We start from the raw sequence: 72,089 nt of genomic DNA, 5'->3' as shown, positions 1-72,089 counted from the left end.
TCTGTTTAAAATAAATTGGTTAGCATCGCTACTAAAAAGGTGGAGAGAGAAATTTGAGATGAACACAAATAAATATGACTTAAAAGTCTACTTGTATCAGCTAGTGGTTGAACCATTGTAAATTTTAATCCATTTTCTTATTGGAACATATGATTAGGAGTAGGTCATTCAACCGCTCAAGCCTGCCCCTCCATTAAGTTACATCATGGCTGATCAGTATCTCAACATTTACCCTCAAATCCCTTGATTCTCTTACCCAACAAAAACCTATCGATTACATTGGTCATGTAATCATTAATAAATGTGTGTTGAATGTACTGCAATTGCAGTTATTACTTTTAAAGGGTAATTTTTTGACTTTGTACTTATGGCAAGGAGCCTCGGCCATTGAGAAATTTCAGTATGCACTGCACATCATATTATAACCATTACTTGAACAGATCACTCACTGGAATTTCCAATACGAACTCTCAACGAGTGAACCTCCCCAGCAGGAGCACAAAATCCAGAAATCACAGAACGTGCAGAAACTTTTTAATAAAAACATGCCACCAAAAAATGTTAGAATTTTCTCATGTCTTCATGATGTTTATGATATTGCTCTGTCAAAATAATCTCCTGACTGGTTTCAATCACCTGAGGGGGTTGGAGAGATCTTTTCCATTTTTTTCCCCAGTTTTTTTTACCTCTCTCAAGAGATTACATGGCTGCAGGAGCGGGGTGTGGTGTGGTGTGGTATGTCTAGCGATGCATGCTCCAGGCATCATGAATGTGGGGCAAGCTTGATGGACTGGCTGGTCTTTTCCTGTCTGTCATTTTCGTATTTTCTCTCGGTTATTTTAATTATGCTGCAATACCTATGGTGACTCAATCTATTTTTATTCTCTCTTTGGTATACTGTTCAGGACATAGCAACAGCAACCCTGGTGTATGACAAAAATATGTTCCGCACGCACATGCTACCAGGGCCATTTTAAAAGTGGTGGGCCAAGGATGCTATTTTCTGTCCCATGAGCTTATCCACCTCGGCTGAAGGGAGGGAAATCACAGTGGTTGCTGCTGCAGGTTAAAAAAAACATTTTTTTTTGTAAGTTTCCTGCTTAGCCACTTCCTACTGCACGAGATAACACAGCCCTTCAAATTCTCACCTCCACCAACCCCTCCCATTATTTTAGCAGTACTGAACACCAGGAATACAACAGTTATCCTACTAAGGCGTTAATGACAGAAAATACATCAGACCAGGTATCCCCATCATTAATGTTTCATTTGAAGCATCTACTGTCACTTCCAGTGGAAAATCCCAGAAGCGGCAAGTGCCAGCCAGGGCTGGGAGGCAGCAGAATTGCTCTCTGTCACATTTCCCGCTCCTTCCCACCCAAAACATGCCAGAAAAATTGTCTTCTATTCTTCTCATTTGTTTCACTATTTTTTATTTTCTGTTCAGCGTAAGATGCACATTAAAAGAAAGGAAGAAAGACTTGCATTTATATAGCGCCTTTCATGACCACCGGACAGCTCAAGCCACTTTACAGCCAATGAAGTACTTTTTGAAGTGTAGTCACTGTAGTAATGTAAGAAAACGCAGCAGCTAACTTATTCACAGCAAGCTCCCACAATCAGCAATGTGATAGTGACTAGATAATCTGTTTTTGTTATGTTCATTGAGGGATAAATACTGGCTAGGACACTGGGGATAACTCTAGGCACTGCACCTATGCACCAGAAGTGTATCACCAATCCAAATCCCCAAATTGGGGTTCCATTGCAAATGGCCTCTCTATACTGTGATTTTGTGAATAAATGTTCCAGGGCCCAAGTTGGATTGTAGCAGGAATGTATTGCCTGTAGAGGAGGAGCATGGAGTTACAATTGGAAGAAACCAAGGTTCTCCCTGCAGACACCAGTATTCAGGGAGTCTAAGTAACAGCAGGTTATAGTTATTCCTCCCACTTGAGATTAATACAGAAGTATAGTCCATCCTTCAAACAACCATGCTGACTGAAGTCAGCAGCCTTGATACTGCAAGTAAAGCAACACCATGGGGCCACCCACTCCCAATTGCAGGTACATTAAGCACATTGCATTTTGTGTCACGGCTGTTCTCTCAAGGATGCAGGTTAACAATAGCTATAGCTGGAATCAAAGACTTAGGTCAGGAATAATGAAGCCAGGGTATAAGGCCACGCATTGGATAGCAGTCAGTGAATCCATAATAGCCTGAGGGTTATAGTAGGGGCAGCAAAGATGCGATAGGTCAGAGGACAAAGTATAACCGACAAGATAGACAGAAGCTACAGTCAGATATATTAAAATGCCATGGATGCTGTGCATGTCTAATACCGTGAATGATGCTGATATAGTGCCGGTGGCTCCTCTGTATTATATGTTTGAAACTCAAAGAAAATGTAAAGATCTGATGTAGGTATTGCAGCTATTAAGTATGATGATGAAAAACAGGCATTAGGCCTCTCATAAACATATGTAAGGGGCCTAATGTCATGTCAGGCGGCCTGAATATTGCCCAAACCAAAATGGCATTGGAGGTTTATTAAGTGCCCTTAAAAATTGGGCCCAATTTTCAGACATTGCGGCCACCCAAGAACCCAAGATAGCGTCCAAAATGCATGCACATACTTCTGATGGGAAGTGCACGCATGCCACCCTGGTGTAGGAAGGAGCACGCGCAAGAGTATCACACGCCGGCAAGATGTAAAGGAGTGATCAAATCATCTGGATGAGCGCAATGCTGCATGCTGTGTGTGCTTACCATTTTGGACTGCCCCGGTGAGTCAGATGCCACGTGCTTATCTCAATCAGCAGAACCTAACCGGCATGAAGGCCCCCTCGCCAGTGCTATTTAAAGGTTAGCATGAGAGTCTTCAAGAGCCAGTTGGGTGCTGTGATATGGGGAACTGTAAGTTTTACTTTCTGGATGGGCTGAATGGCCTTCCTCAGCTGCATTCATCTTCTGATCTTGTGCATTCAATATAAACTATGTTTACATTATTATTTTGTCATGGTTCAGTTCACTCACCAGCCCAAAGCAATGTTTTCTCTGCATCAAAAATATAATGGAGACTTGTACCAAATTGATATTATTCCTCCTGGACCATGGGGGAAAATTTCTTCTGATCTGCAAAGATGAGAGTTTCCTTTTACTCTGAAGTAAAAGGTGGAATAAAGATTATAATCAAGTAGTGCAAAACTGCTAGATATTTCTATGAAATATAAATATGATCCTGGAATGTGAATGTGTATTTTGATGTATTAACAAGGATCATTTTCTTTGCTAAGCACTGTAAGGCTGGAGTACTAAAATGATGTTTTGATAAATCAGCATTACATTTTTTGTTGTCACTGTGATAAACACCAGTGCTTTAAAATGCCACCATAGTGTGTATATTCATTCCAATCGATGTATTCATAAAAAAGACAGCATCTTAATCAGAAACTTTAATGGTAATTATATTCCCCACAAATAACTCCAATAAACACATGCACTGATTCGAATCAATATAAATGAGCTCAATGGCTAAAACCTTCTTCCATCGCGGCTTTCTTCATTTTCAGCTTTACTGCACATCTGGCCCATGCTGTTGTGGAATGTTCGATAATTGCTGCCAAATGGAAATGTTTCATTCCTCAATAATTATATTCTCCCACCTTGATGTGAACAAATATTCAGTTTGAAAACAGAGAAAAAATATATACCTTAAGAAAAACTGGCTCTTGCCGCAATATGTAGCACAATCATAAACACACCTTTTTTGAATGTCGTTAAGATGATGAGAAATTAGATCCCAGTGCACCTATTTGTGCCCATAAGAACCAATATCCCAGTTCTGTTTCCCGCACTACAAGGGCACCTGATTAAGCTCCAACGCCATATTGGCTTGGACAATATTCCGGCCGTATGATATGGGCATTAAGCCCATTACTTATGTTAATGAGAGGCCTAATGCCTGTTTAAGGACCTCTCTTGAAAATTCATCAGTATTGAATGAGTAGGTGTTGGGCCTACTCCACTCAGTGACTGGAATTCTCCGGGATCTGTGCGGGCATGATTGGAGATGGGTCAGGAGAGAAATGTCACAAACCTTGTAGCTGTAGCAGGGAACCCGCCATCATCCCGCCCCCAAGCACCTTTCCCTCGGGCGAGCTTGCCAGCGCAGCAGCAACCCAAATGGCAGAGGCGACCGAGGTAGTTGAGATCATTATGGGGTACTTGTCAGACTGTTAAGCGTCTTTTTAACCTATCTTTTAAATTTCCCTGGATGAGCACGCAGCTCGAGAATCACGTCTGTGAACCTGTGGCAGAAGTCGAGTGGCCATTGATCCAACTCATTAGTGCACAGCATGAAAAGTATAATAAAACCCCACCTGACAGCTTGTCACTTTCAAAAAGCAGATGATGTTGCTGAGTGCATTGTCATCACAGATTTAGCTTTCTCGAGGTAGCAAGTGTTACCAGCAAAGTCGGGATCCATTGTCACCTCATTGGTAGAACCTATCACAACATTGACAGATTGGTTCTGCCATCTCTACTTGACCTGTCATTCTATCACATAAGCATGGGTGCCATTTATACTGTGCCAGCTTGGTCTTCAGAATTATACTAGGATGAGCCAGCAACATTAACTACACCATCACCAACCTTCTCCTCAACCATCTAATGTGCAAAGGACAAAGGGCATCAGCGTAGGGCTGCACTGCGCCGGAGGTGATACCTCCAACACAGGGTTTGGAGGCAGAGGATGAGCTTCCTCAACATGACTGAGCAGCAATGCCAAAGGATGCTCAGGCTATTGTACCAGGTCATTGCAGACATTTGCAGATTGCTGGAGCAAGACCTGCAGCCCAGAGGAGCTGGTAGGCATGGCTTACCAGTGGCTGTCAAAGTCATCAGCTCCCTCAACTGCTTCGCCTCAGGCTCCTTCCAGGGATCTGCAGCAGACATTTGCAGCATCTCACAGTCAGCCGCCCACAAATACATCACATAGGTCACTGATGCCCTCTTTGACAAGTCAGACAATTATATCAACTTTGCCACTGATGAAGCCAGTGATACTGAGCGGGCGCTGGCCTTTGCCACTCTGGCTGGCTTCCCATGGGTGCAGGGGCTCATTGACTGTGCACATGTGGCCATCAACACTCAGGATTCTTTGTCTAGTGCAAGGGCTTCCACTCTCTCAACATGCAGCTGGTCTGCAACCATAGTAAGATCATCATGCATGTGTGCACCAAATTCCCTGGCAGCTGACATGGCTCTTTCATCCTGCACCAGTCCACTGAAGATGTGGCTCATGACACCCTGGAGGAAGCCAAGTACTGAGGCCGAGGAGAGATATAATGAAAGCTACCTTTCCACCAGATATGACATAGAGCAGACAATCGGCTGAAAATATGCTTCAAATGCCTTGACACATGTGGAGGTGCCCTTCAGTACACACCAGCCGGAGTCTCCACTATCATCATATTCTGCTGTGCCCTGCACAATATAGCACAGCAGCGAGGATTAGCACTGCATGAGGAGCAAGGCTCTCAGCACACAGCCCCTTCAAAGGAGGAGGAGCAGGAGGAACCTATGGTTCAGATCCCACCAGCACCAGAGCACACTGCTGCCCAGAAGACCAGCAATGTCTTCATCATGGCCAGATTTATTTAACTTCAGGCATTACGTTCATATGGCTGCCACATGCTGCACCAGGTTCCCAAAACCCCACAGCAATGCCATGAAGCATCCCTACAATGACCTGGCCATTCCTTTCACACTGACCACCATTGTTGGAGGTAACTTTATCTCTCACCAATCACTCCAACTCATTAAGCCACTTCCAAAGTTGCACACAACTTTGTCCATGGTGAAAATAAATATTTTTATGCGTGACATCACAGTAATGGAAACTTTACAGAAACATTTATTAAAACACTGTAAGGGGATAAAATACAGTCACTAGAGTGCAGACAGACAGATGGTTGCGAAAGTGGATACTGAAGGTAGTGAATTTATCTGACAAATGGTCTAGATTGTAGGGCTTATCATTATTAGGAGGTTCTGAGGAATCAGGCATTCCTCTGTCTTATGGTAGGGATTGTAATATTGACCGATTATGTAAAACTTGCTTATGTATGTAAAGCATGCTTATGTATGTAAAGCATGCTTATACACTTGCTTACTTTGGGTTAAGAAGAGGGAAACAGGAAAGCTTGATGGTTAATCAACCATCCATTATGTTAACCTTAATACAGACTTATATTCTGAATAACACATCCACCAAGGGCAGTGGAGAGTCAACAGTCTGGAACATAGATTATAACAGCATCTGAATCTCATGAGAACAAGGACATTATGACTGGAGTTCTCTTGGGAACAGGATAAGAAAGCAGGTGTTTGGGAACAAGATAGCAAACCCTGGAAAGCAAGGTTACTTCACACGTCATGAGGGACTGAGGCAAAGTTGACACCACTGAATAACACATTCTGGGAGGGTGACATGTGATGGGAGATGGATAGGTGGGGAAGAACCACTCAGAACAAGTCTGATAAGGGTCAACAAATCAATGTAACTTTGTTGATAGCAGTCAACCAATCAATGGTTTTGTAGGAGGGTCGCACACCTCAGAAAATGTATAACTGTCATTACAAACTGTGGTTCTGGGGAAGTGTTCATTGGAACCCTTCCCTAGCATGCTTGAATAAAAACCGGTTGACTGAGGTTTCATCTGAGTGATTCCGTGGTCAATATACGAGAGGCTGGGTGTCAATTCCTTATATTAGGGAATCCACCTTGAGGAAGAGAAGTCTTCTTTTTACCCAACAAGACCCAAGTGGCTACCCTTGTGCATCTACTTGTGTTTCATCTTTCTCTTACATGTGCTTCTTTGAGGTGTTGCACCTGTGGTTTCAGCAGAGGTAGAGGCAACCTGCTCACTTCCCTGCTGCAACTGCATAGACACTTTTAGCAGATGTCCTCTGGGTTTTGGAGCCTGTGATGACCGCGCCAAAGTCTGCTGCTCCTACGACTGTGCAGGGGCAAAACTCGACCATTATGATCCGAGGAGCCATCTGGGGCTCTGACTGGGGGTGGGGGTAAAGGGGGAGAAGTGTGAGAATTTGAGAGGAGTCCCCACTTCCATGTCCCCTCTCACCATCATCCCTCTCATGAGCCACATGCACTTCCCTGCTAGCAAGGAGCTGGAGAGCATCTTGCTATACAGCAGTGGGGCCATGAGTACCCAAGTCTACGTTGACATCCCTCCTAGAGAGGAGGTCTATGAGCCTCTGCCTTCTATTCTTCATAGATAGCATATGCTCCTGTGAGTGGTGCATTAGCTGCTCAAGGCAGGTGGCCATCCTTTCCAAGGAATAGCTTACCATCGCCACAACCTGCGACACAATGGTGCTCATGTTGGAGATGAACTCCTCCATTCTCTGCACATTTGCAGACATCACGGACACAACACCTGTCAAAACCTCCTGCACTTCTTGCTGCATCTCCAGGATCACCCTCTTTCCTGATGGCCCCTGAGGTTCAGCATTTGCATGCAGCTGAGCAGAGCTGGGAGCGTCCTGCACCCTCCGGCGAGGCGACTCCACTGCTGTCCCTGTCTCTACCATCTGCTCTTGCTCACTTGTGACTTGTGAGACACCGAGTAACAACGCTACTCTATCTCGCATGGCACCCTCCGAGGTGTGAGTTCTGTGCTGGTGCTGGGTGCGCTTATGTCTGGTGACGGTGCAACCTCAGAGGCTGGACGTTCCTCTGAGGAGTCCTCTTCCTCTTCCTCCTGGACAGTGGGTGGGATGCGGTGGAGGGGGGGGGGAGTGGGGGGGCTGCCATTGATGAACCTGTGGGAGAGTAAAGAGATAAGTTAGATATGTCATGTCAAGAATGGGTACAGATACCATTATGCACATGATTAACATTCACGGCTGCTGACATCAGTCCGCACATGAGTGACTGCTGTATGCCATGTGACTGTATGAGATTTAATGCTGTTATCAGGTTGCTAAAATGTCACCCTTTCTCCGTCTCCCATCTCCAGCTGCTCTGCAATTCCAGACACTTCCAAGGTAACCTCCTCTGCTGCTGTTAAGGTGGCCAGTGATGAAGAGCCACCTCCGGTTCTCTCCCTCTCCCTTTTATTATGGCTCTCTTTTTCTGCAAGGAGGAAAAGAAGAGAAGGTTGAGTGAAACTGATGGAATGAGTGTAAGGAATGAATGGGTTACATTTTTAGCAGGTGACTATGATAGAGTGGGGTGCCAATGCCAAGTGGCCTCCTTGTGTGTTTTAGATTGTATTCGGATGAGTGTGAGTGTGAGGAGTGGTTAGTCAGATGGGGATGTGATAATGTAGATAGGGAGAGAGGGATGGGTGGACATGCAAGGTATGTTGGTGTGAGTATGATGTTGCAGCAGCAGTATTGGGAAGGCAGACTGATGGGGATGTGAGGAGAGGCACTGCAGGATGAAGTTGAGTGTAGCTTTGCACTCACCTTTCCTGATCTAATGAAATCATTGAAATGTCTGCGGCACTGCACCCAGGACCTCCTGAACACATCCCTGCTGATGACCTCCTCTGCTTTTTGGAGCCAGGCTCCTTTGTTCTGCTAGGGAGGTTTTTTTCCAACCATCGGAAGGGAAAAGGGCCTCCCTGCATGCTCTCACTCTTTCCACAAGCATATGGAGGGTGTCATTTGAGAACCCGGGTACAGCCCTCTATCTCTGTGCAGTCATGTTTGCCACTCTTTGCAGCACTCCAATTGTGCAGTAGGCTGCCTGCACTACCCTAAATGAAGCTTTAAATGCAATGTGGTCCTGGCTCCTTTAAATATTCCAGCATAAGATGCGTCATCGATGACGTCATCAGACCAGTACCTTTTAATAGGGTTGGGTAATGCGCAGGGCTGCCTTATTTGGCGCCATTACGGAAAGTTGATCTCAGAAGCGGGATGCAATGAAGAATGGGGTCGCGACCTGCCACAGCAACTGCATCCCAGGTACAGCAAATTCCTGCCAGTATTCTTATTTCCTTTTGTGGCTTAATCAGCAATCCTTAAAGGGGCCATTGGAGGCCGCCAACAAAACATAAGTATCTTTTTTAAAACTTAGCTTTACGTGGATTCAGGAGATGCAGGAGTGCTCCACCTGGCTCCACGGTACTATTCGGGCCACTGCTGGCCTGCCCTCACCTCCTTCCTGTTCTCCTCCCCGAACATACCCCCCCCACCTCCCTCCTCACCCCCCCAGTCCAACCTGAGGGCCATTGCCGGTAAGGCAGCTGCCGCAAATTAGTGCTCCAGAGTCCACTAAACTTCCTCTGGATGCCCGATTAGCAGCCACAGCTCACCAGAAAAACACTAAGGCCTGAGGCCCCTTTTCAGTCGAGCCTTGGGCCTCCGGTATCTAGCTTGTGTTCCCAGCATTCCAACAATTCTGCATCTGAAAACAGGCCAGAACGATTTTCTGCCCAATGTTACTACATTAGTGACGATAGCAATTGCTGTTTGTGGGAGCTTGCTGGGAGCAAATTGGCTGCTGTGTTTCCTACATTACTAAGTGACTACATTTCAAAAGAACGTCATTGGCTGTAAAGCGCTTTGGGATGTCCTGAGGTCATAAAAGGTACTATATAAATGAAAATACTTTCTTTTGTATATGCAGACAACAACTTCTTTGCTTCAGACATTTACTTTGATTATAAAACACTGAAATGAAACAGTTATTTCCATATCATTAATATTTAAATGTATTATTTTTAGTTGATTGAAAGATCCCAAGTAGCTCTCATTAAGTCATGCCTGCTTGAATGACCTCAGGCATTGCCTTAGGCTCTATACTGAGTGAAATAATATTTCCTGCACATGGGATGTCTTCATTTCTTCAGATTCCCAAATAGTTTGTAAAGTTACTGTTTTGACAAACAATGTTCCAGGTAGCCACAGATCAGATTTAATGGGAATGAGCAGCTCTTGGTTTTTTAATTTTTTTTAACACTTCTTGGAAATGCTTTGCCGTCTAGACCCTTGCCATCCACGACCGCATTATGGATGATCGTATGTTGACACCCGAGCCAGAATTTTCCCTTTGAAACGAGTGCGGGTTTGTGAGTGGGTGGGCAGTTAAAAGCGTTGAAATTGACAGTGCGTCGGGATGCAACCTTCATAGAAACATAGAAACATAGAAAATAGTTGCAGGAGTAGGCCATTCGGCCCTTCGAGCCTGCACCACCATTCAATAAGATCATGGCTGATCATGCAACTTCAGTACCCCATTCCTGCTTTCTCTCCATACCCCTTGATCCCTTTAGCCGTAAGGGCCTCATCTAACTCCCTTTTGAATATATCTAACGAACTGGCCTCAACAATTTTCTGTGGTAGAGAATTCCACAGGTTCAAAATCCTGTGAGTGAAGAAGTTTCTCCTCATCTCAGTCCTAAATGGCTTACCCCTTATCCTTAGACTGTGACCCCTGGTTCTGGACTTCCCCAACATCGGGAACATTATTCCTGCATCTAATCTGTCCAATCCCGTCAGAATGTTATATGTTTCTATGAGATTCCCTCTCATTCTTCTAAATTCCAGTGAATATAAACCGAGTCAATCCAGTCTGTCTTCATATGTCAGTCCTGCCATCCCGGGAATCAGTCTGGTGAACCTTCGCTGCACTCCCTCAATAGCAAGAATGGCCTTCCTCAGATTAGGAGACCAAAACAGTACACAATATTCAAGATGTGGCCTCACCAAGGCCCTGTACAACTGCAGTAAGACCTCCCTGCTCCTATACTCAAATCCTCTCGCTATGAAAGCCAACATACCATTTGCCTTCTTCACCGCCTGCTGTACCTGCATGGCAACTTTCAACTGATGTACCATGACACCCAGGTCTCGTTGCACCTCTCCTTTTCCTAATCTGTCACCATTCAGATAATATTCGGCCTTCTTGTTTTTGCCACCAAAGTGAATAACCTCACACTTATCCACATTATACTGCATCTGCCATGCATTTGCCCACTCACCTAACCTGTCCAAATCACCCTGCAGCCTCTTAGCATCCTCCTCACAGCTCACACCGCCACCCAGCTTAGTGTCATCTGCAAACTTGAAAATATTACATTCAATTCCTTCATCCCGCCGACTTCCGCCTTTAACTCAAGCGCATTTCTCAGCATGCCAGAGGCCCACTCGTGAAAGGCAGGCGACCTAATTCAAGTATTTAAAAGCTTGTTAACAGACTATTAACAGGCTTTTTAACGTGATGTTGCAGCTTTTATTGGGTTTGCATAGGATTTTCAAGCTTCCTGAACCTTGCCTCTAAAAGCAAGGCAAGAGCTGAGTGGCCATTGTGAGAGTTGAACAATTGACAGTTGAAGTAATCACATAAATACTCACACCTCACACCTGCTTCCTTGCCGAAGGGAAAGGCTCTTGCTGACATCATTGGTGCAGAGAATTTGCTTTCAGGAGTTTGCAAGTGATTTCTGCAACCTCGGAAGCCACTCTCACTACATTGGAGGATGGTGCTTCTGATTTCCACTTTACCTGGAATCTATCAGATCAGCATTGGTGCCATTTATGCTGTTTCACTTTTGCCATCAGATTCAGACCAAGCTGAGGACCAGCACCAACAACACCAGCAACACCAGCAGCAGTAGCCTTCTCCTCACTGACCTGCAGCTCTGCAGGAGAGAGTGGATGAGGAGATATCCCCAACACAGGGTATACATGCAGAGGATGAGCTTCTTGGACATGACTGAACAGTAGTGCCTCAGGAGGCCCAGCTATCTCACCAGGTCATCACAGAAATTTATAGCTTGCTTGAAGAAGACCTGCTGCCCAGAGGACCTGGTGGACACATGTTACCAGTGGCTGCCAAAGTCATTACCACCCTCAACTTCTTCGCCTCAGGCTCCTTCCAGGGATTTGCAGCAGACATTTGCAGAATCTTGCAGGGGGGGGCGCTAACCGGGCGCTATAGGGGTAGAGACCAGGCGTGGCAAATGCAGCAATGCCCATGAACTTCAGTGCCAGTTTAGCACTGGCACTAACTCTTACCGCCTCGACCTCTCGTGTCTCGCAGATCATGATGTCATAAAGTGCGCAGCGCCCCATTACCACCACAGATGTGAAATTGTCTCCCACCCCCTGCTGTATCGCCGGGCGTGAACAACGGCAGGAAGAGAAGGCGTTGTCAACTCGTCTGGCCGCTTGGGGAGTGCTAATTAATGGGAATGGTTTTCAGGTAGGCCAAACTTTATTCTTTGCACCAGTCTGGTGCCTGCTAAAAAATTTTGATCGTTCATTGCTGCAAGTTGACCAAGTCCTCCACTTTGTGAGAATGTTTGGGACTGTAATGGCAGGCGCACAGGTTGCTTTGTAATGCAGAACTGTCGCCAAGTAGGTTATGCATCATCCTTGGCCCTTCCCTTTAAATGAAAGAAGCAGCCTCTGATGCCGTTAGCAATGCACTGCAAATTGTTCAGCGCTCTGCCACTACTGCCCTGCTCTTGGACTTTAGCGCCCTAAGAGAAGTGGTTAACACTTGATTTAGTGCTACACTTCCTTCTTTGAGCCTGAATGCTGAATTTCCTGGCAGAAGAAAATCATTAGCACCTGGCGCTACTTTTTCTACTTTTCAAAAGTGAATGCTATGGAATTTCTAGCCCTTAGAATCAAACCACTTCCTTACTCTGACACCAACCAGTATCTCCACCACCAACTTCTTCTGCACCTCCACCAACCTTCAACTGTCATCTGTGCAATGCTCCTTTAAATAGGTGAGATGAAGTTGAGTAATTCGTGACGACATCAGAAACGCTCCACTTAATTGGCCAGGTAAGTAGCATGACTAATTCAATTGGAGTAGTTTGGTTAAAAAGACACTGCAGAGTGCGCAAAAAGAACATCCGGGAGAGCAATGCGCCAAACGGCACCCCCGCGCCCAACCCCATGGAAAGGTAAAGATTCAGCTCCCTGTCTTTGACTGAAACCTGGCTCATGGGTGGTGAGGTTGGCCTGAACAAAGTATTCCCACCTGGCTATGCTTGCCGCCACCTGCCTTGGCAACAGTGGCGATGTGACCCATATCAGCGAAACATATCTTGGCCTCTCATCATCCTCTTCTGGTAACGTCTCATTATTTGAGCGTCTCAACCTGTTCCAACCATCTCACCTCGACTTTAAAATTATTGATGTCTCCCACCCTGAGTTTCTTCTCAAAATGTTCAGCCTCTTCATGGAGTGATTCCTTATCCTCATGATTTGAATCTCCACCTCTGCTCCCCTTGCCTTTGTTCTATGAATTCATCATCCTCCTGTTTTTCCTTAATTTCTTTCCCCATCAACCTCACCATCTCCTGTGGCCTCTCTACTCTGAGGTGTTGATCACTGTCCATGCCATCTCTGATAATGTCCTTGTATCTCTTGCCTTCCATATACCCCACCTCTTTCCAATTCCATTTGCTTCTGCAACTGATCCTGGGAAAAAATATTTTCCCAAGTTGCTTCCTGTAATGTATGGAGAAAGAGCCAGACTGAACACTGAGCTCAAAATAAAGTGTGACAGTCTTTTATTGCAGGTCTCCAGCGTGCCTCTCCAACCTGTGAGGCCTCCTTAAATACCTGTGCCCCCAAGGCATTATGGGATCCCTTGGAACTCCACGGGATGAGCCCTCTGGTGGCTGTACAGAGTAAATACAAGTTCACTTATATAACAACATTCCCCCCCAAAGTCAATAGTGTCATCATTTACAATGTGAGTCGATCTGGGGCCCTTCTTGCCCTGGTTGATCGTCTCGGTTTGAAAGCTGGTATTGTTAAATCATTTGTTGAGTCCTCGCTGGGCTGCTGTGCAGCTGGCCTTGCTGGTCTGCCCGGTGTGTTCGGTCCTGCAGGGTTGCTGTGGATGATGGGTTCTGCTTCGTGATCATCCGTGGTGACAGTTGCCACTGGTGTGTATGTTGGGGGAACATAAAAGATAGGGTTGCTCAGGATAGTCCGTATATCTGAGTTTGATTTGGTCCAAGTGTTTCCGGTGAATGAGTTAATTTGAAAGTTTGACCCGAAACACTCTGCTCCCCTCTTTGGCCATGACAGTGCCGGGAAGCCACTTGGAACCTTGTCCATAATTCAATACAAATACAGGATCATTGATTTCAATCTCGCGTGACACATTTGCGCGATCATGGTATGTATTTTGTTGAAGCTGGCTGCTCTCTACCTGTTCATGTAGATCAGGGTGAACTAACGAGAGCCTTGTCTTGAGTGCTCTTTTCATGAGCAGTTCAGCAGGTGAGATCCCAGTGAGCGACTGGGGTCTTGTGCAGTAGCTAAGCAGGACTCGGGATCGGCAAGTCTGCAGTGAGCCTTCAGTTACCCTCTTCAAGCCTTGCTTGATGGTTTGTACTGCTCTCTGACCATTGGACGCTGGTTTAAACGGGGCAGATGTGACATGTTTGATCCCGTTACCGTTCATGAATTCTTTCAACTCAGCACTGGTAAAACATGGCCCGTTGTCGCTCACCAGGACATCGGGTAAGTCGTGAGTGGCAAACATGGCCCACAGGCTTTCAGTAGTGCCAGCGGACGTGCTAGCCGACATTATCTCATGTTCCATCCACTTGGAATACACATCTACAACCACAAGAAACATTTTACCCAAGAACGGGCCTCCATAGTTGACGTGTACCCTAGACCACGGTTTGGAGGGCCAAGACCATAAACTTAGTGGCGCCTCCCTGGGTACATTGCTTAACTGCAAGCATGTATCACATCTGTGAACTCAGGACTCTAAGTCTGCATCGATACCGGGCCACCACACGTGGGATCAGGCTATCGCTTTCATCATTACGATGACTGGGAGGGTACTGTGGAGGTCATTGATGAAGGTGTCTCTGCCCTTCTTGGGCACCACTACTCGATTGTCCCACAGAAGGCAGTCTGCTTGTATAGACATTTCATCTTTGCGTCGCTGCAACAGCTTAATCTCTTCCTGCATTTCCACTGGGACACTGGACCAGCTCCCGTGAAACACACAGCTTTTAGCTAGAGATAATAAGGGTTCCTGGCTTGTGCAGGTTTTGATCTGTTGGGCAGTGACAGGTGATTTCTCACTCTCAAATGCTTTCATAACCATGGCTAGATCTGTGGGCTGCGCCATTTCCATCCCCGTGGTGGGCAATGGCAGCCTACTGAGAGCATCGGCGCAGTTTTCTGTGCCTGGCCTGTGGCGGATGGCGTAGTTGTATGTGGACAACGTGAGTCCCCATCTCTGGATGCGAGCCGATGCATTGGTATTTATCCCTTTACTCTCGGAAAACAGGGATATAAGTGGCTTATGGTCAGTTTCCAATTTGAATTTTAGCCCAAACAGGTATTGATGCATTTTCTTTACCCCATAGACACACGTTAATGTTTATTTCTTAATCATGCTGTTGGCTCTCTCAGCCTTAGACAGATTCCTGGATGCAAAAGCAACCGGTTGCAGTTTCTCAAAATCATTAACTTGTTGCCATACACACCTAATGCCATATGACGACGCATCACATGCTTGTACCAAACACTTACAAGGATCATACAACACAAGCAATTTGTTTCAGCATAACAATTTTCTCGCTTTTACAAAGGCATTTTCTTGGTTTTTGCCCCAAACCCATTCGTCCCCTTTTCGTAGTAAAACATGTAGTGGTTCTAACAGTGTGCTAAGACCCGGTAAGAAGTGACCAAAATAGTTCAGGAATCCCAGAAATGACCACAGCTCCGTCACGTTCTGTGGCCTCGATGCGTTCTTGATTGCTTCCGTGGGCCTGATGCCATCCGCTGCAATCCTCCTTTCCAAGAACTCCACTTCAGGCGCCAGGAAAATGCACTTTAACGTTTTAACCTGAACCCTACGCAGTTGAGTCGCCTAAGAACCTCCTCCAGGTACTGCAGATGCTTGACTGTGACCAAGGTGTCGTGCTGGAAGACCACAGTGTGCGGGACCGACTTCAGTAAGCTTTCCGTGTTTCTCTGGAATATCGCCGCCGCTGATCAGATTCCAAAAGAGCATCTGTTGCAAACAAAAAGACCTTTGCACGTGTTGATGCAGGTGAGGAACTTCGATGATTCCTCCAGTTCCTGCAACATGTAGGCTGAAGTCAGATCCAGCTTCGTGAACGTCTTTCCTCCCACCAGAGTTGCAACGAGGTTGTCAGCCTTTGGTAGTGAGTATTGGTCCTGCAGGGAGAAACGATTGATAGTTACTTTGTAATCGCCACAGATTCTGACGGTGCAACCTCCCTTGAGGACAGGAACGATCGGACTGGCCCCCTCGTTGAACTTGATCGGTGAAATGATGCCCTCTCTTTGCAGCCAGTCTAGCTCGAACTCTACCCTTTCTCTCATCATGTACGGTACTGCTCTCGCCTTGTGATGGATGGGTTGCACCCCTGGAATTAGGTGGATCTGCACTTTTGCTCCTTGGAATTTCCTGATGCCTGTTTTGAACAGTGAAGGTAATTTGTTTAAGACCTTGGCACACGAAATGTCGTTAGTGGGCGATAGCGCTCGGATATCGTCCCAGTTCCCAGCCAGCTCCTGCCGAGCAGCGTGAGACCATCGCTCGGTACCACCCAGAGTGGTAGCTTGTGCACCGCTACATCCTAGGAGACCTTTACGGTAGCACTGCCGATTACAGGAATCAGTTCTTTTGTGTAAGTCCTTAGTTTCGTGCGAACTGAAGTTAAGACTGGCCTTGCGGCCTTGTTGCACCACAATCTTTCAAAAGTCTTTTTGCCCATGATGGACTGGCTCGTGCCCATGTCCAGCTCCATTGACACCAGGAGTCCATTTAGTTCAACATTCAGCATTGTCGGGGGACAATTCGCGGTGAATGCATGCACCCCATGTACCTCTGCCTCCTTGGTCTGAGGCTCTGGTTTGTCGTGATCCTCCATGGATCTGTCCTCCTCTGCAACATAGTGGTTTGCAGGTTTAACAGGATTTGCAGCTCACCTTCACACTCATTGGAGGTGTCCCATTGTTCCACAGCCCTTGCAAATGTACCCTTTGAATCAGTGTGAATGGAAACGATGATCACCCCTGCAGCGCCAACAAGGTGTTAATGGCCTTGCATTCATCACCCTTGATGGTGGACTCTGAGACATCTGCGGACGTGCAGCTGCAGATATCTGTGACCTGCCCTGTACATTTTGATTCGAAAACAACATCACTTTGTTCACAATACTTGTAGCAGCACTTGTGTGCTGAGAGATTTGCTTCGTATTGTCATTGGTGGCAATGAATGCCTGGGCTAGCTATGGCTTTACTCAATGTTGGGGTCTCTACAGTCAAAAGTTTGCGAAGTATGGTTCCGTGGCCAATGCCAAGTACGAAAAAGTCTCTGAGCACGTGTTCCAAATGTCCTTCAAATTTGCAATGTGCTGCAAGGCATCTTATCTCGGCGATATAACTCGCCACTTCCTGGCCTTCCGACCATTTGTAGGTGTAGAACCAGTATCTCGCCATCACAACACTTTCCTTCAGGTTCAAATGCTCTCGGACCATTGTGCACAAATCGTCGTATGATTTCTCCGTGGGTTTCGCTGGAGTGAGCAGATTCTTCATGAGGCCATACGTTGGTGCCCCACAGACGGCGAGGAGGATCGCCTTTCGTTTGGCAGTGTTCTGTTCCCCATCTAGCTCATTGACTACAAAGTATTGGTCGAGTCGCTCCACAAAAATTTCCCAACCATCTCCCTCCGAGAATTTGTCCAGGATGCCCACTGTTCTCTGCATCTTTGGGTTCGCTATCTGTATCTCGTCGCCAGTTGTTATGTATGGAGAAAGAGTCAGACTGAATACTGTGAGCTCAAAGTAAAGTGTGACCTTAGTCTTTTATTGCAGGTCTCCAGAGTGCCTCTCCAACCTGCGAGGCCTCCTTAAATACCTGTGCTCCAAAGGGATTATGCGATCCCTTGGGACTCCAGGGGATGAGCCCTCTGGTGGCTGTACAAGTTCACATATATTACACTTACAACTGTCCTATCAGACTCCTAAATGCCAAGCTCTAGCTGTCCATTCACCACAATACCTTTATAGTTGTTGATTTGCCCTACCACTCCTTAATCTCCTCAACCGCTGATGCACTTGCCTCTGCAAAACCTTCACTGTCTCCTGTGCCAATGATTTCCCCTGAAACTGTTGTTTCTGACACACTTAGTCATCTATCACCATATCAAGCACGAGTGGCCCTTACTTTCCTTTGACAAAAACATCCTATACTCTTGGGTCAATCTGGAGAGCAAAGATAACCCCCAATGCTTCTTCTCCACTACCAATTGACTACTTCAATTCCTCTGGCCTTCCCCCTCCACCCACACCTCTAACCCTTGTAGAAATGAATGGACATCACTTCAGCTCCCTCTGCTGCTTTCGCCCTTCTCCTTGCCCAGTGATCCTTATTTCATATTTTCTCTTAGCACCTTCCATGTGACCCCTGAACTTCCCTCTCTCTTTCGTTTCTCTCCCATCTCCCCACAAGCCGTCTCTTGTCCAGGAGACCCATCTCTTGCTCCCATTCCAACTAAACTGATGACTAGCCAACTTTCCTTTTTAACTCTCATGCTAGATGACATTGTAAATGGTTTCTCTTCTCAGGTACTGGCCTTCTCCTTTTGAAAACTTCCATCATCACTTCCCTCCACAATGCCGCCCCCCACCCACCCCCCCCCGCCACACCACCCTCGCAAACCATTCTGTCCTTGCTAACAATCAGCCCATCTCCAAAATCCTTTTCTTTTCAGTCCTTGAATGTAATTTTGCAACTCAGATCTATTCCCACATCTCCTACAGCTCCCTGTTAAAGACTGCATTATTCTTCCTCATCCTTCTTGACCTCTCTACAGTATTTGACATTGTTGGCCACACCATCCTCCTTTAACACCTCTCCTCTGTTGTCCACCTCAGTGGGTTTGCCCTAACTTGGTTCCACTTTTACCTATCTGATTGTAACCAGAGCATCTCTGTTAATGGCTTCTCTTCCCATCCCTGTAACATCATCTCTGGAATACCTGAAGGATTCATCTGTGGCTCCATCCTTTTTCTCATTTTATAGGGGTCAGTACACTGATCATACCCAGCTCTACCTCTTCAGCTTTCTCTCTTTCTCGAGCATTCCACCTCTGTGCTGTCAAACTGCTTGTCGTGTAACTTCCTACAACTAACACTGTAAAGACTGAAGTTATCGGCTTCTGCCTCTACCATGAACTTTGTACCGTTGTCACCACCTTCATCTCCCTCCCCATCTATTGTCTTGTGCTGAACTAGACTGGCCTCATATCTTTCGGATGAGATGTTAAACCGAGGCCCCGTCTGCTCTCTCAGGCGGATGTAAAAGAACATAAGAACATAAGATATAGGAACAGGAGTAGGCCTGCTCCACCATTCAATAAGATCATGGCTGATCTGATCATGGACTTAGCTCCACTTCCTCGCCCGCTCGCCATAACCCCTTATCCCCTTATCGTTTAAGAAACTGTCTATTTCTGTCTTAAATTCTGTCTTAAGATCTCATGGCACTATTTCTAAGAAGAGCAGGGAAGTTATCCCCGATGTCCCAGCCAATATTTATCCCTTAATCAACATAACAAAACAGATCATTGCATTGATGTTTGTGGGAGCTTGCTGCGCATAAATTGGGGCCGCGTTTCCCACATTACAACAGTGACTACATTTCAAAATACTTCATTGGCTGTAAAGCACTTTGAGATACCCGGTGGTCATGAAAGGTGCTATATAAATGCAAGTCTTTCTTTTTTTTGTTGCTACCACAGTATCCTACTCAAATCCTAGTTGAGATTCCAGCCCCATTTATTTTCTGTCACAAAGACCATCTATTTCCAATTTCATAACATTGCCATACTTCTGTCCATTTGCCACTAAAATCCATATCCATGCCTTGCTACCTCCACACTCAACTATCTCATTGATCTCCTGGCCAGTCTCCTAACCGACAACATTTGTAAACATCAGCACATTTACAATTCTGCTGCCCATATTCTATCCTGCAATACTTGACCTGCTTTTGCTGGCCTTCGATAGCTCCCAGCACCCCAACACATTAAATTTGAAATTCTCACCCTGTGTTAAAAGTTCTGTATCCTCCTCACATGTTGCACTGCTCCCAATTCAATTCCTCTGACCCTTGCCTCACTTTCCTTTACCTCACTATTGTCAGCTGTGACTTCAGCCAACTAAGCCCTGTGCTCTGGATTCGCTCTCTAAAACTCACCGGGGTAGAAATTTGTCTTTGGCAGTAATGGAAAATGGGCAGTATCACGTTCGCCATGCCTGGTATATAGTTCCATTACAACTGAATATCAAGTAGGGTGTATAATAGGTAACTACTGTGTGACTGCTCATTTTGTGTTACAATCCAAGAGCATTTCTAACCCAACACGTCCCTCTACTACTTTTAAGACCCTCCTTAAAATTGACCTCTTCGACCAAGCTTTTGTTCCCCAATCTTAATATTTCCTCCTTTGGTTCAGCATTCACTTTTTCTTAATAAAGAAAGAAACAAAGCATTTATATAGTACCAATCACAACCGCCCGACTTACCAAAATGTTTAAAGCCAATGCATACTTTTGAAATGCAGTCACTGTTGTAATGTAGGAAACACGGCAGCCAATTTGCACATAGCAAACAGCAATGTGTTAATAACCAAATCATCTGTTTCAGTAATATTGGTTAAGGGATAAATATTGGCCAGGATAAATATTGCCCTTGACTTTCTTCGAAATAGTGCCACGGGATCATTTATAACCACCTGAGAGAGTAGACTGGGACTCGGTTTAACATCTCATCCAAAAGACGGAGCCTCTGACAGTGAAGCACTCCCTCAGATACTGCACTGAAATGTCAGCCTAGATTTTGAGCTCAAGTCTCTGGAATGGGACTTGAGCCTGGGGGGGAGCAGTGGCAGCAGGGGTGGGTGCGGTAGGGGGGGCTGTGGCAGCGGGTCCAGCTGTGGGGAGAGGTCTTTGTGACCCTTTCGAAAGTGGTGGGGTAACAGTCCTTTGGGGGAACCGGCTACAATCCCGGGCCGAAAGGATTGTCCCCCCACCCCTCCCCCGGCTGGACCTGCTGCAATCCCGGGCTGAAAGGACTGCTTCCCACAGGCTGGACCCGCTGCAATCCAGGGCCGAATGGCCCTTCCATTCCCGAACTTCAACTTTCAGGGGGAGCAAGGGGGTGTGGAGAGCGGGGGGGCGGGGGGGCGGTTGGCATTTGGCCTGGGATTGCAGCAGATCCAGCAGTGGGGGGCAATCCTATCGACCATAAGGTAAAGAGGTATTACAAGTGCATATATAACGGGCAGTGTGTATAGAGGGACAGGATGCATAACAGGTGGATGTATTACTGGGTGGATGTACAATGTGCAGGCTGTATGACAGGCGGGGTGTATAACGGACGGGGTGTATACCCGGCGGGATGTATAATGCGCGGCTGTGTATAATGGGTGGGGTGTATAATGCGCAATGTGTATAATGGGCGGGTGTATAAACGGGTGTGGTGTGTAATGGGCAGGGTGTATAACAAGCGTGGTGTATAAACGGGCGTGGTGTGTAACGGTCGGGGTTTGTGGAGGCTGATGTGCAACGATCACTACATGTTAAAAAAATCCACGCAGATATCTTCCACCCCTGGAGTTCAGGACTGGAATAGCGGGCCCTCTATTGAAACATCAGTGAACTCATCCCTTTTGGTGTGGAAGAAAGTCATCCTCATTCGAGGGACCGCCTATGATGACGGGGTGTACAATGAGCGGGCATATAACGTGTTGGTGTAAATGATTTTTACCAATATAATACATTTTTCACCTCATAGTATTCAGATTTGTTTTGATTCTCACCCACGCTTTTTGCATTTTGTTATTTTCCAATTATAAAATCTGTAAATGCTGCTTCTATCCTTCCAAAAACCAAGTTTTTCTTTGTGCCTTGAGATAATTCTGTTACTTGGTCTGGTTGAAATACAATTACCTTTCATACACTCAGACTATCAGGGGAAATATTAATAACATTCACGCTTGTTTTCAATAATGTAACATGGTACACTTTTTTAAAATCTAATTTCCACAAAATATTTATATTTTTCTTTGTTTTTCTACATATTTTTCAAAAAGCTAAAATAATATTATTATTAACAAATTGCATTGATGTAGTGCCATTAATATTAAAAAAAATACATCTCAAAATGCTGCACATGGTACAGGGGCGTCAGTTGTGGCTCAGTTGGTAGCTCTCGCACCACGGAGTCAGAAAGTGGGTTCAAGTCCCATTCCAGAGACTGCGGGTCCAGCCGGGTGGGAGCAGTCCTTTCAGCCCGGGATTGCAGCAGATCCAGCTGGCGGGGGGGGGGCAATGGCAGCAGATCCAGCCGGGTTGGGGGGGCAGTGGCAGCTGGTCCAGCCGGGGGGGGGGACAGTGGCAGCAGGTCCAGCAGGGGTGGGAGTGGGGGGAGGATGGGGGGCGGTGGCATCGGGTCCAGCTGGGAGGAGAGGTCTATGTGGCCCTTTTGAAAGCGGTGGGGTAACAATCCTTTCAGGGGAATCGGCTTCAGCTTGCTTCAGCATCTCCGGTTGCCTGGCAACTTCAGCTTTTCGTACATGCCCAGAAAGTCTTTGGCACAGACTTGCAGCTCCGCCCCCCAGACTAACTACAGAGAGCACTGCACCAAATTCAAATATTTCTTTGGCAAAAGTCCCGATTTTATTTTCTGACGCAAAGATACACAAAAAAGATTGTATGTTAACATGTGTGGGCGCCAAAAATCCAGCAAGTGGAAAATAGGAGCCTAAGAAAGTAAGGGCTAGAAATTTGGTATAGCTGATTTTGAGGCGGTAAGACGGCTGGCAAGTGTAGCGCCTTGTGAAAGTTAATGCCGTCTACCGCGAAATTTAGTTTCAGCGCCCCAAGAGGGAAGTGGATCGGTACATCAGTCGTTGCACAATTCGCCGAAAATTGTTGTGATAAATCCCGAGAGTGAATGTGGATAAGTTTGGACATTTTGGAGGCAGCTGCTTCTGAAAGGGGAGGTAAGATGACTCTGCGCAGGCGCAGTTTCACCATCACAGTCTGATCAGAGAGGCAATATGGGTGGAGCTTGGCAGCATGCCCACCGAGTTTCAAATGCGGCCCTAGAGGCATTAATACAGTCTGCGGAGAAGCGAAGGCATGTTCTACAGCCAGAGAGTGGCAGGAGGCCACTATGATATATTCTTCACGACATCACAAACGCACACATACACAAGATGGCTCTACAGAAACTTGTCATGTGAGCTTGTCACATGATGCTTTTATTATATACATTAGCAGCTGCATTACCACAGTAGTCCACTAGGTGGAGCAGTAGTCTATTGGTGTAGCAGTTATAATGGGTGACTTTAATATGCACATAGATTGGGCTAGCCAAACTGGAAGCAATACGGTGGAGGAGGATTTCCTGGAGTGCATAAGGGATGGTTTTCTAGACCAATATGTTGAGGAACCAACTAGGGGGGAGGCCATCTTAGACTGGGTGTTGTGTAATGAGAGAGGATTAATTAGCAATCTCATTGTGCGAGGCCCCTTGGGGAAGAGTGACCATAATATGGTGGAATTCTGCATTAGGATGGAGAATGAAACAGTAATTTCAGAGACCATGGTCCAGAACTTAAAGAAGGGTAACTTTGAAGGTATGAGGCGTGAATTGGCTAGGATAGATTGGCGAATGATACTTAGGGGGTTGACTGTGGATGGGCAATGGCAGACATTTAGAGACCGCATGGATGAAGTACAACAATTGTACATTCCTGTCTGGCGTAAAAATAAAAAGGGGAAGGTGGCTCAACCGTGGCTATCTAGGGAAATCAGGGATAGTATTAAAGCCAAGGAAGTGGCATACAAATTGGCCAGAAATAGCAGCGAACCTGGGGACTGGGAGAAATTTAGAACTCAGCAGAGGAGGACAAAGGGTTTGATTAGGACAGGGAAAATGGAGTACGAGAAGAAGCTTGCAGGGAACATTAAGGCGGATTGCAAAAGTTTCTATAGGTATGTAAAGAGAAAAAGGTTGGTGAAGACAAACGTAGGTCCCCTGCAGTCAGAATCAGGGGAAGTCATAATGGGGAACAAAGAAATGGCGGATCAATTGAACAAGTACTTTGGTTCGGTATTCACTAAGGAGGATACAAACAACCTTCCGGATATAAAAGGGGTCAGAGGGTCTAGTAAGGAAGAGGAACTGAGGGAAATCTTTATTAGTCGGGAAATTGTGTTGGGGAAATTGATGGGATTGAAGGCAGATAAATCCCCAGGGCCTGATGGCCTGCATCCTAGAGTACTTAAGGAGGTGGCCTTGGAAATAGCGGATGCATTGACAGTCATTTTCCAACATTCCATTGACTCTGGATCAGTTCCTATGGAGTGGAGGGTAGCCAATGTAACCCCACTTTTTAAAAAAGGAGGGAGAGAGAAAACAGGGAATTATAGACCGGTCAGCCTGACCTCAGTAGTGGGTAAAATGATGGAATCAATTATTAAGGATGTCATAGCAGTGCATCTGGAAAATGGTGACATGATAGGTCCAAGTCAGCATGGATTTGTGAAAGGGAAATCATGCTTGACAAATCTTCTGGAATTTTTTGAGGATGTTTCCAGTAAAGTGGACAAAGGAGAACCAGTTGATGTGGTATATTTGGACTTTCAGAAGGCTTTCGACAAGGTCCCACACAAGAGATTAATGTGCAAAGTTAAAGCACATGGGATTGGGGGTAGTGTGCTGACGTGGATTGAGAACTGGTTGTCAGACAGGAAGCAAAGAGTAGGAGTAAACGGGTACTTTTCAGAATGGCAGGCAGTGACTAGTGGAGTGCCGCAAGGTTCTGTGCTGGGGCCCCAGCTGTTTACATTGTACATTAATGATTTAGACGAGGGGATTAAATGCAGTATCTCCAAATTTGCGGATGATACTAAGTTGGGTGGCAGTGTGAGCTGCGAGGAGGATGCTATTAGGCTGCAGAGTGACTTGGATAGGTTAGGTGAGTGGGCAAATGCATGGCAGATGAAGTATAATGTGGATAAATGTGAGGTTATCCACTTTGGTGGTAAAAACAGAGAGACAGACTATTATCTGAATGGTGACAGATTAGGAAAAGGGAAGGTGCAACGAGACCTGGGTGTCATGGTACATCAGTCATTGAAGGTTGGCATGCAGGTACAGCAGGCGGTTAAGAAAGCAAATGGCATGTTGGCCTTCATAGCGAGGGGATTTGAATACAGGGGCAGGGAGGTGTTGCTACAGTTGTACAGGGCCTTGGTGAGGCCACACCTGGAGTATTGTGTACAGTTTTGGTCTCCTAACTTGAGGAAGGACATTCTTGCTATTGAGGGAGTGCAGCGAAGGTTCACCAGACTGATTCCCGGGATGGCGGGACTGACCTATCAAGAAAGATTGGATCAATTGGGCTTGTATTCACTGGAGTTCAGAAGAATGAGAGGGGACCTCATAGAAACGTTTAAAATTCTGACGGGTTTAGACAGGTTAGATGCAGAAAGAATGTTCCCAATGTTGGGGAAGTCCAGAACCAGGGGTCACAGTCTGAGGATAAGGGGTAAGCCATTTAGGACCGAGATGAGGAGAAACTTCTTCACCCAGAGAGTGGTGAACCTGTGGAATTCTCTACCACAGAAAGTAGTTGAGGCCAATTCACTAAATATATTCAAAAGGGAGTTAGATGAAGTCCTTACTACTCGGGGGATCAAGGGTTATGGCGAGAAAGCAGGAAGGGGGTACTGAAGTTTCATGTTCAGCCATGAACTCATTGAATGGCGGTGCAGGCTAGAAGGGCTGAATGGCCTGCTCCTGCACCTATTTTCTATGTTTCTATTAGGGGGAGCTCCATATTTCACTTCTCCCTTCTTAATGAAGAAGTAAGCATAACAAAATAATCATTATAAATAATTTGCATAGTTATACACAACAATAGATAGGGACTTATTTTTCCATATTTATAAATCAAACTTAACCACTGGTTTTCTGTTTCAAAGAGGATATCTTCGGCCTTGAACAGAAATTTCCAAACTTGGTGTCGAACTTAGACTCATTCTAGGCTGATCCTGAGGAGAGTTTTCCTCCATGCATAACCCTTGATCTACAGTTTGACTCTCTGCAACTTCAGACTGTTTGTCTGCCTGACTCGGACTCAGACTTAACATCTGACTTTCTTTTGGACTTGTTTCTAGTACATCTGATGTAGGATTTTCTACTGGTACTCTACTTGTAACAAAACTATCTGACTCATCAGAAATAATCAAATAATTCCAACTTCCAACTCCTTCCACATCTGTAGGTAAAATATGATCAATGTGAACAAATCTAACCTTTCCATGATCAAACATCTTTATCAAATATGGTTGAGGGCCACATATATTCACTACTCTTCCTGGTAACCACTTTAACCATTTATGGTGATGGTTCTTTACTCTCACCTTCTGATTCAATTTCACATTTCCCTCTCTTTTGAGTTTTAAAATAACTCACACTTGTGAGCAGTCATTCATACTCTGTGCTCTTCTAGCCATTTGAGCACTTCATTCAACATGCTATTATGCATTTTCCTGTTTGGTGCTGAAATGAGTATATCATCTAAATAACATACTACCTCTTTAGTGCCTTGCAAAATCTGGTTCATCACCCATTGGAATACGGCAGGGGTGAAAGATACTCCAAATGGTAGCCTATTAATTTGATATAGGCCTAGATGAGTATTTATAGTCAAGCATGACTTGGACTCCTTATCTAGTTCAAGTTGTAAGTAGGCATTTGTCAGATCTAACTTTGAGAAGATCTGGCCACCTGTTAGCGTTATGAACACATCTTCTGTATTTGGCAATGTATTGGGTAGATTACCCTCTAGAACTTGGTTTATGGTTACTTTATAATCACCACACAACCTTATCTTACCATCGGACTTAGGTACAACAACAATGGGTGTAGCACAATTACTTAGATCTATCTTAGAGATAATGTTCTCGGTTTCTAGTCTTCTGAGTGCTTGCTCAACTTTCTCTTTGAGTGCGTATGGTACGGGACGTGGCTTCCAATAAACTGGTCTAACATCCTTCTGTACCCTGTAGGGAATCCAGAAATCCGAAACTACGCCACCCAAGTGATAGATATTTTACGAAATTACAAACACACACATACACAAGATGGCTGTACAGGAACTTGTCATATGACCTTGTGACATGATGCTTTTATTATATACATCAGCAGTTGCATTATCACAGTAGTCCACTAGGTGGAGCAGTAGTCCACTAGGGGAGCTCTATATTGCAGCCACCGCCTAGAGCTTTCAGGCGTTTGTGGAGGGAGGTAACACAGCACATGTCTGCAAGGAGCTCGGTGCCCAGAACAGCGACACAATGTTGCACGAAGTTGAATGACCTCACTCAGGTCGTCAGGGTGAGTAACCTTTCTATTAACCTTACAATGCCATAATATGAACCTCACTGTCTCACACAATGTACAGTCTGTGCAGTACCTGTTCCTTCACTATGTGTACCAGCCAATGCTCCTCATTGCTGAAGAGAGCTGCAAAGTTCCACCTCAGTTCAGCAGCCATACCCTGGGCCTCCATGCATAGCTCTCCTTAATCCGTATTCAGCCTCACCCCTCCTCTACTACCTTTCCCACATTACAATACTGACTACACTTCAAAAGTGGCTGTAAAGCACTTTGAAATGTCTGGTGGTCGTGAAAGGCGTCATATCAATGAAAGTCTTTCTTTCTTTTTGTTGATATGTGTTGAAAAACTTAAGCATTACCCATACTCTGAGAAACATAGAAACATAGAAAATAGGTGCAGGAGTAGGCCATTCGGCCCTTCGAGCCTGCACCACCATTCAATAAGATCATGGCTGATCATTCCTTCAATACTCCTTTCATGTTTTCTCTCCATACCCCTTGATCCCTTTAGCCGTAAGGGCCATATCTAACTCCCGTAGCTGGTAGCCACCAAATCCTACTGTTCACACAGCCACTCTGCACAGCTACTGATAGTCAAATGGACATATGCCCATTTCCATACAATAGCAGCTATTCAACTCTGCAAGGCACATGTAGTAGTTGATTAGCTTGTTCTGTTTGTTATTGCAGGCGAAACTCACTCACAAAAGGTGAGAACAAATGCAGACTGGAGGAGGGGAGCCTGAGCTCCACATCCTCATGGGCGCACAAGTGGGAACGGTCGTGGCCAGGGAAGCCAAGTTCCCTCGGGACAGTGACGGTATGTTCATCCTCTTTCCCTCTTATATGAGACCATTTACCTCTGTAACCACATGCCTTTCCCACGTTACATATAAATGTCCTATGTCACCTCCTTCTTCCCTTCCTGCCCCCTCCCCCACTGCTAACCACAATTGTGTGTCGCATTGTGACAGATAATGAGGCAGAAGTGCAACAGCCTGTCTGTGAGGTGTCCACCTCCAACGATGGGGGAGACGAGGAGGAAGGGGATGACAGTTCTGCGCCAGTCCGGCAGGATCCATCTGCTCCAGACAGTGGGGACATCACCTCGGTGGACGAGCCGATCTTCCTGGGGTTTGAGAAGCCTGACGTTCCTGGACAAGGTTGCCTGCAGCAACGCCAAGCATGAAGGGAAGCTCGGGGGCCAGCTCATCGGAGGGTGAGTTGGCGCCTGAGTCCTGCTGAGCGTCATTCAGATGTGGACCTGGATTTGTAGGGTATAGCGAGAATCTCGGGATAAACCATGACCTTATGGGTGCATTGGCAAGGGTCCTGCATAACATGGATGCACTTGTTGTGAGGTTGGGGGAGGCCGCCTCAAGCATTGCCTGTGCCTCTGAGCATCCCATTGAGCCCATCCTTGGCAAGTACCAAAGGATATTGGAATCGAAGAGCGACCATGGGGACCCAGAGCCATGGCTGGTGTGGCAGTAGCTATTACAGCACAGGCCGAAGCTACACAAAGCGTTCATGATGTGATGCAGTCATCAGTCTGCTGCGTTGCAGACTCAGTCTGCTCTCACCCAGACTCAGATTGATACCACACAAGCACTGACTGCCGCCATCGTCTCTGGATTCCCCACAGTCCAATGGGGAACTCATGGTGCCGAAGCAGGCCAGCAATCTGTGCTGCGGATGATAAGGCTCTACCCCGGGGAGTGCCAGTGTGTCGATGGAAATGGAAGGTGCAGTCCTCTCTCACGATGGCAGCATTCTGGCTCCCACCACTGCCACTCCGCCTTTGCACCTGCTGCGGTCTGCACTGCACCCATGCCAGACTGCAACTGCCCATGCTGAGGTGGTGCAGTTCGCAGTTGGGCCTTCCAGGCCCAGAGCTGGGTCAGGGCGTCCTGCTAGGCCATCTGCAGTCTCTGCCTCACAGACACAGCAGCCTTCAAACAGCCTTGCTGCAGGCACTGCGGCCACAATAAGGAGGTGCACTGGGCATGGGAGGTGGCGGGGGAGAAGGAAAGGGGTGGGAAATATGCGAGCAAGTCCCAATTAGGACTTTTCCGACCATGGGCAGATGTCCACATCTTGAAAGTAAATATAATTGTACATATTTTGTTGCTGATGTTTGATGCCTGTTATTTGTGAAAGGGACTTTGCATAATATGGTTCATCGGAGCTGGTCTTGCATTTCAGATGGGAGGAGCATTTGTATGTATATTCATGAAGTTACTTGTGTTACAGGGGCATTTGTTACATTCTTTATTGGTTGCTGGTGAAGGGTTATTGGTGTGCTGCTTGAGGGCACAATCTTGTTCGAGATAATAAAATGCTGATTTGACCGTTTGCATTGCCATCATGTGTATTAATTGAGAATTTCATGGAGCTGCGCCATGAGTCTAGCACATAGTGATGTGACTATGAGGCCCAGTTGTCATCTGGTCATTGATTCATCAGAATCGATGCAGGATGAAGCACTGATGTGCAGCCCTTGCAGTGTGAGCACTGGCACGGTGCCTCCTCCATGGCTGCTGATCCTCCTCCTCATCTGCCTCGCCATGCTGTGTATCGTTATGCTCCTCTTCCTCTTCCTCCTCCTGAGGTAGAGCTGCAATCCCCAGTGGCAATGCCTGGGCCCTTATAATGGCCAGGTTGTGCAGCATGCAGCAGACCACAATGACGGTCGAGACTTGATCAGGGGAGTATTGAAGGCTGCCTCCAGAGTGTGTCAAAGCATTAGAAACGCTGCTTTAGCACCCGATAGTTTGCTCTATGAGGTTCTGTTTGGCTGCATGGCTCTCATTGTACCGATGCTCAGCACGGGTGTTGGGCTTGAGGAGGGGTGTCATGAGCCAGGCGGCTAGAGCATAGCCTTTGTTGCTGAGCAGCCAGACGTGGCCTTGATGTGGTGGCTGTAAGAGTCGTGGCACAGTGCTCTCCCGCAGGATGAAAGCATCATGTGCACTGCCAGGATAGCGGGCATTCACAGTGAGAGAGTGGTAGCCCTTGCAGTTGCAAAACACCTCTGCATTCTGATGTGGTGCACGCAATACCACGTAGGTGCAATCAATGGCAGTCTGAACCATTGGAAAGCCACATGACCATTCTTTCTGTTTCTCTCTTGTCATAGGAAACTTTATGTATTCCATTCTCCTGCGGTAGAGGGCATCTATGACTTTGCGGATGCAGCAATGAGCAGCAAATTGCGACACGCTGCAGATGTTCCCTAGAAACTGAGTGCCACAGTGACCTTTACTGCGATGTATAGTAAAGTCCTGGTCCCGATATCAGCCTCTAGGTCTGGCTGCAGGAGGTGGCATAGCTCAGTGACGACCTCCTTGTGAAACCGCAGCCTTCTAATACACTGTTCCTCAGACACGTCCAGGTATGACAAGTATTCCCGATAAACCCATGGGGATAAGACCTCCTGTCCCAACATCTACAGGGTCTCCTCATTCATGGCCTCATGTTCCCAATCTCCCTTCTCTGTAGATGCCGACTACCAATAGCTTGGAGGAGGCGTCAGTGGCGTAATAGCACTACACCCATCAAATGCACACCTAAAATCATTACTTAACTGTAACTTTGAAGACAATCTGCCGCAGCATCCAAGAGGTTCACACACTGTGCTATGTGGAAATATAGAACTCACAGTTACCTCTGAGTAATCCGATTGCTCATCCCTTTAAAGACCCTCCCGGCATCGCCCAAAGATGCTGGGACTGCCTGCTTTCTCAGCTTGTTCAACGGCTGCTGGTAAGTGAGAAGCACAAACCGAATTTGGCATCCGGGGCGCTAGCGGGGCATTGCAGCGTAATGACATCATGATCTGGTTGGCGTTAGAGGGCAAGGTGGTAACTTTGAGCGTCGCCAGTAAAAGTGAACCGAATGTCGCGGGTGCCTCTAAAATCTCCGCGGCTGTGCGTTAAACCATGAGCAACGCTTTACCGCCACTCTGGGGCACTAACGGGAGGTGATACCAAGCCGAATTTCTCACCCTAAAACTTGTATATATTGAACAGTTTTCATGTCCTCAGGATGGTTCAAATGATTTGCAGCCAATAAATTACTTTTGAACTGTAGTTGCTGTTGTTATGTATGCCAATGCAGTAGACAATGTGTGTACAGCATGGTTACACAAATGGAAATGAGGCAACTGATTAATTAATCCATTCTTGTGATTTTTTTTGATGCAGAATTCCTTGCTCTTCTTCAAAAAAAGTACCTTGCCTTCTTTTACTTCCACCTGAACAGGCAAAATGGTGACTATCACCGAGTTCTTTATATCCATTATTTATAACAGGCAGAATGGGCTACGGTTTAACATCTCATCTGCAAGGCGCCACCTTCAGCTGAGCAGCACCCCCTTTAGTACTACAATGATGCATCAGTCTCGATTATAGGGGGAATTTCCCCTGGAATTCTTCCACTTCTCCTTTTTGTGCAAGTTGTGGAGTGGGACTTCCTACAACTTTCTGTATCAGAGACAAGAGTGCTATCACTAAGCCAGGCTGACAACCAGCACAAATATGGAACCAATTCTATTGGAAGGTGTTTTGCAACATAAAAGCAATCTAAATGGCAATCACAATATTGAAATATTATCATCATCATAGACAGTCCCTCGAAACAAGGATGACTTGCTTCCACGCCAAAAACGGATGCGTTCACAGGTGTTTCAATGAAGGAACGCATATTCCAGATCCCGAACTACATCCTGAACATAAGAACATAAGAACATAAGAAATAGGAGCAGGAGTTGTCCATATGGCCCCTCGAGCCTGCTCCGCCATTCAATAAGATCATGGCTGATCTGATCATGGACACAGCTCCACTTTCCTGCCTGCTCCCCATAACCCCTTATCCCCTTATCGATTAAGAAACCATCTCTTTCTGTCTTAAATTTATTCAATGTCCCAGCTTCCACAGCTCTCTGAGGCAGCGAATTCCACAGATTCACAACCCTCTGAGAGAAGAAATTTCTCTTCATCTCTGTTTTAAATGGGCAGCCCCTTATTCTAAGATCGTGCCCTTGGAAGATGCCTGTGTGTGGATTTTTTTTAACGTGTGGTGGCTGTTGCACACCAGCTACCACACAGGCTTGACAGAGCTAGGTCTTGGTCCAGTGGCAAGGATTACCCAAGACGACTGGAGACCAGCTCTGCTGCACACCTATCGCAGTGTGGGCTGGCCCGTGCTGCCCCTGGGCCCTCGCCTCTTCTGGCCCCGAACTCATGCCTCTCCCGGGTCCCGATCACATTCTTCTACATTCTCTCACCACTACTTCGCCCCGGCCTCGCCGTTCCTGCTGTACCTGCCCACGCTCCAATCATCGACCTGGACCTTGATGCAAGTGAGATTGAAATATATATATAAAAGGACTAACTATTTGTACTGCACTTTTTTGACAGACAGCCATCCATCCAGCCCTGTCCCCCATTGCCCGTACTGCACTTTTTTGACCTACAGGCGACAAGGCTTGTCCTCCTCCTGGTCAGAAGCGTGGTGCCGAGCAACAGGACCTGAGGCTCCGACTCTCTCTGCCCACCCCCCGCCGGCCTGGCCGATGGCGGCAGTCCTGGGCCTGGAAGTGGGACCCTGCGATCAGTCTGACCACATTGTTGTTCCATGGGTTCTTCGACCGAGCTGTTGCTCCTCTGCAAGCCTGCTCCTCTGACCGACCATCAACCGGGCCTCCCGCTGAACCGTGAGTCCCGAGCAGTGGCGGCAGTAGGGGAAGAGCAGTGGCAGTGGCGGCGGCGGGCGGCCAGGGCTGGAGGGGGGTGGGGGAGAGAGATTGTGGGGGGGGGAGAGAGAGAGAGAGAGAGAGAGAGAGTGAGAGCTTGGGGGGAGGGAGAGATAGAGAGATAGAGACTGGGGGCAGGGGGAGAGAGAGAGAGATTGGGAGGAGGATGAGAGAGAGGGAGAGACTGGGGGGAAGGGGGGAAGAGAGATTGTGGAGCGGGGAGAGAGAGAGATTTGGGGGAGAGAGAGAGATTGGGGGGAGAGAGAGAGATTGGGGGGAGAGAGAGAGATTGGGAGAAGGGAGAGAGAGAGAGCCTGGGGGTGGGAAGAGAGATTGAGAGAGCTTGGGCGGGGGAAGAGAATGGCTGGGGGGGCAGAGAGGCTGTGGCGGGGGGGGGTGTGAGAAAGAGGCTGGGGGGAGAGAGAGGCTGGGGGGTGAAAGAGAGGCTGGGGGGTGAGAGAGAGGTGGGGGGGGAAAGAGAGGTTGCAGGGAGAGAGAGACTGGGGGAGGGAGAGAGAGACATGGGGTGGGGGTCGGAGGGGTGGGGGGGTCAGAGATCGGAGATGAGAGAAGGAACTCAGGAAAGATGGATCACATTCTTCCAACCCCCTGCAAGGGACATCATTGGAGTGGAAGAAATCCAGAAGTCACGACACTGTCACAATTCACTTCATACCCAATAAATCTGTTAACAATCCATACGCAATGTCCCATCTGTGGTGGGGGGGGTGCGGGGGTGCGGTGGAGAAGCATGAACTTGCGCTGGGGTAAGGCAATTTGGCTGGGGGAGGGATGAACTTGGACTGGGGTACTGGAATTTGACTGGCCCTTGCTGTCTTCTGGGGAGCTCTGACCTCTGTCGCTTCCGAAAGTCAAAGTGGATCGAGTTACAATTTGCAAAGTCAGTGAGACCTTGGGATGGGCGGTTCCAGTGATACATTCCTGTGAAACTCCAGGGTGTGGCTTATCCTCAAAGGGGACCAATCAGAAACAAAGGGTGAAGCATGGGGGCCATTTTGGCAGTACAAATAAACGTGTCCGTATATAATACACTAAAAACAAACATTATAAAGGTCAAGTCCTCCTTGCAGGTAAGGGCTACCATGTCATCACCTTCAGCTGTTCTTAAAATTCCTTCAAAACAAGTTCCTATAGCCATTATTTCTGCATATGTAATAATGCAGGTCAAATTATTTTATATAATCATGCAATAACGTTTTTGCAGTATATGAATTTTAAAATGAAAAACAGTTACTAGAAAAGGATGCATTCATTGCAAGCCATTAGCAATGAGTTAGATTTCCTCTAGATTTATATTCGAGAAACATGGTCCATTTACAATGACTGTTTTAGAGGAAAGCTGATGAGTGTGAAAATCTTTATAGGCTCTGAAAACCACAGCAAACATATGAGGAATGTGTATAGGAAAACAGCAGTGACTATTTCTGGTTTTAAATCTGACTAAAACAATTTGCAGTAATAAATGACATATTTAAGATTACAGCATACTAATCTTAACCATTGTACTCAGTGTAATACTGTGTACATTAATTTGAATCAAAATTTAGAGCGGTCAATAAATCCTCAAACGAGACCAAAGGATCTAAAACTAGTTATGTGAGTCCATTTAAACAGCATTTTGAAAATCACTGTTAATACAGCACTGACACTGAAATCAAAATTAGATTCACCTCCCCCAGCAGTTCCATTATTTTGTTATAGTGTCTATCCCAGAGTTCTTTATATCCATTATTTATGTATCTTGGAAACCTTCCTTTTAAAATTATCCTATATATTTCCTCAATTTATTTCTGTAAGGTCATGGGGAAGATTTATTATTTTGCAGGTGTTCATGGTGAAGAGCGATTTCAAGAACAACTACAATCTCAATATGACCTACCCATAGATTGCACGGCTTCACCATGTGTTTCCTTACATCAAATTAAGAAACAGTTCCTGCTGCAAACAGGAAGGAGAAAGGTTTATTGTGATATGTCAAAAGCTTCATTTGCCTTCAACAAAACTGTAACTTTTCCCATTACTGCAGTGGTAATAAGTAAATTAACCTTGTGGAAATTGGGTGGGGGGGGGTGTTAAATTAGAAAAGAGGTGTGGGGATCACAGTACAAGATTAACCTACGCCCATTCATTGTGTTGCAGGCAGCATGATAAATGTGTGTTACCTGCTGTTTTAAATGAGTGCTGCGTGCAGCCAGGGCTGCCAATGCTGTTCATTTGCTTTTGCATTACCAGGGGGCCTGATATTGCGAGTGGCAACCACTACTTAAAGGCAGCCTGCACCTCTTAAAGCGGAGGTGCATTGCGGCTGGAAGAAGACTCGGGAGTCGTTTGAAAACAATATATTGAAGAATGGCTGAGCATGCACCAAGATTTTCTTACAATGCAATGGAGGTCTTGGTGCAAGACGTGAGGGAAGAGACATTCTGTATCTGCGGAGGGGGGAGGGCAGGGTGGGGGGAGCCGCAGATGGTCCTCCAGCCATATGCTCAGAAGGCATTACAAGAAGTACTTGTGAAGGTCAACGCCAAGAGTATAGTTCCAAGAACATGGATGCAGTGCAGGAAGAAATTTAACGATCTGACATGAATTGTCAAGATGAGTGAGTTCAATCTTCAAATGGCATAGCCTACTGTAATGTATGAATGAAGAATCTGACGAGATACTGTGAGCTCAAAGTAAAGTGTGACCTGAGTCTTTTATTACAGGTCTCCAGAGTGCCTCTCCAGCCTGTTAGGCCTCCTTAAGTACAGGTGCTCGCAAGGGATAGTGGAATCCCTTGGGATTCCAGGGGATGAGCCCTCTGATGGCTACACAAGTTATTTACCGGTTTACATATATGACAACACTCCCCTCCAAAGTCAATAGTGTAACTATTTACAAGGTGAGTCGATCTGGGGCCTTTCTTTCCCTGGTTGATTGTCTCGGTGCAAATGCTGGTTTTGGTGAATAGTTTGTTGTGCCCTCGCTGGGCTGCTGTACAGCTGGCCTTGCTGGGCTGTCTGATGTGGTGAGTCCTGCTGGGCTGCTGCAGATGATGGGTTCTGCTTCGTGGTCAACCACAGTGTCGGTTGCCACTGGTGTGTATGTTGGGGGGGGGGGGGTCAAAGAAGGTAGGGTCCAATGTGGGTTGCTCTGGATAGTCCGTGAATCTGAGTTTGATTTGGTCCAAGTGTTTCCAGTGGATGAGTCCATTTGAAAGTTTGACCCGAAACACCCTACTCCCCTCTTTGGCCACAACAGTGCCGGGAAGCCACTTGGGACCTTGTCCATAGTTCAACACAAATACAGGATCATTGATTTCAATTTTGCGTGACACATTTGCGCTATCATGATATGTACTTTGTTGAAGCCGCCTTCCCTTTACCTGTTCATGTAGATCAGGGTGGATTAACGAGATCCTTGTCTGAAGTGCCCGTTTCATGAGCAGTTCAGCGGGTGGAATCCCAGTAGGGTCTCGTGCGGTAGCTAAGCAGGACTCGAAATAGGCAAGTCTGCAGTGAGCCTTCAGTTACCCTCTTCAAGCTCTGCTTGATGGTTTGCACTGCTCTCTCTGTCTAACCGTTGGATGCTGGTTTGAAAGGGGCAGATGTAACATGTTTGATCCCATTACGGGTCATGAACTCTTTGAACTCGGCACTGGTGAAACATGGCCCGTTTTCGCTCACAAGGACATCAGGCAGGCCGTGCGTGGCAAACATGGTCCGCAGGCTTTCAGTGGTGGCGGCGGACGTGCTTGCCGACATTATCTCACATTCAATCCATTTGGAGTACGCATCTACAACCACATGGAATATTTTACCCAAAAACGGGTCGGCATAGTCGACATGGACCCTGGACCATGGTCTGGAGGGCTAAGACCATAAGCTTAGTGGCGCCTCCCTGGGAGCATTGCTTAACTGCGAGCATGTATTACATTTCTGCACATGGGACTCTAAGTACACATCAATACCGGGCCACCACACGTGGGATCGGGCTATCGCTTTCATCATTACAATGCCTGGGTGTGTACTGTGGGTGTTGTGTATCTGTAAAGCATGCCTTGGGAGCACTGTATATAAGCCGGCCCCTAAGGCCTGTTCCTCACTCTGGAGTGCCTTATTAAAGACTGAGATCACTGTTACTTTAACCCCACTGTGTGCAGCCTCATCTGTGTTAGGAATACAATAACTGGCGACGAGAATACGAATCCAACGCAAAGATGCAGCAAACTGTGGGCATCCTGGAGAAGTTCTCGGAGGGCGAGGACTGGGAAGCCTATGTCGATTGGATCGACCAGTACTTTGTAGCCAACAAGCTGGACGGAGAAGGAAGCGCTGCAAAAAGGAGAGCGGTTCTCCTCACGGTCTGCGGGGCACCGACCTACAGCCTCATAAAGAATCTTCTGGCTCCAGTGAAACCCACAGATAAGTCGTATGAGGAGCTGTGTACACTGGTTCGGGAGCATCTTAACCTGAGGGAGAGCATGCTGATGGCGAGGTAAAAATAAAAAGGGGAAGGTGGCTCAACCGTGGCTATCTAGGGAAATCAGGGATAGTATTAAAGCCAAGGAAGTGGCATACAAATTGGCCAGAAATAGCAGCGAACCTGGGGACTGGGAGAAATTTAGAACTCAGCAGAGGAGGACAAAGGGTTTGATTAGGACAGGGAAAATGGAGTACGAGAAGAAGCTTGCAGGGAACATTAAGGCGGATTGCAAAAGTTTCTATAGGTATGTAAAGAGAAAAAGGTTGGTGAAGACAAACGTAGGTCCCCTGCAGTCAGAATCAGGGGAAGTCATAACGGGGAACAAAGAAATGGCGGATCAATTGAACAAGTACTTTGGTTCGGTATTCACTAAGGAGGATACAAACAACCTTCCGGATATAAAAGGGGTCAGAGGGTCTAGTAAGGAAGAGGAACTGAGGGAAATCTTTATTAGTCGGGAAATTGTGTTGGGGAAATTGATGGGATTGAAGGCAGATAAATCCCCAGGGCCTGATGGCCTGCATCCTAGAGTACTTAAGGAGGTGGCCTTGGAAATAGCGGATGCATTGACAATCATTTTCCAACATTCCATTGACTCTGGATCAGTTCCTATGGAGTGGAGGGTAGCCAATGTAACCCCACTTTTTAAAAAAGGAGGGAGAGAGAAAACAGGGAATTATAGACCGGTCAGCCTGACCTCAGTAGTGGGTAAAATGATGGAATCAATTATTAAGGATGTCATAGCAGTGCATCTGGAAAATGGTGACATGATAGGTCCAAGTCAGCATGGATTTGTGAAAGGGAAATCATGCTTGACAAATCTTCTGGAATTTTTTGAGGATGTTTCCAGTAAAGTGGACAAAGGAGAACCAGTTGATGTGGTATATTTGGACTTTCAGAAGGCTTTCGACAAGGTCCCACACAAGAGATTAATGTGCAAAGTTAAAGCACATGGGATTGGGGGTAGTGTGCTGACGTGGATTGAGAACTGGTTGTCAGACAGGAAGCAAAGAGTAGGAGTAAACGGGTACTTTTCAGAATGGCAGGCAGTGACTAGTGGAGTGCCGCAAGGTTCTGTGCTGGGGCCCCAGCTGTTTACATTGTACATTAATGATTTAGACGAGGGGATTAAATGCAGTATCTCCAAATTTGCGGATGATACTAAGTTGGGTGGCAGTGTGAGCTGCGAGGAGGATGCTATTAGGCTGCAGAGTGACTTGGATAGGTTAGGTGAGTGGGCAAATGCATGGCAGATGAAGTATAATGTGGATAAATGTGAGGTTATCCACTTTGGTGGTAAAAACAGAGAGACAGACTATTATCTGAATGGTGACAGATTAGGAAAAGGGAAGGTGCAACGAGACCTGGGTGTCATGGTACATCAGTCATTGAAGGTTGGCATGCAGGTACAGCAGGCGGTTAAGAAAGCAAATGGCATGTTGGCCTTCATAGCGAGGGGATTTGAATACAGGGGCAGGGAGGTGTTGCTACAGTTGTACAGGGCCTTGGTGAGGCCACACCTGGAGTATTGTGTACAGTTTTGGTCTCCTAACTTGAGGAAGGACATTCTTGCTATTGAGGGAGTGCAGCGAAGGTTCACCAGACTGATTCCCGGGATGGCGGGACTGACCTATCAAGAAAGATTGGATCAATTGGGCTTGTATTCACTGGAGTTCAGAAGAATGAGAGGGGACCTCATAGAAACGTTTAAAATTCTGACGGGTTTAGACAGGTTAGATGCAGAAAGAATGTTCCCAATGTTGGGGAAGTCCAGAACCAGGGGTCACAGTCTGAGGATAAGGGGTAAGCCATTTAGGACCGAGATGAGGAGAAACTTCTTCACCCAGAGAGTGGTGAACCTGTGGAATTCTCTACCACAGAAAGTAGTTGAGGCCAATTCACTAAATATATTCAAAAGGGAGTTAGATGAAGTCCTTACTACTCGGGGGATCAAGGGTTATGGCGAGAAAGCAGGAAGGGGGTACTGAAGTTTCATGTTCAGCCATGAACTCATTGAATGGCGGTGCAGGCTAGAAGGGCTGAATGGCCTGCTCCTGCACCTATTTTCTATGTTTCTATGTTTCTATGTATCGGTCCTACACGTGTCAGCGATCTGAAGGTCAGGAAGTGGTGAGCTACGTCGCCGAGCTAAAGCGACTTGCAGGACAATGTGAGTTTGATGGCTACCTAGAGCAAATGCTCAGAGACTTTGTTGTACTGGGCATTGACCACGAGACCATCCTATGAAAACTTTTGACTGTAGAGACACCGACCCTCAGTAAGGCAATTGCGATTGCACAGGCGTTTATGTCCACCAGTGATAACACCAAACAAATCTCTCAGCACACAAGTGCTAGCAATGTTCACAAATTAACTGGAACTGTGTTTGCGAGCAGAAATGTGCAGGGCAGAACCCATGAGTCTGCAGCTGCCAGCAGGCCTCAGGTGACCTAGATGACTCAGAGTCCCCATCAAAGGATGAATGCAAGACAATTCACACCTTGTTGGCGATGTGGAGGCTTCCATTCAGCCTATTCATGCCGCTTCAAAGGGTATGTTTGCAAAAGCTGTGGAACAATGGGGCACCTCCAACGAGCTTGCAAACGAGCTGCAAGCTCTGCAAAACCTGCTAACCACCACGTGGCAGAGGAAGATCGGTCCATGGTGGATCAAAGCAATTTCGAACCTTAGAGAGAGGAAGCAGATGCTGAAGTACACGGGGTGCACACATTTTTGACGAAATGTCCACCTATAATGCCAAACGTAAAATTGAATGGCTTACCCGTAACCATGGAACTGGAGACTGGCACTAGCCAATCCATCATGAGTAAAAAGATGCTTGAGAGACTGTGGTGCAACAAGGCACTCAGACTAGCCCTGAGCCCCATCCACACGAAACTGAGAACGTACACCAAAGAGCTCATCACTGTCCTGGGCAGCGCAATGGTCAAGGTCATCTACGAGGGCACGGTGCACAAACTGCCACTCTGGATTGTCCCAGGCGATGGCCCCACACTGCTTGGAAGGAGCTGGCTGGGCAAAATCTGCTGGAACTGGGATGACATCCGAGCGCTATCACATGTCGATGAGGCTTCGTGTACACAGGTTCTAAACAAATTTCCTTCCCTTTTTGAGCCAGGCATTGGAAACTTTTCCAGGGTGAAGGTGCAGATCCACTTGGTCCCAGAGGCATGACCCATTCACCACAAGGCGCGAGCGGTACCTCATATGATGAGGGAGAGAGTGGAAATCAAGCTGGACAGGCTGCAATGCGAGGGCATCATCTCCCCACTGGAATTCAGCGAGTGGGCCAGCCCGATTGTTCCAGTACTCAAAAGTGATGGCACGATCAGGATTTGCAGCGATTATAAAGTAACTATTACTCATTTCTTGCTACATGTCCAATACCCGCTACCTAAGGCAGACGACCTATTTGCGACACTGGCAGGATGCAAGACGTTCACCAAGCTTGACCTGACTTTGGCCTACATGATGCAGGAGATGGAGGAGTCTTCAAAGGGCCTCATCTGCATCAACATGCACAAGGGACTGTTCATCTACAACAGGTTCCCGTTTGGAATTTGGCTGCAGCAATCTTCCAGAGGAACATGGAGAGTCTACTCAAGTCGGTACCACACACGGTGGTCTTTCAGGACGACCTATTGGTCATGGGTCAGGACATCGCCGAGCACCTATAAAACCTGGAGGAGGTCCTCCAGCGACTGGATCGCATAGGGCTGCGGCTGAAGAGGTCGAAATGCGTCTTCATGGCAACAGAAGTGGAGTTTTTGGGGAGAAAGATCACGGCGGACGGCATTCGGCCCACAGACGCCAAGACAGAGGCTATCACGAATGCGCCCAGGCCACAGAACGTCACGGAGCTGCGGTCGTTCCTGGGACTCCTCAACTATTTTAGTAACTTCCTACCGGGGTTAAGCACCCTTTTAGAGCCCCTACATGTGTTATTGCGCAAAGGTGAGAACTGGGTATGGGGGAAAAAAACAAGTAATTGCTTTTGAGAAAGCCAGAAACATTTTATGCTCCAACAAGCTGCTTGTATTGTATAACCCATTTAAAAGACTTGTGCAAGCATGTGATGCATCATCATATGGAGTCGGGTGTGTATTACAACAAGCTAACATTGCGGGGAAGTTGCAACCTGTTGCCTATGCTTCCAGGAGCTTGTCTAAGGCCGAGAGGGCCTATAGCATGATTGAGAAAGAGGCATTAGCGTATGTGTTTGGGGTAATGAAAATGCATCAGTACCTGTTTGGCCTCAAATTTGAGCTGGAAACCGATCACAAGCCCCTCATATTCCTGTTCGCTGAAAACAAGGGAATAAATACTAATGCCTCAGCCCGCATACAAAGGTGGGCACTCGCGCCATCAGCGTATAACTATACTATCCACCACAGGCCAGGCACTGAGAACTGTGCGGATGCTCTCAGTCGTCTACCATTACCCACCACGGGGGTGGAAATGGCGCAGCCTGCAAACTTGTTGATGGTCATGGAAGCGTTTGAAAATGATAAATCACCTGTCACGGCCCGTCAGATTAGGACTTGGACCAGCCAAGATCCTCTGTTGTCCCTAGTAAAAAACTGTGTACTGCAGGGGAGCTGGGCCAGCATCCCCGTTGAAATGCAAGAGCCAATCAAGCCGTTCCAGTGGCGAAAGGACGAGCTGTCCATTCAGACAGACTGCCTGTTGTGGGATAACCGCGTAGTGTTACCAAAAAAGGGCAGGGCGACATTCATCTTGGATCTCCACAGCACACACCTTGTTATAGTAATGATGAAAGTGATAGCCAGATCCCACGTTTGGTGGCCCGGTATCGACTCTGACTTAGAGTCCTGTGTACGGCAATGCAGCGTGTGTGCTCAGTTGAGCAACGTGCCCAGAGAGGCACCACTAAGTTTGTGGCCCTGGCTCTCCAGTCCATGTTCGAGGATCTATGTCGACTATGCGGGCCCGTTTCTCGGTAAAATATTCCTGGCGGTGGTGGATGCTTTTTCAAAATGGATTGAATGTGAAATAATGTCGGGAAGCACTGCCACCATTGAAAGCCTGAGGGCCATGTTTGCCACCCACGGCCTGCCTGACATGCTGGTCAGTGACAACGGGCCATGTTTCACCAGTGCCGAATTTAAAGAATTCATGACCCGCAATGGTGTCAAACATGTCACCTCGGCCCCGTTTAAACCAACCTCCAATGGGCAGGCAGAGCGGGCAGTACAAATCATCAAACAGAGCCTTAAACGAGTCACAGAAGGTGTTATGTATTGTCCATGTACATTAAATGGATAGTTACAATGGTGCGCCACCAGGGGCACTGTGGTGGGAGACCCAAAAGTATCTGCGAGACAGAGTATAAAAGGCCGCCCACCACATCTGAAGGGCACTCTGGAGTTACACAATAAAGGACCATGGTCACAGCAGTTACTACAACACTAGACTGTGTGGAGTCAGTGATTTGAGTGCTACATACATTACAAATTGGCGACAAGGACACGGATGAGCTCTTCATGCAACCATTGCTACTTTGGGCATGCTAAAGGATTTCACAGAGGGTAATGACTGGGATGCCTTTAGGGAAAGGCTCGAGTACTATTTTATAACAAACGACCTGACAGGAAACACGAACGCACTGATGGAGAAGCGTAAGGCGATATTGCTGTCCAGTTGTGGCGATGAGGTTTACCGTCTTGTCAGGGATTTGCTGGCACCGCGAGCGCCAAGGACAAGTCATATGAGGAGCTGATTGAACTCATTTGTAACCAACTGAAACCGAAGGAGAGCATCCTCACGGCCAGGCACAAATTCTACCACCACTGCAGACCTGAGGGGCAGGATGTCACCAAATATGCTGTGGACATCAGGAGACTTGTGGCGCCGTGCGATTTTGGCACACACCTTAACAAGGCATTGCGAGATGTCTTTGTTATGAGGATTGGCCATGAGGGCCCCCTTCACAAGCTGCTATCTACTGAACCTACAGTCAGCCTGCAGCAAGCCATCAACATCAGCTGGGCATTTATGACCTCGACTTGCAGCACCAAGCAGATGATCCACACGGTCTCGAACCTGGCAGGTACCATTCACAGGATAGCGCCCGTCACGGACAAAACTGCAGAACGTGGCTCTGCCCAGGGCAGAAAGCACGGACCTCAGGGTCCTGGAACTCAGAGTCCGCCGAGGGGGGCTAATCGAGTAGCACCATGCTGGCGCTGCGGAGGAAATCATGGGGCTCACCGGTGCAGGTTTGCGGAGTATACGTGCAATACCTGCCACATGAAAGGCCACCTTCAGCGTATGTGCAAAAGAAACACAACTCACCGTGTGGCTGAGGAGATGGTAGATGATCTACTGTCCAGCAAGGAGCATTGCGGTTTGGCTCGACAGGCATCCCAACCCCAGGTGAAGAAGATGATGCGTTTGGACTGTATACGTGTACTGACGATTCGGCCCCGGTGATTGTGGAAGTCAAAATTAACGGAGTCCCAGTGAGTATGGAAGTGGCCATGGGGTCGGGTCAGTCGCTGATGAAACAGGAAACTTTTGATAAATTGTGGATCAACCCAGCTGCACGACCCAAGCTGGTCCCGGTCACGGCGAAGCTGTGCACCTATACCAAGGAACTGATACCTGTTCTTGGCAGAACGGATGTGCAGGTATCTCACGGTGGCGAGACGCACGGTTTACCTTTGTGGATCATTGCAGGCGATGGGCCGACGCTACTCGGCAGGAGATGGATGGGGAAGGTCTGTGGGAGCTGGGAAGACTTCATTCCTCCACAGACCGCTGTCCCCCGGGTTCACAGGCAGAGCCGGCCTCCACCTTCGGATCGGATGACAGCGAAGGAAGCGTGTGTGGGGTTGGGCAGAGCAGTGGCGGCCGTCGACTCTCCCCTGCAAAGTCTGAGAGTGAGAAAGAGGCGCTGGAACCAGCAGCAGCGCCGACCGAGCTGGAGAAGAGAGAAGTGCTTCGACAGGCTGCTCCAGCAGGCACCGTCGGCCCGCAGGCAGTGCGGCTCTCTCTCTCTCTCTCCGAGTTCTGCAGAGAGAGGCAGGCAGGCACCAGCAGTGCACCTAAAATGGCAGCGCCCAGTAGAAACCTCGTTGGCAAAACAAAATGGCGTCTTAAAAGGGAAATGTACCCGGGGCCTTACACCGTTGCCGGTCCCCACAAAGGGATTTTTGTAAGGGCAAAAGTGAGTCAAAATGATTACTGTGATTTGTATGACGTGATTTATGACAAGAGTTAATATTTTAATGCTAAAATGATTACTGTGATTAAAATGAATGATATGATTGGTGAAAAGAGTTAATATCACAATGCACAGTTAAGAGGGTTAATGGATCTGTGACTAACATGACTAATGGATTAATGCGATTTCTGATTTAATGTGATTTATGCAATTGTTCAGCGGCAACTATTTTCTGAGAACAAAGGCAACGCACCGTGTAAGGATTGCAAATACCACATGCTTGCACCGGATCGCAAGCATAATCTCTACATGGGGGTGGGGAAGAGCGAAGTGGATGGTCATGGACTCACACTCACAAATCAACCAGGACGAACAAGGCTGATGTTACCGGCAATTTGCTTTTGGAAATGTGGGCGGGGGAGTGAGATGTTATGTATTGTCCATGTGCATTAAATGTATAGTTACAATCGTGCGCCACAACAGGCACTGTGGTGGGAGACCCAAAAGTACCTGCGAGACAGAGTATAAAAGGCTGCCCACCACACCTGAGGGGCACTCTGGAGTTACACAATAAAGGACCAAGGTCACAGCAGTTACTACAACACCAGACTGTGTGGAGTCAGTGATTTGAGTGCTACATACATTACAGAAGGCTCACTCCAAACTCGCCTGTCCCGAGTACTGCTCAGCTATCGCACAAGACCCCACTCGCTCACAGGGGTGCCCCCGGCTGAGCTACTCATGAAAAGGACACTTAAAACCAGACTCTTGCTGGTTCACCCCAACCTGCATGATCAGGTGGCGAGCAGGCAGCAGCAACAAAATGTAAACGATGGTCGCGCCACTGTGTCACGGGAAATTGATCTGAATGAGCCTGTGTATGTGCTAAACTATGGACATGATCCCAAGTGGATCGCGGGCACGGTGATAGCTAAAGAAGGGAATAGGGTGTTTGTAGTCAAACTAGACAATGGACAAATTTGCAGAAAGCACCTGGACCAAACAAGGCTACGGTTCACAGACTGCCCTGAACAACCCACAGCAGACACAATCTTTTTCGAGCCCACAACACACACCCAAAGGATCAACGACACCACGCCGGACCAGGAAATCAAACCCATCACGTCCAACAGCCCAGCAAGGCCAGGCTCACCTAGCAACCTTGCAGGGCCAACAACACGCCAGCCCAGCGAGGGCACAGCCAACACACCAGACAGACATTTGTACCAAGGCGGTCCATCAGCAAAAGAAAGGCTTCCGACTGCCTCACCTTGTAAATAGTTTTCACTTTGACTTTGGCGGGGGAGTGATGTTGTGTATCTGTAAAGCATGCACTCCCATGTTCCGCCACCAGGGAGTGCATCCCCTGAAGCCCCAAGGGATCCCAGCATCCTTTGGGAGCACTGTATAAAAGCCGGCCCCTAAGGCCTGTTCCTCACTCTGGAGTGCCTTATTAAAGACTGAGGTCACTGTTACTTTAACCTCCCTGTGTGCAGCCTCATCTGTGTTAGGAACACAATAGTGACGAAGGTGTCCCTGCCCTTCTTGGAGACCCCGACCCGATGACCCCACAGAAGGCAGTCTTCCTGCATAGACATGTCATCTTTGCGCCGCTGGTACGGCTTTATATCTTCCTGAATTTCCAATGGGACACTAGACCAGCTCCCGTGAAGCACACCATTTTTTACTCGGGACCTTAAGGGGTCCTGGCTCGTTCAGGTTCTAGTTTGTCGGGCTGTGATGGGTGATTGCTCACTCTTGAATGCTTCCATTACCATGACTAAATCTGTGGGTTATGTCATTTCCACCCCCGTGGTGGGCAATGACAGCCTACTGAGAGCATCGGCACAGTTTTCTGTGCCTGGCCTGTGGTGGATGGCATAGTTGTATGCGGACAACGTGAGCGCCCATCTCTGGATGCAGGCCGATGCATTTGTATTTATCCCCTTACTTTCGGAAAAAAAAGGATATCAGTGGCTTATGGTCAGTTTCCAGTTCAAATTTGAGCCCAAACAGATATTGATGCATTTTCTTTACCCCATAAACACACGCTAACGCTTCTTTTTCAATCATGCTGTAGACTCTCTCAGCCTTAGACAGACTTCTGGATGCATAAGCAACCGCTTGCAATTTCCCAGATTCATTAGCTTGTTGCAATACACAACCGATCCCATACGACGACGCATCACATGCTAGTACCAAACGCTTACATGGATCATACAATACAAGCAATTTGTTTGGGCATAACAATTTTCGAGCTTTTATAAAGGCATTTTCTTGACTTTTACCCCATACCCATTCATGTCCTTTACACAGTAAGGCGTGCAGTGGTTCTAACAATGTGCTGAGACCTGGTAAGAAGTTACCAAAGTAGTTCAGGAGTCCTAGAAACGACCGCAGCTCTGTCACGTTCTGTGACCTCAGTGCGTTCTCGATTGCCTCCGTCTTCAAATCGGTGGGCCTGATGCCGTCCACCGCGATTCTTCTCCCCAGGAACTCCACTTCAGGCACCAGGATAACGCACTTAGAGCATTTTAACCTGAGCCCCATGCGGTTGAGTCAACTAAGAACATCTTCCAGGTTCTGCAGATGCTCGACTGTGTCCCGACCTGTAACCAAGATGTCGTCCTGGATGACTACCATGCGCGGGACCGACTTCAGTAAGCTTTCCATGTTTCTCTGGAATATCGCCACGGCTGATTGAATCCCAAACGGGCATGTGTTGTAAATAAAGAGACCTTTGTGCTTGTTGATGCAGGTGAGGCTCTTTGATGATTCCTGCAGCTCTTGAGTCATGTAGGCCAAGGTCAAGTCCAGCTTCGTGAACGTCTTTCCTCCCGCCAGCATTGCAAAACGGTCATCTGCCTTTGGTCGTGGGTATTGATCCTGCAGGGAGAAACGATTGATAGTTACTTTGTAATCGCCACAGATTCTGACGGTGCTGTCTCCCTTGAGGACTGGGACAATCAGACTGGCCCACTCGTTGATTTGGATCGGCGAAATGATGCCCTCTCGTTGCAGCCATTCCAACTCGATCTCTGCCCCCTCTCTTATCATGTACAGTACTGCTCTCGCCTTGTGATGGATGGGTTGCACCCCCGAAATCAAATGGATCTGCACTTTTGCTCCTTGGAACTTCCTGATGCCTGGTTCGAACAGCAAGGGGAACTTGTTTTAAGACCTGGGCATATGAAGTGTCGTCAACGGATGATAGCGCTCGGACATCATCCCAGTTCCAGCGTATCTTTCCCAGCCAGCTCCTGCCGAGCAGCGTGGGACAATCACCCGGTACCACCCAGAGTGGTAGCTTATGCACCGCTCCATCGTAGGAGACCTTTACAGTAGCACTGCTGATTACGGGAATCAGTTCCTTTGTGTCAGTTCCCAGTTTAGTGCGAATGGGAGTCAGGACTGGCCTTGAGGCCTTGCTGCACCACAATTTATCGAAAGTATTTTTGCCCGTGTCCAGCTCCATTGACACCAAGAGTCCATTTAATTCAACCTTCAGCATTATCGGGGGACACTTTGTGGTAAACGTGTGCACCCCATATACCTCTGCCTCCTCGGTCTGAGGCTCCGGTTCATCGTGATCCGCCGTGACTCTGTCCTCGTCTGCAACATGGTGGTATGCAGGATTATCAGCGTTTGCAGCTCGCCTGCACATACGTTGGAGGTGTCCCATTGTTCCACAACCCTTGCAAATGTATCCTTTGAAGCGGCATGAATGGAAACGATTATCACCCCCGCAGCACCAACAAGGTGTTAATGGCCTTGCATTCATCACCCTTGATGGTGGACTCTGAGACATCTGCGGACGTGCAGCTGCAGGCATGTGGGGCTTGCCTTGTACGTTGCAACATCACTTTATTCACAGTACTTGTAACAGCACTCATGTGCTGAGAGATGTACTTAGTATTGTCACTGGTGGCAATGAACGCCTGGGCTATCGCTATGGCTTTATTCAAGTTTGGGGTCACTTCATGGCCAATGCCAAGTACGAAAAAGTACGAAGAAGAGCATGTGCTCCAAATGTCCATCAAATTCGCAATGTCCTGCAAGGTGTCTCAGCTCGGTGACATAGCTCGCCACTTCCTGGCCTTCAGACCTTTTGTAGGTGTAGAACCGGTACCTCGCCATCAGAACACTTTCCTTCAGGTTCAGATGCTCCCAGACCAGTGTGCACAAATCATCGTATGATTTCTCTGTCGGTTTCGCTGGAGCAAGCAGATTTTTCATGAGGCCATACGTTGGTGCCCCGCAGGTGGTGAGAAGAATTGCCCTTCGTTTGGCAGTGTTGGCTTCTCATTCCAGCTTGCTGGCCATGAAGTATTGGTCGAGTTGCTCCATGAAGGTTTTCCAATCATCTCCCTCCAAAAATGTCTCCAGGATGCCCACTTTTGTCTGCATCGTTGGGTTTGTCATCTGTATCTCGTCGCCAATTGTTATGTATGTATGAATGAAGAGTCCGACTAGGTACTATGAGCTCAAAGTGAAGTGTGACCTTAGTCTTTTATTGCAGGTCTCCAGAGTACTTCTCCAGCCTGTGAGGCCTACTTAAGTACAGGTGCTCCCAAGCGATTGTGGATCTCTTGGGACTCCAGGGGATGAGCCCTCTGGTGGCTATACAAAGTATTTACAGGTTTACATATATGTCACCTACCAACTGCACCACTAGCCCCATCCACTGATCAATTCACTACACATCCATTACCCACCTATCAACAATCTCTCAATCAGTACTGAACGTTTCAATTCATATGCTTTACCTCACCTTCACACACTTAGAAGTGTTGCAAGTCTCACACCCACAACTCACAGCTTGCACACACTGGCAGCTATTCTACCATGACAGCCACATCACCCAAACATACTGCAGGACACTCACTGACACACTTACCTCTTTTTTCCAGGAGAAGGTGGCACATAACAGGAGGCAGCAGGAAAGAAGTGGAGGAGGACAAGCTCGCCTGCATGTTTTAACCCCCCCTGGGGAATACAGTGCTGGCCATCATAGGAAGGGGCTTCCTTGAGGTCATGAGGTGTGGGTGGAGGGATGAAAGTATCTGCATACTTAATCCTCCTGCTTTCATCATACTTCTCTCTCATCACTCAATCTCTTCTGCCTCACAAACACTGGAACACCCATCAGCCTTCTTTTGTAGCCTATTCCTCAACTTACTCCTTTGCAGCAGAACTAGTTTGCGATCTCCCAAGAATTGGAACCTGCCAGTCAGTGGAGGAAGAGGAAGATGATTGTGAAGATGAAAAGACACTGTCACTTCATCTTACACTCACAACCACCAGGTCAGACACACTAGATATTTTAGAGGCAAGGATAGAAGAGACACCAGGCACAAGTGGCAGGAGTCAGTGTGGGGCAAAAGGGTAGCTCAGTACCAGCTCACTGGAGGGTGAGGCCGCAGAGGAGTCAGTTGCGGACTTCTGTGGGCCAGGCTATAGAAGAAGGCTGATGGGTGAACATAATCAAATACTTGGTGCACTGGAAAGTTTGCCAGAAAGCCTGTGCACAATGTCAAGGAGCATGGAGGAGTTCAGCACCAACTTAGCACAGGGCTTTGTGCAGAGCTTGGAGCCCATCCTTTCCAACATGGAGCAGGTGGTCATATCCATTAGCACACCTGTGATACCCAAAATGAGGCAGCATCACTTTAACAGTTTCCAGTTTCCCGGCCCTAACTGTCTCCATTTCATCATAGACATCCAACCCCTCTACACTTCCATCCCCCACCAGATTGGCCTGAGGGCACTCTGCTTCATCCTTGAACATAGGCCCAACTGCTCCCCATCAACCACCACCCTCCTCTGCCTGGCTGAACTTGTTCTCACATTGAACAACTTCTCCTTTAACTCCACTCACTTCCTTCAACTAAAAGATGTTGCTAAGGGAACCCGCATGGGTCCTAGCTATGCCTGCCTTTTCATTGTTAGCTGGGAAATTGTGTTGGGGAAATTGATGGGATTGAAGGCCGATAAATCCCCAGGGCCTGATGGACTGCATCCCAGAGTACTTAAGGAGGTGGCCTTGCAAATAGCGGATGCATTGACAGTCATTTTCCAACATTCCATAAACTTTGGATCAGTTCCTATGGAGTGGAGGGTAGCCAATGTAACCCCACTTTTTAAAAAAGGAGGGAGAGAGAAAACAGCCTGACATCGGTAGTGGGTAAAATGATGGAATCAATTATTAAGGATGTCATAGCAGCGCATTTGGAAAGAGGTGACATGATAGGTCCAAGTCAGCATGGATTTGTGAAAGGGAAATCATGCTTGACAAATCTTCTGGAATTTTTTGAGGATGTTTCCAGTAGAGTGGACAAGGGAGAACCAGTTGATGTGGTGTATTTGGACTTTCAGAAGGCTTTCGACAAGGTCCCACACAAGAGATTGGTGTGCAAAGTTAAAGCACATGGGATTGGTGGTAGTGTGCTGACGTGGATTGAGAACTGGTTGTCAGACAGAAAGCAAAGAGTAGGAGTAAATGGATACTTTTCAGAATGGCAGGCAGTGACTAGTGGGGTACCGCAAGGTTCTGTGCTGGGACCCCAGCTGTTTACATTATACATTCATGATTTAGACGAGGGAATTAAATGTAGTATCTCCAAATTTGTGGATGACACTAAGTTGGGTGGCAGTGTGAGCTGCGAGGAGGATGCTATGAGGCTGCAGAGTGACTTGGATAGATTAGGTGAGTGGGCAAATGTATGGCAGATGAAGTATAATGTGGATAAATGTGAGGTTATACACTTTGGTGGTAAAAACAGAGAGACAGACTATTATCTGAATGGTGACTGATTAGGAAAAGGGGAGGTGCAACGAGACCTGGGTGTCATGGTACATCAGTCATTGAAGGTTGGCATGCAGGTACAGCAGGCAGTTAAGAAAGCAAATGGCATGTTGGCCTTCATAGCGAGGGGATTTGAGTACAGGGGCAGGGAGGTGTTACTACAGTTGTACAGGGCCTCCTAATTTGAGGAAGGACATTCTTGCTATTGAGGGAGTGCAGCGAAGGTTCACCAGACTGAATCCCGGGATGGCGGGACTGACATATCAAGAAAGACTGAATCAACTGGGCTTGTATTCACTGGAGTTCAGAAGAATGAGAGGGGATCTCATCGAAACGTTTAAAATTCTGATGGGTTTAGACAGGTTAGATGCAGGAAGAATGTTCCCAATGTTGGGGAAGTCCAGAACCAGGGGTCACAGTCTAAGGATAAGGGGTAAGCCATTTAGGACCGAGATGAGGAGAGACTTCTTCACCCAGAGAGTGGTGAACCTGTGGAATTCTCTACCACAGGAAGTTGTTGAGGCCAATTCTAAATATATTCAAAAAGGAGTGAGATGTAGTCCTTACTACTAGGGGGATCAAGGGGTATGGCGAGAAAGCAGGAATGGGGTACTGAAGTTGCATGTTCAGCCATGAACTCATTGAATGGCGGTGCAGGCTCGAAGGGCCGAATGGCCTACTCCTGCACCTATTTTCTATGTTTTTATGTTTCATGGGATATGTGGAACAGTCTGAGTTCCAGCCCTACTCAGGTCCCTTCCCTCACCTTTTTTTCCGGTACATTGATGACTGTATCGGTACCATTTGCAGCTCTCGCCCTGAACTTGAAAATTTCATTCACTTTGCATCCATTTTCCACCCTTTCCTTCACCTTCACATGGTCCATTTCCGACTCTTCCCTTCCCTTCCTTGACTTCTCTGTCTCCTTTTCTGGGGATAGGCTATTGACAAACATCCACTATAAGCCCACTGACTCCCATAGTATCTGGACTACACTTCTTACACCCCACTTCCTGTAAGAACTTGATTCCATTCTTTCAATTTCTTCATTGCATCTGTTGTGACGATGACACCTTCCACACAAGTGCCTCCAATATGTTTTCCTTTTACCTCAACTGAGGATTCCCTCTATTGTGGTTGACAGGGTGGTCGACCGTGTCCATTTCATTTCCCGCACTCCTGCTCTCACCCCTTCCCCTCACTCCCAGAACCACAATAGGGTTCCCCTTGTCCTCAACTTTCACCACACCAGCCTCCACATTCAGCAGATCATCCGCCGCCACCTCCAGCGTGATCCCACCACCAAAAACATCTTCCTCTCCCATCCCCTTTCAGCTTTCTGAAGGGATCATTCTCTCCAAGACACCATGGTCTGCTCTTCAATCACCTTCCGCACCCCCTCCCCTTCCCATGGCACCTTCCCATGCAAGCGCCGGAGATGCAACACCTGCCCTTTTAACTCCACACTTCCCACTGTACAGGGCCTCAAAAACTCCCTCCAGGTAAAACAGTGATTTACTTGTACCTCTTGCAATTTAGTATACTGTATTTGCTGCTCACGATGTGGTCTCCTCTACATTGGGGAGACCAAATGCAGAACACCTTTGTTTAGTCCGCAATCATGACCCCGAGCTTGCAGTCGCCTGTCATTTTAATTTCTGTTCTACTCCCACTCTAACGTCCCTATCCTACACCTCTTACACTGTTCTAGCAAAGCTCAACGTAAGCTCGAGGAACAGCACCTCATCTTTCCAATAGTCACTTTATAGCCTTCTGCACTCAACATTGAGTTCAACAATTTCAGTCCATTACCTCTGTCCTGATATTTTCAAATGACAGCTGTTGATAATTCTGCTATTCTCATTTACACTTCTAGACCCATCTTTTGCTCCTTTACTTGTCCCATTACCATTTCCTTTCACTTTGTACAATCATACCTTTTGTCATTTAATCTCTCCTGCCTTCCACCCTATCATAGACCTTCCCTTTTGTTCTTTCCTCCCCTCCTCCCTTTCCCTGGCCCTGCATTTGCTTAATACCTGGTATATCTTTAACTTTTTCCAGTTCACCGTCCTGAAACATTGGGCTAGACTTTCAGCTCATTTGTGCCTCGGTTGGTTAGTGTCCCGGGGGTGGGGGGCTGTTTTTGGGCCTCATGATGGGCATCCAGGATTTACTGCCCTGCCGGAAGATTTAGATATTTAGATATAGATTTAGAGATTTAGAAACTTATTGCCCCGCCCTCCATCTTCAGTGTGATGATGATGTCAATCGTTGTGCAAGGCTGTGCTAGTCCCCCGGATGGAACTTTCGGCCTTCACGCCTCATTTAACGCCCGCCGCAGGAAATGCCTGAAAAAAACAGGAGGTCCCAGGGTGCAGCAGGCATTATTGCCGGCATATTTAAACAGAGGCTGGAGGATCTTATATCGCAGTTGTCAGTGACTGCTACGGTTGCGCGCAGAACGCTGCGTGAGGCTGCGAGTTGCAAACGGTACTTTTATGCGCCATGACACTTTGCTTACAAGGTCAGTGAGAGATTTCAATGAGGGCAATACTTGTTCGCCAGCATATCATGCTGGTTGCTATTGGCAGGAGGCTTCAAGCTGGAAGAAGGGTTCTTGGCCATTTTGGGCCACAGAATCAAAGAGGTCACAGATGTATGGGAAGGAGGCCTTCCTCCCCCATGAGTTTACAGGGAACATCGTTCATACCTCCAGATCTCTGAGGCTCAGTGAGTTAGAAGACTGCGCTTCCGATAAGAAGTGCTGACAAACATATGCCCGCTCATACAGGCACACCTACAGCCTACCAGTGCCAACAGGACTGCGCTGCCCATCAAGATGAAGGTGACTGTGGCAATGGCCTTCTCTGCCTTTGGCTCCTTCCAGGCAGCAGCAGGGAACATATGCAGCATCTCTCAGCATGCTGCACATTACAGCATTTGCCAGGTTATAATGGCCCTGTACGCCCGCAGAATGGACTTCATAAAGTTCCCAATGAGCAGGGACAGCCAGAATGCAAAGGCTTTAGGGTTTAGAACAATTGTAGGATTCAAAGATCCATTGACTCCACACTCGTCATCTTGCGAGCACCATTACACAATGCAGAGGTCTTCAAAAATCAAAAGAAATAACACTCCCTAAACGTACAGCTGGTCTGCGTTCACATGCAGCGCATCATCACAGTGAATGCCCACTATCCAGGGAGTGCACATGATGTTTTCATCTTGCATGCGAGTAGTGTGTCATGAATGCTTCAGTGACAAAGACAAGGACAGAGCTGGTTGATCGGGGACAAAGGTTACAGCCTGGCAACCTGGCTCATGAACCCCCTCGAGAACCCTGCCACAGAAGACGAGCTGCGCTATAATGAGAGCCATGCAGTCAACTGCAACATCATCAGACAGGCAACTGGCGTGCTCAAACAATGCTTCCATTGCCTGGACCGCTCTGGAGGCAGCCTTCAATACTTCCCTCAACAGGTCACCGAATTCATTGTGGTGTGCTACATGCTACATGTGCCATCATGATGGGCCAGGCATTGCCAGTGGGGATTGCAGGACCACCTCAGGAGGAGGAGGACGAGGAAGACGAGCCTGGCAAGGAATCCATTGAGGATCCACCACAACCATAGGGGAGGCGGCGTGGAGATGCAGCAGCAGGAAGAGCCTTACATTGCCAGATCATCATTTGCTTGAATGGGGAAGGTGGGGCTGAAGCTTTGACTCACGACTCTGTGCCGCCCTGATGGCTCATTTACACTGAATTCTCCAATGAGACACAAGACAAAAATGGCAAAGTTCCAAGAAACATTTTTATAAATATCAATAACGAACAATGACTCCCCCAACAACCCAAAACGATACAATGATTAAACCAAAACTAACTAAACACAAAACTGCTTCCTGCAGCAAGTCAATGCAAAATAACCCATTTCTTAACATACAACTATTTACAATGTGAACAATTCTACATGAGCCCAACCTTGTGCCAGCCCTTAATGGCTCTTAACCACACTTTCCCCCACTCCGCTGCCTTCCCTCAGCCCCCTCCCACAGCTGCTGCTCCTCCTCAATGAGACCTCAGTGCCTACAGCAAGGCTGCTAGAGGGCTGCTGTGTTGGGGGGGCGGGGGGGGGAGACAATGCAGACGGGACAGCTTAGACCAGCTCTTGGCCTGGAAGGCCTGGCTACCGACTGCTGTGCCTCATCATCGGGAGAAACAGTCACTGATGGTTGACGAGTCAGTGGTAGGAACTGGAATGCTGTCATCTTGAGGAAGGATAGCACCTTGCATTTCCTGGAAGCCACTGACTCTCCGACGAGGCTTGGCCTCAGCATCCGGAGCATGATCTGTCTCCACAACTTGCTGGTCTGCTTCGGCGCCGCCCCTTCCCCATTGGACAGTGGGGAATGCAGGAGGATGGCAGCAGTCATCGACCGCATCGGTTGTGCCTGCAATTCGATTAATGCTGATCAAGGGCATGCGCCACGCACTCTTGGAACGCCATTGTCACTGTTCGAGGCCACCAGCCTCTGTGTGTGGGCAATAATGGCCTCACTGGAGTCCTGAGTTGATTTGACAATTCGTGATGTCGCTTTCGCAACAGTCGCAGTAAGCTTATTGATGCTCTCTGGGATCCGTCCCAATGTATCCATAAGCTCACGATGCATTCCTGTGGTTTCCCTGGACATTTCCACCAAGTCCAGTTCCATGTCTGCCTGTCGTTGAGCCTCTGGGGAGCTGGTCTGTGAGATTGCCCTCTCGCACTGTGTTGCTGTCGGTGACTGGGGCCTGGAGCCTCCTAAGCCCCTCAAAAATCTCATTGCCGCCAGATGAGAAATGTTGAGAAGGGCAACTGGTGGGCTCTGCAGCTCAGTTATGTTGGTTGTGTCCACAGCCTCGTCAACACCGCCATGGCCTGAAGTTGATGTGTCCCGGGAAGGCTGGGGAGATTGTGGCTGATCTTCTGCAAGCACAAAAACACACACATGTGGTGAGCAGCAGGAGAGGGGCAAGGTGACATGAGAAAGGTGGCATTGCACATGTTCATTTGAAGGCCCGCCGCCACTTCATTATACGTCTCAATGCAGTCTTTTCAGGCACTCTATCGCTTTACATACCCTCACTACCCGAAGGGGGCTCAGCATCGCCCCTGGCAACTGCCCGAGCTACTACTCCAATGCGGGCCGACACCCGTTCCTCGACATCACGAAGCCTGGCACAGTGTCTGCAACAGAGAACTCCTGCGCTATGTCACTCCACAGCCTCTTAAATATAGGTGCGAGCGATCTGGCTCCCCAGCAAGATGGAGTGAGGACTACCTCCTCTCCGCTGCGTGGACTAAGGACTCACTTGTCTCATTACTGAAGCGCCTGGCACACTGCCTTCTTTCCTATTCTTCCATCTCTGCAGTAGTGGCTGAAGTGGGGTGGTATATATGCTGCTACGCCCTGCATTAGAGTTTGCGCCCAGGAGTAAAAAAAATTTCACCGCACAAATGCAAAATAGTTGCTTCCTTTAACGAGGCAAGTTTCGGCTTGGGCGCACAAAGTCCATTGTGCTATGACTACGCTCCTCCAACTTACATTTTCGCTGAAACTTGTAGTCGAAGGCGCAAACTATTTTCAGGCGCTAACTTTAACGCCCCGCCGCGATTAATACCCCAAACTCCAGCCCTTTAACTCTGCTACTCTCACTACAGATGTTGCCTGACCTGCTGAGTATTTTTACAGCATTTTCTGTTTTTATTTCGGATCTCCAGCATCCGTAGTATTTTGCTTTTGTATGGCCGATGTCACAACTTAGCATTGCAGCACAAACAGCTTCCATGAGATCTTAAGAACATAAGAAATAGGTGCAGAAGAAGGCCATACAGCCCCTTGAGCCTGCTCCGCCATTTAATATGATCATGGTTGATCCGATCACGGACTCAGGTCCATTTGCCTGCCCGTTCCCCATAACCCCTTAATCCCTTATCGGTGAAGAAACTGTCTATCGCTGTCTTAAATTTATTCAATGTCCCAGCTTCCACAGCTCTCTGAGGCAGTGAATTCCATAGATTTACAACCCTCTGAGAGAAGAAATTCCTCCTCATCTGAGTTTTAAATGTGCGGCCCCTAATTCTAAGATTATGCCCCCTAGTTCTAGTCTACCCTATGAATGGAAACATCCTCTCTGCATCCAGCTTGTCAAGCCCCCTCATAAACTTATACGTTTCAATAAGATCACCTCTCATTCTTCAGAATTCCAATGAGTAGAGGCCCAACCTCCGCAACCTTTCCTCATAAGTCAACTCCCTCATCACTGGAATCAACCTAGTGAACCTTCTCTGAACTGCCTCCAAAAGCAACTATATATCCTTTCGTAAATATGGAAACCAAAACTGTCCGCAGTATTCCAGGTGTGGCCTCACTAATACCCTGTATAACTGTAGCAAGACATCCCTGCTTTTATACTCCACTCCCTTTGCAATAAAGGCCAAGATTTCATTGGCCTTCCTGATCACTTGCTGTACATGCATACTAATCTTTTGTGTTTCATGCAGAAGTACCCCCAGGTCCTGCTGTACTGCAGCACTTTGCAATTTTTATCCATTTAAATAATAACTTGCTCTTTGATTTTTTTCTGCCAAAGTGCATGGCATCACACTTTCCAACATTATACTCCATCTGCCAAATTTTTGCCCACTCACTTAGCAGGGTCAATGTCCTTTTGCAGATTTTTTGTGTCCTCCTCACACATTGTGTTTCTTCCCTTCTCTGTATCATCAGCAAACTTGGTCCTTTCTTCCAATCTTAATGTAGATTGTAAAAAGTTAGGGTCCCAGCACTGATCCCTGCGGCACCCCACTAGTTACTGATTGCCAAACCGAGAATGAACCATTTATCCTGACTCACTGTTTTCTGTTAGTTAGCCAATCCTCTATCCATGCTAAAATATTATCCCCAACCCTGTGAACTTTTATCTTGTGCAGTAACCTTTTATGTGGCACCTTGTCAAATGCCTTCTGGAAGTCCAAATATACCACATCCACTGGTTCCCCTTTATCCACCCTGTCCGTTATATCCTCAAAGAATTCCAGCAAACTTGTCAAACATGACTTCCCCTTCATAAATCCATGCTGACTCTGCCTGACTGAATTATGCTTTTCCAAATGTCTTGCTACTGTTTCTTTAATAATGGTCTCCAACATTTTCCCAACCACAAATGTTAGGCTAACTGGTCTATAGTTTTCCTGCTTTTTGTCTGCCTCCTTTTTTAAATAGGGGGGTTACATTTGCAGTTTTCCAATCTGCTGGGACCTCCCCAGAATCCAGGGAATTTTGGTAAATAACAACCAATGCATACACTATCCCTGCCGTTACTTCTCTTAAGACCCTAGGATGCAAGCCATCAGGTCCAGGGCATTTTTCTGCCTTTAGTCCCTTTATCTTACTGAGTACCACCTCCTTAGTGATTGTGATTGTGTTAAGTTCCTCCCCCTTATAGCCCCTTGACTATCCACTGTTGGGATATTGTTTGTGTCCTCTACCGTAAAGACTAATACAAAATGGGGATAGTTCTCAGGATGCCAGTGATGGGTCAGTCACATTGGCCAGTGCCGGTATACCGGGTGAAAAATATTAGTGTCATTCGAAATGAGGTACATGTGCGGCATCATGGGCCCCTCCATATGTGGTTAAGTGGGGGAACTCCTTGACCGGCATTGATCTGAAGGGATGTCAGGAAAGGGGTCTGTTTTGTATGCAACCCTATGTAACCAGCTTTCTACCGTCACCAGAGGGCATATCTGTTGGAGTCCAAAGGGATTCCAGCATCCCTTGGGAGCACTGTATATAAGCAGGCCTACCATGCTGTAGCAACACTCTGGAGTTAGAAAAAAGAAACTAAGGGGACACTTACTCACGTCTGCAGTACTCAATCACATTACTTTATTATGGACGTAACAACTGGTGATGAGATAACAAACTATCACGCGAAAATGCAGAGAACTGTTGGTATCCTGGAGAAATTCTCAGAAGGGGACGATTGGGAGGCCTTCGTGGAGTGACTCGACCAATACTTCGTGGCCAACGAGCTGGAAGGGAATGAGAACTCTGCCAAATGAAGGGCGATCCTCCTCACCGTCTGTGGGGCAACAACCTATCAATCACATTACTTTATTATGGACATAACAGGGTGCACATGTGCTGTTGTGTCCACATCACCTGAATGAGTCTGGCTGACCGGTATGTGGTTTTGAATCTGAAAGTGCACAACCGATCAACTTTATTATGGAGGTGATGGCTCAGAGCCATATCCTGCCCCAGGTTGCATATAATGGTAACAGAAATTACTGTGACACCACCAGTGCGAATCAGTATAGGGTACACAATGATACCTGGTGCCCAGTTTATGACTTGACCTTTTGTTTTAAACCCCAGATAGAGGTTCAAGTGGCACAGGAAAGGATAATCCCTATCTCGGATTGCACCTCAGTAAATCTCACAGTGAGTGACACTTTACCCAACCTCCAAGAATATATATCCCATTTTGAGTATGATATCCCGCCATTATCCGAACATTTGACAAATTGGTAAAGGATGTGGAGCTTTACCAAAAACATTATTATATTCTCCAACAGGTAAACAGGAAACCAAGAGAAGAGATCAGGGAAATAACTAGCCCACCTAGTGGGATATTGGATTTAATATTGAAATTTCTTGCGTGTATTCGTAATTGTACAATTGATTGTGGTATTGTATCTAGTTAGCTTATCATGTAAACTGAAACAAAATGTAAACGGGGAAAAACAGGAAAGATTATATAAAAGGGGACTTGGGGTGATGGAATCAAATGTATAGACTGCATAAAAGGAATGTAAGATTTGGCTGAGACTGGCAATACATGCACCACAGCAGAAGAATTGATGGAAGTTATATCTCTAATTTAAGAGATTTTAAAGGGGAGATGTGTAGGATCTGTTTCCCCACCCCCAACTGTAAAATGGACTGTAGAATGGAATATAAAACCCACAGGCATGGTGGGACTGATTAATAAAAAACAAATCTTGACAAGCTGGAAGGACATCATCAGAGACAATGATACACGATACCTGCTAGCGATCTAATCAACGCAGGCAACAGCACCAGACGCCGGCCATGCACACCTTCAATGGTCCCTGGTCCCTGTCAAGAAGGAAGAGGGACATTCACACATTCCTCAACTGTGGAGCTAGATCTGTTACCAAGGAAGATTTGCATTGTTCTACACAGCAGGAGAGCTGATCATGCCTCTGTCTGGGCCAGGGAGTGGAATACACTGATGATTAAGAGGTAATTAACCATCGGAAGAGTCAACAGAGGAACAGCAGGAAATATGTTTGATGCTGTGAATATGAAGCCCCATAAAAAGAGGACCTTTTCGGAGCGAGGGCACTGCAGTGAAAAAGCATGCATGGTGGTCACCTGGTTCCGGCCTATAATCGACACCAGAGCAACCAGCTGGTTGGGTGATTATAGGTTTTAGCCAAATCATAGAGGAGTTTGGGGGCTGCAATCAGGAAGACGGACAGAGGGTGGTCACCTGGTCCAAGCCTACAATCAACACTGGAACAACCAGCTATGTGGGTGATTATAAGTTTCAGTCAAATCGTAGGGGAATTTGTCAGAGTAGTTTTGTAATCGCAGTCGAATCGCGGAAGGGTTTTAAACTGTGATATTTCATGTTAGGTTTCAGGTAACCTCGTGTAGGAATTTTGTATTGTGGGTTCTGTGTTATTTCGGTCGAATCTCAGGGAGTTGTGTACTGGGGAATAATGCAAGTTCAATGAATGTACAAGTTCAAAGTTGAGCCAAAACCCTGTGCCATGTGTATTTTGTTCTTATAAATCCTGAAGTCAAGAACTCTTACAGGCACCACCCAGTGTGGCTGAATCCTAGTTCCACCATTCAATTAGATTGTGGCTGATCTGTATCTTAACTCTGTCTACCTGCCTTGGTTCCATCACTCTTAATACCCTTGCCCAAGAAGAATCTATCAATCACAGTTTTGGAATTTTCAATTGGCCCCCAGCTTCAGTTTTATGGGGAACAGAGTTCCAGATTTCCACTATCCTTTAAGAACATAAGAAATAGGAGCAGGAGCAGGTCACATGGCCCCTCGAGCCTGCTGTGCCACCCAACAAGATCAAGGCCGATCCTGTACCCCAGCTCCACCCTCTTGCACCATCCCCGCATCCCCCGATTCCTCCAGTGTCCAAACAGCGTTCTATCTCAGCCATGAATATAGTCAATGACTCAGCATCTGAGAACTATCCCCATTATAGTTTGGTTGTACTGATCACAGTTGATTGGGACTGGGTATGCTTTGGAGGCCAACCATAGCTGGCACGGGTTCATAAGATTGTCATAAGTGCTCATGGCTTTTAGGTGTCTGTTGTCAATTCATGATGATATGCGATCTTGCTCCAAATCCTCTAAATTACTACGCCCCTTGTTTAATAACCAAACACCGTACATAACACACGCATCATTTTGGGTGGCATAGTCCGCCGTGTTTATGGTCTGGACGCGAGTTTCCAGCTCAACTATCAATTCTTTTAGGTGAATGGTCATTACTTGGTCTTCCCGTAATTCCTGTCCCTCAATCTCATTACCCTCCCCCAGTATTCTCTTTAGCTGATCCCGTAAGATATTAATCTGCATTTGCAGCTGAGCATCATCCATACTATTAACCAGTGACATTCCTGTATTAAACACCAAGGTCACGTCATTGATCAACCTTCTCTTCCGTATCCCCAAACGGGTGTGACTGTTGTCAGCTCATTTATATAAATTCTTCCGGCTTTCGTCCCCATAATTCAGTTCATAGAATTGTCGGAACATTTCCTTTAACAGTTTGTCATACATTTTTTCCGTTTCTGCTGGGCACCACCAGGGCAGCCGTACCTCTGTTAAGTTAAGAATGGCAGATGCTACCTCATAGTACATGTCATGGAACAACACCTTCCCTGTTGGAATCAGGACCAATCCATTCCTAGGTCCGGGTGTCATTATAGGGCACTTCACCTCCATTCCCGGGTCTGTGTGGCTGTTGGTAGGGGCTTCCTTTTTATGTGTTACTAGCTCAGTAGCATTGACAGTGTTTGGAGGATTTGGGACCACACAAGAGTCTAAACTCTGCGTCCAGCCCATTCCAGACCCATTGTCGTTTGAAAGCGATAGACACTCCCTTCTGGCATATACATTCTGACCCTCCCACACACTCACAAACCCCTTGCTCCTCCTTCCACCACTTGTCCCAACACAATTTCACTCCCCCCTTAGTCCCCATAATCCATCTGTGTGAGTCGTTGCCCAGTCTTTCCCAATCTATGGATTCATCACCCCAAGTCTTCTCTGTCTTTCGTGGCCACCACCACCATCCCACGGAGATGCTTCCCCAGCATTCTAGCCTTCCCTTGTTCACCTGTACCTTGCTGGCTGTGAAATTTCATCCTGCGTCCTCGGTTCCAATTGCTTCTGCAAGAAAAAAAACAAAAGGAAAAATAGCACTGCTCTGAGAGGGTCTTCCCTCCACAGGTCAAACTTAGGTTATATGAATTAAATTTCCCTTCCCGAATGCTTGAGCAGCAACTCATCAATTTGGCTGGTCAATTTTATTTTCACAAAAAACCTATGTCCAGTCTTTGTGATTTAACAATACAAAAGGTATCTGCAATGCATTTGCATGCAAGTTCTTTATTTTCCCTTTCGAGCAATCGTGTCATGGAAGATAGCACATGACTCCTAATCATTAAGTCCAAGTATTTAAAAATAACAAAGTTCAATTTTGTTACCATTCTGTGGCATTCAAGATCCTTTACTGCAGATAAGAAGTTGAACATTACTGGAGTTCTTCTCTTTTGCTCCAGCAAAGTTCAAGGTTGTTAACACCCTGAAGTAATTTCCAGATTAAAGAACCCTCTCGGTAATCTTGCAAAATCAGTACTCTTGCTAAAAAGAAAGGACACAGAACATCCATTGTAGCTTTCCTCATAGTACCATCCCGATGGGTTAATTCAGCAATTCTATCCCTTTCTGTCACGTTGGGAAACATCCACCCAAATTCAAAAACGTAAAATTTTAAAAATGCCCCAAATATTTACAATGCAAAAGGTGTTGCATATCGAGTTAAAAAGAGTTCACAGCTGCTTGTGCAGAGAGTTAACTTCCCTTTTTTTTGCATTTTAAAAGGTGACAGACACAGACCATTACTCATTAAAATCATTCTGTAAAGTATTCCACGCATACCAATGACATCACTTCTTTTTCTCCCCTGGTCACAGATTCTTGAAATTGGTCAGAAATGTTTATTTTTAAAATACCAAATGTTATGTGATTGCCTCATGTCCAGAACTAAAGGTTCTGGACATGAGGCAATTAATTCAAACCAATCTCAAACTAACCACTGCCAGTTAAAAAAAACTACAGACATACGAAGACAAATATAAATCCTCATGCCTTTTGTTAAAATAAATGTTTACATTCACCCTGAAACATCAAAGAAAAACACTTATTTTTACACTGACAGGCTTTCACACACAATATATTCCATGACTACTCAAACATCCATAGTAGTAAATTCTGTTTTATTTCTCTCGGCACAAAAGTTAGAAGCTTAAGTGTTGGTTTCACCTTCGAAGACTCATAGAAATGCTTCTCTATTTTTGTCTTTTAAATAATTGGCTTACGACAGTAAACACAATGCTTCTCTGAACCATGAATTTACATTTCCATGCTTTGAACTTCCTTTTGGACCTCGCAAGATCCTTCTGCCCACCTTAAGAACATAATAAGAACAAAAGAAATAGGAATAGGAGTAGGCCATACTTTGGTTGGTGAGGCGTGAATCCAGGGTTGGAAGCCTATAAAAGGCCGCGAGAGGCGTCGGGAGTTAGTTGGTGAGGCGTGAGTCTGGGGTCGGAGGCCTACAAAACGCCGCGAGAGGCGTCGGGAGTTCGTTGGTGAGGCGTGAGTCCGGGGTCGGAGGCCTATAAAAGGCCGCGAGAGGCATCGGGAGTTAGTTGGTGAGGCGTGAGTCCGGGGTCGGAGGCCTATAAAACGCCGCGAGAGGCGTCGGGAGTTCGTTGGTGAGGCATGAGTCCGGGGTCGGAGGCCTATAAAAGGCCGCGAGAGGCGTCGGGAGTTCGTTGGTGAGGCGTGAGTCCGGGGTCGGAGGCCTATAAAAGGCCGCGAGAGGCGTCGGGAGTTCGTTGGTGAGGCGTGAGTCCGGGGATCAGCAGAGGCCAATAAAAGGCCGCGCGAGGCGTCGGGAGTTCGTTGGTGAGGCGTGAGTCCGGGGTCGGAGGCCTATAAAAGGCCGCGAGAGGCGTCGGGAGTTCGTTGGTGAGGCGTGATTCCGGGGTCGGAGGCCTATAAAACGCCGCGAGAGGCGTCGGGAGTTCGTTGGTGAGGCGTGAGTCCGGGGATCAGCAGAGGCCAATAAAAGGCCGCGCGAGGCGTCGGGAGTTCGTTGGTGAGGCGTGAGTCCGGGGTCGGAGGCTATAAAAGGCCGCGAGAGGCGTCGGGAGTTCGTTGGTGAGGCGTGAGTCCGGGGATCAGCAGAGGCTTATAAAAGGCCGCGAGAGGCGTCGGGTGTTCATTGGTGAGGCGTGAGTCCAGGGTCGGAGGCCTATAAAAGGCCGCGACAGGCGTCGGGAGTTCGTTGGTGAGGCATGAGTCCGGGGATCAGCAGAGGCCTATAAAAGGCGTACTTGTGCAGCTACAGGGAGAAAGCAAAAAGTAGAAAGAAACAGAAAGGTGACGTCACAGCCTAGGGGGTAAGTGATTGGCTGGTGATTGGTGAGTAGTTTTTCTTTTTCTTTTTATATTAGTCAGTAATTTTAATATTGTTGTTGCCAATTTAAGTGTATCTAAGGGTTAAGTCATAGCAGGAGAGCTCGGTCGAGTGTTATGCTCCTCCTGTACTATGTGGGAACTCAGGGACACTTCCGGTGTCCCTGACGACTACGTGTGCGGGAAGTGTATCCGCCTCGACCTCCTGACGGTCCGCGTTGCGGAGTTGGAGCTGAGGGCGGATTCACTCTGGAGCATCCACAGTGCTGAGAATGACGTGAGTAGCACGTGTAGCGAGTTGGTCATACCACAGGAGAAGGGTCCACAGCCAGATAGAGAATGGAAGACCGGCAGGAAGAGTAGTGCAAGGAAGGTAGTGCAGGGGTCCTCTGTGGTCATCCCCCTGCAAAACAGATACACCGCTTTGAGTACTGTTGGGGGGGATGACTCATCAGGGGAGGGCAGCAGCAGCCAAGTTCATGGCACCGTGGCTGGTTCTGTTGCACAGAAGGGCAGGAAAAAGAGTGGGAGAGCGATAGTGATAGGGGATTCAATGGTGAGGGGAATAGATAGGCGTTTCTGCGGCCGCAACCGAGACTCCAGGATGGTATGTTGCCTCCCTGTAGCAAGGGTCAAGGATGTCTCGGAGCGGGTGCATGACATTCTGAAAAGGGAGGGAGAACAGCCAGTTGTCATGGTGCACATTGGTACCAACGACATAGGTAAAAAAAGGGATGAGGTCCTACGAAACGAATTTAAGGAGCTAGGAGCTAAATTAAAAAGTAGGACCTCAAAAGTAGTAATCTCGGGATTGCTACCAGGTGCCACGTGCTAGTCAGAGTAGGAATCGCAGGATAGCGCAGATGAATACATGGCTTGGGCAGTGGTGCAGCAGGGAGGGATTCAAATTCCTGGGGCATTGGAACCGGTTCTGGGGGAGGTGGGACCAGTACAAACCGGACGGTCTGCACCTGGGCAGGACCGGAACCAATGTCCTCGGGGGAATGTTTGCTAGTGCTGTTGGGGAGGAGTTAAACTAATATGGCAGGGGGATGGGAACCAATGCAGGGAGACAGAGGGAGACAAAAAGGAGGCAAAAGCAAAAGACAGAAAGGAGATGAGGAAAAGTGGAGGGCAGAGAAACCCAAGGCAAAGAACAAAAAGGGCCACTGTACAGCAAAATTCTAAAAGGACAAAGGGTGTTAAAAAAACAAGCCTGAAGGCTTTGTGTCTTAATGCAAGGAGTATCCGCAATAAGGTGGATGAATTAACTGTGCAAATAGTTGTTAACAAATATGATGTGATTGGGATTACGGAGATGTGGCTCCAGGATGATCAGGGCTGGGAACTCAATATCCAGGGGTATTCAACATTCAGGAAGGATAGAATAAAAGGAAAAGGAGGTGGGGTAGCATTGCTGGTAAAAGAGGAGATTAATGCAATAGTTAGGAATGACATTAGCTTGGATGATGTGGAATCTATATGGGTAGAGCTGCAGAACACCAAAGGGCAAAAAACGTTAGTGGGAGTTGTTACAGACCTCCAAACAGTAGTAGTGATGTTGGGGAGGTATCAAACAGGAAATTAGAGGTGCACGCAATAAAGGTGCAGCAGTTATAATGGGTGATTTTAATATGCACATAGATTGGGCGAGCCAAACTGGAAGCAATACGGTGGAGGAGGATTTCCTGGAGTGCATAAGGGATGGTTTTCTAGACCAATATGTCGAGGAACCAACTAGTGGGGAGGCCATCTTAGACTGGGTGTTGTGTAATGAGAGAGGATTAATTAGCAATCTCATTGTGCGAGGCCCCTTGGGGAAGAGTGACCATAATATGGTGGAATTCTGCATTAGAATGGAGAATGAAACAGTTAATTCAGAGACCATGGTCCAGAACTTAAAGAAGGGTAACTTTGAAGGTATGAGGCGTGAATTGGTTAGGATAGATTGGCGAATGATACTTAAGGGGTTGACTGTGGATGGGCAATGGCAGACATTTAGAGACCGCATGGATGAACTACAACAATTGTACATTCCTGTCTGGCGTAAAAATAAAAAAGGGAAGGTGGCTCACCGGAGGCTATCAAGGGAAATCAGGGATAGTATTAAAGCCAAGGAAGTGGCATACAAATTGGCCAGAAATAGCAGCGAACCCGGGGTCTGGGAGAAATTTAAAACTCAGCAGAGGAGGACAAAGGGTTTGATTAGGGCAGGGAAAATGGAGTATGAGAAGAAGCTTGCAGGGAACATTAAGGCGGATTGCAAAAGTTTCTATAGGTATGTAAAGAGAAAAAGGTTAGTAAAGACAAACGTAGGTCCCCTGCAGTCAGAATCAGGGGAAGTCATAATGGGGAACAAAGAAATGGCAGACCAATTGAACAAGTACTTTGGTTCGGTATTCACTAAGGAGGACACCAACAACCTTCCGGATATAAAAGGGGTCAGAGGGTCTAGTAAGGAGGAGGAACTGAGGGAAATCTTTATAAGTTGGGAAATTGTGTTGGGGAAATTGATGGGATTGAAGGCCGATAAATCCGCAGGGCCTGATGGACTGCATCCCAGAGTACTTAAGGAGGTGGCCTTGGAAATAGCGGATGCATTGACAGTCATTTTCCAACATTCCATAGACTCTGGATCAGTTCCTATCGAGTGGAGGGTAGCCAATGTAACCCCACTTTTTAAAAAAGGAGGGAGAGAGAAAAAAGGGAATTATAGACCGGTCAGCCTGACCTCAGTAGTGGGTAAAATGATGGAATCAATTATTAAGGATGTCATAGCAGTGAATTTGGAAAATGGTGACATGATAGGTCCAATTCAGCATGGATTTGTGAAAGGGAAATCATGCTTGACAAACCTTCTGGAATTTTTTGAGGATGTTTCCAGTAAAGTGGACGAGGGAGAACCAGTTGATGTGGTATATTTGGACTTTCAGAAGGCTTTCGACAAGGTCCCACACAAGAAATTAATGTGCAAAGTTAAAGCACATGGGATTGGGGGTAGTGTGCTGACGTGGATTGAGAACTGGTTGTCAGACAGGAAGCAAAGAATTGGAGTAAATGGGTACTTTTCAGAATGGCAGGCAGTGACTAGTGAGGTACCGCAAGGTTCTGTGCTGGGGCCCCAGCTGTTTACATTGTACATTAATGATTTAGACGAGGGGATTAAATGTAGTATCTCCAAATTTGCGGATGACACTAAGTTGGGTGGCAGTGTGAGCTGCGAGGAGGATGCTATGAGGCTGCAGAGTGACTTGGATAGGTTAGGTGAGTGGGCAAACGCATGGCAGATGAAGTATAATGTGGATAAATGTGAGGTTATCCACTTTGGTGGTAAAAACAGAGAGACAGACTATTATCTGAATGGTGACAGATTAGGAAAAGGGAAGGTGCAACGATACCTGGGTGTCATGGTACATCAGTCATTGAAGATTGGCATGCAGGTACAGCAGGCGGTTAAGAAAGTAAATGGCATGTTGGCCTTCACAGCGAGGGGATTTGAGTACAGGGGCAGGGCGGTGTTGCTACAGTTGTACGGGGCCTTGGTGAGGCCACACCTGAAGTATTGTGTACAGTTTTGGTCTCCTAACTTGAGGAAGGACATTCTTGCTCTTGAGGGAGTGCAGCGAAAATTCACCAGACTGATTCCCAGGATGGTGGGACTGACCTATCAAGAAAGACTGGATCAACTGGGCTTGTATTCACTGGAGTTCAGAAGAATGAGAGGGGACCTCATACAAACATTTAAAATTCTGATGGGTTTAGACAGGTTAGATGCAGGAAGAATGTTCCCAATGTTGGGGAAGTCCAGAACCAGGGGTCACAGTCTAAGGATAAGGGGTAAGCCATTTAGGACCGAGATGAGGAGAAACTTCTTCACCCAGAGAGTGGTGAACCTGTGGAACTCTCTACCACAGAAAGTAGTTGAGGCCAATTCACTAAATATATTCAAAAGGGAGTTGGATGAAGTCCTTACTACTCGGGGAATCAAGGGGTATGGCAAGAAAGCAGGAATGGGGTACTGAAGTTGCATGTTCAGCCATGAACTCATTGAATGGCGGTGCAGGCTAGAAGGGCTGAATGGCCTACTCCTGCACCTATTCTCTATGTTTCTATGTTTCTGTACGGCCCATCGAGCCTGCTCCGCCATTCAATAAGATCATGGCTGATCCGATCATGGACTCAGCTCCACGTCCCTGCCCACTCCCCATAACCCCGTATCCCCTTATCGTTTAAGAAACTGGCTATTTCTGTCTTCAATTTATTCAATGTCCCAGCTTCCACAGCTCTCTGAGGCAACAAATTCCACAGATTCACAACACTCTCAGAGAAGAAATTTCTCCTCATCTCTGTTTTGAATGGGCAGCCCCTTATTCTAATGTCTAGTTCTAGTCTCCCCCATCAGTGGAAATATCCTCTCTGCATCCACCTTGTCAAGCCCCCTCATGATTTTATACGTTTCAATAAGATCATCTCACATTCTTCTGAACTCTAATGAGTCGAGGCCCAACCTACTCAACCTTTCCTCTTCAGTCAACCCCCTCATCCGCAGAATTAACCTAGTGAACCTTCTCTGAACTGCCTCCAAAGCAAGTATATCCTTTCGTAAATATGGAAACCAAAACTGCACGCAGTATTCCAGGTGTGGCCTCACCAATACTTTATATGGCTGTAGTAAGACTTTATATTCCATCCACTTTGCAATAAAGGCCAAGATTCCATTGGCCTTCCTGATCACTTGCTGTACCTGAATACTATTCTTTTGTGTTTCATGCACAAATACCCCCAGGTCCCGCTGTACTGTGGCACTTTGCAATCTTTCTCCATTTAAATAATAACTTGCTCTTTGATTTTTTTCTGCCAAAGTGCATGATCTCACACTTTACATTATACTCCATCTGCCAAATTTTGCCCATTTACTTAGCCTGTCTATGTCCTTTTGCAGATTTTTGTGTCCTTCTCACACGTTGCTTTTCCTCCCATCTTTGAATCGTCAGCAAACTTGGCTACATTACACTTGGTCCTTTCCTCAACCTTTTCTCATAAGTCAACCCCCTCATCCACGGAATCAACCTCATGAACCTTCTCTGAACTGTCTCCAAAGCAAGTATATCCTTTTGTAAATATGGAAACCAAAACTTCATGCAGTATTCCAGGTATGGCCTCACCTGTTATATATGTGTAATCCTGTACATACCTTGCTTAGCCACCAGAGGGCTCATCCCCTGGAGTCCCAAGGTATCCCACAATCCTTTAAGAGCACTAGTAATTAAGGAGGGCTCACAGGCTGGAGAAGCACTCTGGAGACCTGCAATAAAAGACTAAGGTCACACTTCACTTCTTGAGCTCACAGTATCTAGTCAAACTCTTTATTCATACACAACAACTGGCGACGAGATGCAGATGACAAATCCATAGATGCAGAGAACAGTGGGCATCCTGGAGAAATTTTCAGCAGGAGGTGATTGGGAAACCTTCATGAAGCAACTCGACCAATACTTCATGGCCAACGAGCCGGAAGGAGAAGCAAACGCTGCCAAACGAAGGCCGATTCTCCTCATCACCTGCGGGAACCAACGTATGGCCTCATGAAAAATCTGCTTGCTCCAGCTAAACCCACAGAGAAATCATATAATGATTTGTGCACACCGGTCCGGGAACATCTGAACCCGAAGGAAAGTATTCTGATGGCGAGGTACCGGTTCACCTACAAAAGGTCTGAAGGCCAGGAAGTGGCGAGCTATATCGCCGAGCTGAGACATTGTGAATTTGAAGGACATTTGGAGCACATGCTCAGGGACATCTTCATACTTGGCACTGGCCATGAAGTGATACTTCACAAACTTTTGACTGTCGAGACCCCAAACTAGAGTAAAGCCATGGCGATAGCCCAGGCATTCATTGCTACCAGTGACAATACTAAGCAAATCTCTCAGCACACGAGTGCTGCTATAAGTACTGTGAACAAAGTGATGTTGTTTTCAAATTGTAACGTACAGGGCAGGCCCCACATGTCTGCAGCTGCGTGTCCGCAGATGTCTCAGAGTCCACCATCAAGGGTGATGAATGCTAGGCCATTAACACCTTGTTGGCGCTGTGGGGGTGATCATTGTTTCCATTTGTGCTGATTCAAAGAGTACGTTTGCAAGGGCTGTGGAACAATGGGACACCTCCAACATACGTGCAGGCGAGCTGCAAACCCTGATAATCCTGCAAAACACCATGTTGCAGAGGAGGACAGATCCACGGCGGATCACGACGAACCAGAGCCTCAGACCGAGGAGGCAGAGGTATATGGGGTGCACACATTTACCACAAAGTGTCCCCCGATAAGGCTGAAGGTTGAATTAAATGGACTCCCAGTGTCAATGGAGCTGGACACAGGCGCGAGCCAGTCCATTATGAGCAAAAATATTTTCAATAAATTGTGGTGCAGCAAGGCCTCAAAGGCCAGTCCTGACTCCCATTCGCACTAAATTGAGAACTTACACAAAGGAACTGATTCCCGTAATCGGCAGTGCTACT

This window comes from Pristiophorus japonicus, chromosome 2 (assembly GCF_044704955.1).
Source record: "Pristiophorus japonicus isolate sPriJap1 chromosome 2, sPriJap1.hap1, whole genome shotgun sequence".
Taxonomy (NCBI): Eukaryota; Metazoa; Chordata; class Chondrichthyes; family Pristiophoridae; genus Pristiophorus; species Pristiophorus japonicus.
This window is presented reverse-complemented; position numbering follows the sequence as displayed.